At 39.6% G+C, this 66,876-nt stretch overlaps 1 protein-coding gene across 2 annotated transcripts; it reads left to right on the plus strand.

Annotated features, from left to right (window-relative positions):
- The first annotated feature begins 4,871 nt into the window (after window positions 1-4,871).
- Window positions 4,872-53,660, plus strand: CCDC126 (coiled-coil domain containing 126). Of its 2 annotated transcripts, XM_055420589.2 has the most exons (4): window positions 4,872-5,103; window positions 19,533-19,661; window positions 24,722-25,101; window positions 51,753-53,660. In XM_055420589.2, the coding sequence occupies exons 3-4, from the start codon at window positions 24,864-24,866 to the stop codon at window positions 51,935-51,937; spliced, it is 423 nt and encodes a 140-aa protein (XP_055276564.1). In that variant the 5' UTR covers window positions 4,872-5,103; window positions 19,533-19,661; window positions 24,722-24,863; the 3' UTR covers window positions 51,938-53,660. The 2 variants fall into 2 exon arrangements, with proteins under 2 accessions (XP_055276564.1, XP_055276563.1); XM_055420588.2 differs by lacking the exon at window positions 19,533-19,661.
- The last annotated feature ends 13,216 nt before the right edge of the window (window positions 53,661-66,876 follow it).

The following is a 66,876-nucleotide window of genomic DNA, read 5'->3' on the forward strand; positions in this document are numbered from 1 at the left end:
CAAGCAAACTTTCTTACTTGGGTGCCTGAAAACAGTGGCTCTCTACATCCACTCCCCAGAATCTTAGCAGTTTTTAAAGATGACTTAATGGGGCTCAGTCACATGCAGTACAGCCCAGATAATCTCAGTAACACTTTATTTACTCTCTCAAGCCTGCAGCGTTATCTTGAAATGGTTCCCACTAGGGAAGCCTCCCTCTCACTTTTTATGGAATCTGAGAGAGATGGCTGACAGAATGTGGGTGGAAGTAGATGAATTTGACAGGGACTAGTGTTTCAAGGCTGCATCTATCTGTTCTGCTAAAGGATTGATCTGAGTAGTGTACAGTGGGGAATGTATTGAATGTGTGTATTTTACAGAACATGTTAAAATGGAACTTATGACAGACGAAGCTCTTGGGATTGTAAGAATTAAAATACAATAAAGTTGGATAATGCTTAGACTAAAATATTAATACAGCTCTGCACCATGTCACTTCTTTTCTTCAAATTTGCAATGTCATACATCTTGATTGACAAGATTTCATAATCTATTTGAGTAAGTGTAAGTAGAGAGATACCTAAACATTTTTCTAACAAATGGATAAACTAAGACATAGCCAAGGAAAGTGGCTTAATCCTTGGGATTTATCAAACACAGTTATTAAAAATCGAATCCATTTAATCTAATTTAGAATATTTGGAGGCTTCAGTTTCTAAATCTAGCTCCTTATATGGAAAAATGTATACTAATGAGCTTTGAATGCAATAGCATTCATCAACTGATTTACTTTAATGGGGTCATTATTTTGAATTTTATAACAATGGACAAAATATAGGTAATTCTGTGGTTAGGCAAGTTAGCCCCCACCCCCCCCAAAAGATACATATTTGTACATTTTGGTGTGAAAGGTTAAAATCCATCTTCCTGAGTGTGTATGAGCACCTGCTGGGAGATATAATCATCATTATGATCTTGGTATTTTGAATGTTCATCTTTGCATTTTTGCAGTTTACATATGGGAGTTTAAAGAAATAAGATGTGCTTTCTATAAAGGAAGGCCTAAATTTGAATTAGGCAAGATATGATGAGTTTTTAGCTTCAGTTCAGTTCAGTCACTCAGTCGTGTCCGACTCTTTTCGACCCCATGGACTGCAGCATGCCAGTCCTCATTGTCCATCACCAACTCCCGGAGTTTACTCAAACTCATGTCCATTGAGTCAGTGATGCCATCCAACCATCTATAAGGTTGTAATGTGTTTACAACATAATATAGGAAATGGATCTAATGGCTATTGTACTGGACAGCTCAGGTAATCTGTATCCAGGTATCCTGTGTTTTGTCTACATGACCTGCATTGCTCCTTCTCATTTGTACCTGGTTACTGAACAGACTTTTCCCACTCAGATGGAAGTGTTTTTTCCTCAAAAAAATATGTTTTTTTTCTCTACATATAGCAATGCAAGAGACTCCAGTTAGATTCCTGGGTGGGGAAGATCACCTGGAGAAGGAAATGGCAACACACTTTAGTACTCTTGCCTGGGAAGTCTCATGGACAGAGGAGCCTGGTGGGCTACTGTCCATGGGGTTGCAAGAGTCAGACACGACTTAGTGGCTAAACCATCATAGCCGGTATCACATTCTGCTGTGGTTTTTGTTTATTTATCTTCTCTTTCTTCCCCCTACCATAAGAGAATTCCCGGTCTTAACCCCTTCCCCACAGAGTAACTTCTGTCTTAGAGGTAGCCATTAACCTCCTTTTTTTTTTTTTCCAGACCCCCCTGTGGTGGAAGCACGCAGTCTTTAACCACTGGACCACCAGAGAAGTCTCCAACCTCTGTTTTCATGGTAACTATTTCCTTGTTCTTTACTGTTTCAGCATCTAAGTATGCATTCTTTCATTAAAAAAATTTTTTAGACAGTCTTTACTTTAAAATTTTATAATTTTGTTTATTTATTTTTGGCTCTGCTTTATTTTTGTTGCTTTGCTTGGGCTTTCTCCAGCTGCAGTGAGCAGGTGCTACACTTTGTTGTGGCGAGTGGCCTTCTCACTGCATTGGCTTCTCTTGTTGCAGAGCACGGGGTTCTAGGGCGCACGGGCTTCAGTAGTTGTGGTTTACAGGTTCTAGAGTGAGGGCTCAGTAACTGTGGCATACTGGCTTAGTTGCTCCGAAGCATGTGGAATCTACCTGGCTGGGATCGAATCCGAGCCCCCTGCATTAGCAGGCAGATTATTATTCACTGTGCTACCAGAGGAGTCCCCATGCAGTTTTCAAGTTTTTGAACTTTATAAAAATGGAATAACATAGTATATATTATTTTGTGAGCGGTTTCTTAACATTTTTAAGATCATCTATATTATTGCATATAGTTTGTTCATTTCTCTATCATATTCTATTATCATATGACAATTTGTCCATTTTTTTGTTGATAGAGGACATGGGGCTGCTGACAGTTTTTAGCTGTAACAACACTACTGCTGTTAACATTCTGGCACATGTATCTTGGTGCAGATGACTCTTTCTCAGGGTATATACCAGGAAGTGACATGCTTGGTCATGTGTGGGTCTATGTTCAACTTTAGTCGATAAGGTCAAACAACTTTTCCAAACTGCTCTTTTAATTTACTCTCCCTGTAGTAAATGAAAATTCCTGTTGCTCCACTCCTAGTCAAATTGTAATTGTCAGTCTCTTTCATTTTAGCCATTCTGGTGGGTGATGTAGTATTATTTTGCTGTGGTTCCAATTTCCTTTTCCCTTATGAGATTGACACTTCTCACATGTTTACTGGCTATTTGGATTTCTTCTTTAGTAATGTGCCTGTTCAAATCTTTTTCTTATGATTGTAGTTCTTTATATGTCCTGGGTATAAGATGTCTCTTGTTTCTACATGTGTAAATGTCTTTTCAGCTTCACTGAGAGATAACTGTGGAGATGTAGAATGCAATGTTGTAATTTCTTATTTGACTCTGAGATTTGCTTAAGCTTACAGGAATATAATTGACATATGGCTCTGTATAAATTTAAGCTGTACAGCATAATCCTGTAATTTATGTCTCTGAGGCTTGCTTTTTAGCTCTTTTAATGGTGTCATTTGATGAAACCAAGTCTTAAATATTAATGTTAATTTATTAGTTTTTAAATTATATTTAGTGCTTTTGGATTAATTTAAAAAGTCTGTACCCTACACTTGTGGTCCTGGATATATATTCCTGCTTTATTTTCTAAAAACTTTACTGTTTTGCCTTTCAAATTTATGTCTAATATCCACCTGAACCTCATTTTTGTGTGTAAAGAGGCCAATTTCATCTTTTCCCTTCCAAATGGAAATCTATTTGTCCCAAAACCAATCATGGAAAACTATTCTTTAGGCATTGCTCTGCATCACCTCATGACAACATAAATCAAATTCCCATGTACAGATGAGACTTTCTGCACTCTTTATTTTTTTAATAGCAGGGGCTGGTCAACAGCAACTGTCTCCTAGGGGAGGTGCTAGCAGGCTCAGACTCATGTAGGGACAGTAGGGCATCTGTAGGCTCTTTATTCTGTCTTATTGGTCTATTGGTGCATTCTTGATCCAACACCACACTGCCTTAATGACTATGGCTTTATAATAAAGCTCGATATCTGGTTGCAAGTCTTCTTCCTCCTGGTCTTTCTTTTACTTCTTCCTGTTTCTCATATTTCATAGATGTCTTTGCTCTTCCATAAAATTTTAGATTAGTTTGTTAAGTTTCTCTCTCACACACACCCCTACCTACTTAAGTTTATCTGAAATTGCACTGGATTGATAGATAAATATGGGGAGATTTGACATCTTCCAATATTGAATCTTGCAGTCTGTAAACACTATTATCTCTTATCTGTTTAGGTCATCTTCAGTGTTTTAAAAATGTTTTCTTCATATAGGTCTTGCACTTCTTTGATTTATTTCTACATATTTGATATCTGTTTGAAGGTACTGTAAGCTTCAAATACTCTAACTTAAATTAATTTTCTAACTTTCCCCCTCAGTTCAGTTCAGTCGTTCAGTCGTGTCCGACCCTTTGCGACCTAATGATCTGCAGCACTCCAGGCTTTCCTGTCCATCACCAACTCCCGGAGTTTGCTGAAACTCATGTCCATCAAGTCGGTGATGCCATCCAACCAGAGGATGACTCTGTCCCCTTCTCCTCCTGCCTTCAGTCTTTCCTAGCGTCAGGGTCTTTTCAAATGAGTCAGTTCTTCGCATCAGGTGGCCAAAGTATTGCAGTTTCAGCTTCAACATCAGTCCTTCCAATCAATATTCAGGACTGATTTCCTTTAGGATTGACTGGTTTGATCTCCTTAGCCTTTTCCCCTATACTGTAGAAAAAAGTATTATTTTTGAAAGATACTATTTTTCTATTAATCTTGTTAAACTCATTCATTGTAACAATATATCAGCAGATTCTTTTGGATTTGCCACATACATATCTATGAAAAATAACGATTTTGTTTCTTTCTGTTCTTAGTCTTTTTTTTCCCCTTACTCCATTAGCTAAGGACGTTCAGGGGCAATAACGGGCATTCTTGCCAGTAGTACGCTTTTAATCACTGCTAAACCCTCTGCCTCAAGCCAACGGCGGGTAATTGTTGGTTCCCAGCTGGAGGATGTGAGTGAGACGCCCACGCTCTCCTTTCAGCGCTTGCAGCGAATTAAGCCAGAGAGTAAGCCTCCCTGAAGCTCGCCTTCCAATTCTCAGGAAGGAGCTGGCAGCCCCCTCTGGTTGCCACGCAACGGCGTCTCCTGACCGGGAGTAGGTGCGAGCCGGTTAGAAGCACGTGCCGCCTCTTCCGCATTCCTGGACTACATCCCCCACAATGCGTCGCGCTGCGGGCCGCAGGTCTCCAAGCGGGGGAAGGGCCAGGCAAGGAGGCGGAGCGGAAGCGGAGTGTGAGGGACAAGAGGAGTAAAATCCCCACAAGCCGGGAACCAAGCTTGTTGCTGATTCCCAGCTCAGGCCTTTCTTCATCCCGACCAGGAGGCTGCTTCGCGGGCGCGGGACGCCGCTGACGCCCGCTAATCGGCTTTCTTTGCGCCGCCCCAGCTCGGAAGCCAGTTGGCGTCGGCGACAGAGACGAGAAGCCCACAAGGCAAGGTAATGAGGAGGGGGCGAGAGGGCAGCACGGCTGGCGGCGTCTCTGTCCCTCCGGCTCGCGTCTCTGCCGGAGCCCCTCGGGCCGGGGCCGCCTCTCCCCGCCGCGCCCCGCGCCCCGCCCCATCGGGGCGGCCGCCGAGACCCCGCTCCAGCGCTGACCCGCAGCCCCGGGCCACGGCCGAGGAGGGTCTTTGTCCCTGCCGCTCCAGGTCTGGCAACCGCGGCCCCTGGGCCCCGGGCAGAGAACCGAGCGTGGCTCGGGCTGCGTGACCCGAGCGGGGCGGGCTGGGTCCCGGGGCCGCTGGCGCGGGGGAGCGACGGACCTGAGCTGCGGGGTTGGAGCGCCCGCGCGGCAGCCGCACTCACTTCTTTTTCCGTTTCTGACAGCTCAGTTCTGTTTTACTTTGAGAGAGAAAGTCAGATGCCCTTTTTAAATTCCCTCTCCAAAACTCAGCTGCTGGGTGACTGGTAAGGATGAGTTTAAACGGCTATGTCGACTGTGGCTTATAATCTCGCAAACCCTATTAAAACAGCCTGGCTTCCAATCCCGATCTACTCACTGCCTGGCTTTACTGACCTTGGTTAATTAAGGCTCTAAGCCTGCATTTTCTCACCAATCAAATGGCCGTAACAGTACACATCTCTAAGTTACTAGAATAAGAAATAATATGCTTACAACACCACAAATTCTTCACTTGGAAAAATTCTTTGAGTGTGATACTTACATTAGCTATACTGAAGTGGCCCCTAGATTGGTGAGTTTTGTGTTTTTCCTTGCTTAATCATTGGCACTCTGGGTTGTATATTCTTCACTTTATATATCTTGTTCACCTTAAACCTAAGTAAAGGATTCTTTAAAATGTGCTGTGTTTTCAATTTCCGCCGTTTTAAGAAGGCTGAGAACATTCTTGGAAAATTGATGACTCTGCTTTTTGTGGGTCCGCTTTAGATATGAGGATTTACCCCACCCCCATCCCCAGATGTGTTCTGTAGGGGATTCTTGGAGGAGCTTAAGTGTTTTGGCAGAATAAGCATCTAGGTGTTCTGCAGTCCTTAACCTGGGGCTTCATCATCTTTACCTTATGCCAGCTTTTTTTTTTCCTCCCCTTTCTCTGTACTTTTCTACTGTTTAGTAATTTTCACTTTTGGGCTTTTTGTTTTCAAGTTGTAGTGTTCGTTCTCAGGATAAAGCCAGTGATGGCAATACATTTTATAAGAAATGATTTGAAGCATTTCACATTAGTCCTTCTTTAGTTATGATTGTTCTTGCACTGTTTTCTCATGAATTTTACTGACATAGGTGTTAAGTTTTTCCTCATGGAAATCTTTATGGTCCTTTGTTGAAGTTGTTTTCATTTAAAATGTGTGTTCTGTACTATTTTTAGTTCAAATACTGTGCAATCTGAAATAAGGTCTCTTCGTTAAGCTGTTTTTGAATGTATGGTTATGGTGGGGGAAAAGCCAGTGGAGCAAGGTGAATTTTGTGTAATGTCTTGAGTGACACATGCATGAAAAAAAATTACTTAAGGAGAAATCTACTGAATGTGTTTCATTAGGATATCAGAGAACCAGAGAGTACATACCTGAGGAACGTATTTAAACTGTGGGAGATGGCATAGTGCACTTAAAGATTTCTGATTCATTTAGAAATGTGTGGCAGAAATACTTGTTTTTAGGAAAAAATGTTTCTCTGTTGGTGATGTCATTTAGTGCTGTGTATAGGACAGAATAATGACTGTGGAAATAGGAGACCTTGATTCTTGTCCTGGGTCTGTCCCTCTGTATGACCTTAGTTTCCTTTGTGGTTCTCAACTTCCTCATCTTTCAAATAAAGAATTGGTCTGATTCCAGGGACTCTTCTAACTCAGACTTTTCAGTGATAAGTTCTTTTTTAATGTGGGAGAAAAATGATGTTAAACCCTTTTAATAATTTATTTGTGTGTTAGGGTATTTTTTCCCCCACCTTGGGGAACGGGTACATATGAAAGAACAGAAAGCTGCTATAAACAAGAATCTCTTTTCATCCCTCTTTCAGGAGCTGCACATGTTTTCTCTGCATTTTTGACATGGTTAGTTTTCTTCCTCCTTTCTCTGTATCTCTTTTCTTTAGTCACAGTCTCTTTATCTGTTATCCCTGCTTTTATATAACTTGGGATCCCATGGACAGAGTACCTGGCAAGCTACGGTCCATGGAGGCCCAAAAGAGTGGGGACAGGATTTAGCAACTAAATAATAGTATAACTTGGGTTTTAGTCCCCCTAATTCAACCTCTTTGTTTCTTTTTGTGATATTATTATTTATTTATTTATTATTTTTACTCCCCACAGCTTGTTTTTGTGTGTGTGTGAAGTCTCAGGCAAAGGTGCCCAGGCCTGGTCTGGTCAGCTGTGGAAGGGGAGGTGGGGTCATGTGGCGCAAACCATGATTGGCTGAGGCAGTGGGCAGGTCAGGCTTTGTGCCTGAAATACCCAGTAGGGCGTGATGTATTTTGGATTACACTTTTACTGTGCGTAGTGCTTGAGTAGTTTCCCTTTTGCTCTAACATTCTCCTTGTCACCGTCGCTTATTTTATCCGTTGTCTTTTGTCCTCTCCAGTGCTGTCGTCTTTTGCCTCTCCCCAATATTCCATCTAAAATTGATCTTAGATCTTGAGATGTGATATTTCTGTGTCTTAGCTGGAATTATAGTGTAGCTTCTTCCAAGGCAGTTCACATTTTAAGTCTTAGACCTAATTAGTAGTGGGTGGCTGTGTCCTACGTTAAATTTTTTCCCTAGTTGTTAGCCTCAGGCAATATTATGTAGAGAAACTAGAAAATATTTTAGGAATGAACCTTTCTCCTGAAATTACATTCAAAGGCAAGTCTGTGGCGTACTTATTTCTTTTTTTGGAGAGAACTATCTGAACCTCTGAGCTCTAGTGAGAACATACTGTGTCTTTTTGTAATAAAGATCTGCTTTTCCAGCTGTAAATCCCATAGGAGCCCAACAGGCAGTGATTCTTGTAGCACCTTTGGCTGAATGAGAGCTTCTGTGCTTGCTAGTTGCTGCTGTTGCTGTCAATAGTTACTTCAGTTATATATTCATAACGGCACAAAAGTAGAGCCCTGAATGAATGCAAAAATGGGACTTGAAGGAGAGAGTTCCAAGGTAGGATTGGCCATCCATTGAAGTTTTGAGTCTTGTTATTGCAACGTTTGCATAAAAATACAAGGAAGTATTTTAAGATCGGCAGTGTGAAATGCAGTGTTTTTAACATTTTTGACTGCAGCCTAAAGAAAGGGGCCTTTTAACCTACAGACTCCATGGCTATATAACTGTGTGCGTGTGTATGAAAAAAATATATAAGTATATAAAGCTGAAAAAAAGTTTTACAAAATAAAATCTATATTCTGTGCAGTCTACTCTGATAATTTCTATTTCATTTTATGTATTTTTGGCTATGTTAGATCTTGGTTGTTGCGTGCGGGCTTTCTCTATTTGTTGGAGGGGCTACTCTCTAGCTGTGGTGCGCTGGCTTCTCTTATGGACAGCAGGCTCTAGGGGGTGCTGGGCTTCAGTAGTTGTGGCGCATGGTATTAATTGCCAAGGCATGTGGGATCTTTCTGGACTAGGGATCGAACTCATGTCCCCTGCATTGATTGGCAGATTCTTAGCCACTGGACCACCAGGTAAGTGTTCTGTGTTTCATCTTGTTGTCTAAAAAGGGCTAGTTGAAAAGTAGATTCTTGTTCCTGGTCTGAGAGTTTAGATGCTTAATTTCCCCATTTGTTTGACATTGGGTAGTCATTAATCCTTCTGATGCTTCCCTTTCCTTATTTTTATTTATCTATTAAAAGGTATTCTTTTCTTTATTTGAGTGCACCATCTCTTAGTTGTGGCACATGGGATCTTTAGTTGCAGCATGTAGTCTCTTAATTGCAGCTTGTGGGATCTAGTTCCCTGACCAGGAAACCATTGAATCCAGGTTTCCTGCATTGGGAGCACAGAGTGTTAGCCACTGGACCACCAGGGAAGTCCCTCCTTGTCTTTAAAATGAGGATCTTGTAGTTTAAATATTCACTGATCCTCTGTCTTTACTTTTCCCAGAGAAGGCAATGGCACACCACTCCAGTACTGTTGCCTGGAAAATCCCATGGATGGAGAAGCCTGGTGGGCTACAGTCCGTGGGGTCACTAATAGTCGGACACGACTGAAGTGACTTAGGAGCAGCAGCAGCAGCAGTAATAATGTTGGAGTAATATATTTGTCTTTAGGTCTTTGGCTAGGGAGAAGCCACTGAAAAATAGCTTTGATATGTAGTTACTTGCATGTTTGTTGTTTGGCAAGAGCTTTGAAAAATCTTTGTTTATGTGTAAGTCTTGTGAATTGGAGTGAATACATTAAGGTCTGTAATACAGTAAATATATAAATTAAAAAAAAATTTCCGCATGTTCTTTGTTTTTCTACTTTAGTGTTTTGTAACGAGCGATATTTTGGAGTTTGAAAAATTGTATTTAAAATGCTTAACAGCAATTACAAATTAACATGCCATCACATTGCCAGATAGACATTATTTCTCCTCCTTCTTACCACTGCCCTTTTCATATTAGAAAAGGTCAAAAAGAATGTTTTCCTGTGTGAAGACCACCATGTCAGATCATTACTGCTTGTATGTTACCAAACAGCAAAACTGCCATTCTCATAAGAAAAGGGAATACAGAGCTTTCTTTTACTTGTGGGTTTCCTTTTGTTCATTTTGGACAATTTCTCCAAACCAGGCCATTCCATGTGGGGATTGGGATCCCTTTCATTCTCATATGTTTGTACTGAGGAGAACAGAAATAAGGAATTTACTGCGTCCTCCCAAGATTCTGGTTAGAATTCTCAAGGTTTTGGTTAGAAGGAAATTGGAGCCAGACTTCATACTTCCATTTCTTTCTCAGGTCAGACCTCCTTAGAGGGCCCCTTGACCTCATAGCTCATTTGGCTCCTCCAAATTCTCATTTTTTCTCAATCTCTCTGTTTATTTTCTTCGTAGCAATTTATTACAAGCTGAAATTACCTTGTTTCTGTGTTTGCTTGTTACCATCTGACTGCTGCTAAAACATAATCTTTAGAAGAGCAGGAATCCTGGCTTGTTTCCATTCACATCTCCTGTTCCTGGCACGTAGTAGGTGCTTTAATAAATATTGTGAATGAATAAGTGAGCAAATGAATGAATAAACCAAGGTCTTTCAGGCTTAAATGAAACTGTATGTAGTAAAGGTTGTGTTTGAATACAGTTCTTTCTGCGTCATCCCTCCCCCTACCCCCTTTATTTTTTCTGGGAATATGTTCTTATCATTGTATTTGCTGATCATGGTGAGGATACCTACATCCAGAAGACCTTGTATATTTTTTCTAGTTCTTTTGCTTATGTTAGAAAAATAAAGATCTAGGATTTCTTAAGTTCTTCCTATAGCAACTTTGTAATACTTTGATTTCTGTGAATCAGCATATTTGAAACTTTAATATGCCAACCTGATAGTTTAAAGAATAGTCCAAACTATATATCTTCAGAATTTTTAGTATCATTGACCTAAACTGCCATTACTGTTTTCTTGTTACATACATACAAAAAAGAACAAGGTTCACTTAATATTATAGTTCATTCAGTATACTTACAAATAGTCTTTTCTCCTGGAGTTAGGGGAGGTAGGGTGGTATAGAGAACAACCTAAATAGTGAGTCAGGACCTGTGTTCAGGGCCAATACAGTTTCTGCTGCTAACTGATTGCCTCCATTGTACACAAGACACTTAACATCTCTGAGCTTTAGTTACTACATCTGAAATGTGAGAAGATTAAATCATATTTCTGCTCAGGTAATTGAAAATAGAGTCGTTCCTTGGTATCTGCAGGGCATTGGTTCCAGGTCCATCTCTACCTTTACTGCCCTGTGATCATGGATGCCAAAATCTTTGGGATACTTAAGTCCCTTGTATATTAATCAGATGGCGTGTTATTTGCAAATAACCTACACACATTGTCCTGTATACTTTAAACCATCTCTCAATTGTTTATAATACCCAATACAATGCACATGCTGTGTAAATTGTTGCCAGTGCATGGCAAATTCAAGCTTTGCTTTTTGGAACTTTCTGGAATTTCTTTTCATTAAATATTTTCTTTTTTTTTTTCCTTTTCATTAAATATTTTCTGTCTGTAGTTGGTTGAATCTATGGATGTGGAACTCAACTGACTGTAATTTTATCTTGCAGTTCTCTTCTCTTCTGCACCTTTGCCCCTCAGAAACATTGCAGGGAGGTCACAATGATGCTCAGGGGAGTTGGTGGGGTTAAGCTGAGGGTGTGCTTAAAGTAAATAGCATTTCTGCTGATTGTTCTCCAGGCTCTGTGGAAGTTATGACTGCAGTGTAAGGCATGTTACTCCTGCCTTTAAGAGACGTGGGACTTAAAGAGACAAGGCTCAGTTGATATAATGTGCTGTGAGATATGAGAGAAGGAGGTGAAAGTGGACTAGAATAAGGTTATGAGGTTTTAAGACCCTTCTCATATAGGTAGCATTTAAACAAATACTCTAGTCTCATTTTAGGCCATATGGAAGAGGAATTGTTCTCATCAATGACATGCTATTAAGTCATCTTAATCGTTTGCTCGCTCAGTTGTGTCCAACTCTTTTGCGACCCCATGGACTGTAGCCCGCCAGACTCCTCTGTTCATGGGATTTTCCAGGCAAGAACACTGGAGTGGGTTGCCATTTCCTCCTCTAGCAGATTATCTTGACCCAGAGATCGAACCCGCATCTCTTATGTGCCCTGCATTGGCAGGCAGTTTCTTTACCACTAGCGCCACCTGGGAAGTCGTCTCTTAAAACATCCCCTGTATTAACTCAAGTTACTCAAATTGCTAACTGATATTGTTGTGTAAGTACCTGATACTACTAATAAATGTTAATATTTATTGATGTTAGTAGTATAAGGTGTCATTTATCCTCACCAATGTTAGGTAGGTACAGTTGTCTCCATGGTGTAAGTGAGACTTTAGGGTTTAGGAAGATAAAATGGACACATGGACATCACCAGATGGTCAACACCGAAATCAGATTGATTATATTCTTTGCAGCCAAAGATTGAGAAGCTCTATACAGTCAGCAAAAACAAGACCGGGAGCTGACTGTGGCTCAGATCATGAACTCCTTATTGTCAAATTCAGACTTAAATTGAAGAAAGTAGGGAAAACCACTAGACCATTCAGGTATGACCTAAATAAAATCCCTTATGGTTATACAGTGGAAGTGAGAAATAGATTTAAGGGACTAGATCTGATAGACAGAGTGCCTGATGAACTATGGACAGAAGTTCGTGACATTGTACAGGAGACAGGGATCAAGACCATCCCCATGGAAAAGAAATGCAAAAAAGCAAAATGGCTGTCTGAGGAGGCCTTACAAAAAGCTGTGAAAAGAAGAAAAGCAAAAAGCAAAGGAGAAAAGGAAAGATATAAGCATTTGAATGCAGAGTTCCAAAGAATAGCAAGGAGAGATAAGAAAGCCTTCCTCAGCGATCAATGCAAAGAAATAGAGGAAGACAACAGAATAGGAAAGACAAGAGATCTCTTCAAGAATATTAGAGATACCAAGGGAACACAAGATATTGAGAAGAGGTGGCAAGAATACACAGGAGAACTGTACAAAAAAGAGCTTCATGACCCAGATAATCACAATGGTGTGATCACTCACCTAGAGCCAGACATCCTAGAATGTGAAGTCAAGTGGGCCTTAGAAAGCATCACTACGAACAAACCTAGTGGAGGTAATGGAATTCCAGTTGAGCTATTTCAAATCCTGAAAGATGATGCTGTGAAAGTGCTGCACTCAATATGCCAGCAAATTTGGAAAACTCAGCAGTGGCCACAGGACTGAAAAAGCTCAGTCTTCATTCCAATCCCAAAGAAAGGCAATGCCAAAGAATGCTCAAACTACCGCACAGTTGCACTCATCTCACATGCTAATACAGTCATGCTCAAAATTCTCCAAGCCAGGCTTCAGCAATACATGAACTGTGAACTTCCAGATGTTCAAGCTGGTTTTAGGAAAGGCAGAGGAACCAGAGATCAAATTGCCAACTTCCACTGAATCATTGAAAAAGCAAGAGAGTTCCAGAAAAACATCTATTTTCCCTTTATTGACTATGCCAAAGCCTTTGACTGCATGGATCACAACAAACTGTGGAAAATTCTTCAAGAGATGGGAACACCAGACCACCTGACCTGCCTCTTGAGAAACCTGTATGCAGGTCAGGAAGCAACAGTTAGAACTGGACATGGAACAACAGACTGGTTCCATAGGAAAAGGAGGATGTCAAGGCTGAATATTGTCACCCTGCTTATTTAACTTACATGCAGAGTCCATCATGAGAAACGCTGGGCTGGAAGAAGCACAAGCTGGAATCAAGATTGCCAGGAGAAATATCAATAACCTCAAATATGCAGATGAGACCACCCTTATGGCAGAAAGTGAAGAGGAACTCAAAAGCCCCTTGATGAAAGTGAAAGAGGAGAGTGAAAAAGCTGGCTTAAAGCTCAACATTCAGAAAACGAAGATCATGGCATCTGGTCCTGTCACTTCATGGGAAATAGATGGGGAAACAGTGGAAACAGTGTCAGACTTTATTTTTTTGGTCTCCAAAATCACTACGGATGCTGATTGCAGCCATGAAATTAAAAGACGCTTACTCCTTGGAAGGAAAGTTATGACCAACCTAGATAGCATATTAAAAAGCAGAGACATTACTTTGCCAACAAAGGTCGATCTAGTCAAGGTTATGGTTTTTCCAGTGGTTGTGTATGGATGTGAGAGTTGGACTGTGAAGAAAGCTGATCACCGAAGAATTGATGCTTTTGAACTGTGGTGTTGGAGAAGACTGTTGAGAGTCCCTTGGACTGCAAGGAGATCCAACCAGTCCATCCTAAAGGAAATCAGTCCTGGGTGTTCATTGGAAGGACTGATGCTAAAGCTGAAACTGCAGTATTTTGGCCACCTCATGCGAAGAGTTGACTCATTGGAAAAGACTCTGATGCTTGGAGGGATTGGGGGCAGGAGGAGAAGGGGATGACAGAGAATGAGATGGCTGGCTGGTATCACCGACTCAGTGGACATGAGTTTGAGTGAACTCTGGGAGTTGGTGTTGGACAGGGAGGCCTGGTGTGCTGCGATGCATGGGGTCGCAAAGAGTTGGACACGACTGAGTGACTGAACTGAACATTTTAAAGATAGAATATAGTCAGCCCTTTGTATCTGTGTATCCTGCATCTGTGGATTCAACTGTGGACACTGAAAAATACTGAAAAAAAATTCCAGAAAGTTCCAAAAAGTAAATCTTGAATTTGCTACTGTTTATATCACATTTACTTCCTGGTGGCTCAGACCGTAAAGAATCTGCCTACAATGCAAAGAGCCCGGTTTTGATCCCTGGGTTGGGAAGATCCTCTGGAGGAGGGCATGACAACCCACTCCAGTATTCTTGCCTGGAGAATTCCATGGACAGGAGCCTGGCAGGCTGCAGTCCATGGGGTCACAAAGAATCGGACGTGCCTAACATGTAGCATTTACATTTGTATTAGATATTATTAGTAATCTAGAAATGATTTAAAGTATACAGGGGGATGTGCTTAGGTAATATGCAAGTAATACACCACTTTATATGAAGGACTTGAGCATCTGTGGATTTGGTTTCCACTGGGGGCACTGGAACCAACCGCTGAAGATACTGAGGAAGGATCATACTGTATGTAATTTCACATGGAGATGGATAGAGAGTACCTTGAGGCTGGAGGTGGGGTAGGAGTGGGAGTGCTCCTTTTTGAAGAGGTGACATTTGAGTAAAGGAGGAATACTAAAGGAGGAAAAGGAATAAGCCATGGGGAGAGCATTTCAAGCAAGGGAATAGCAGTTGTATTGACCCTGTGTTCAGAAAGAATTTGGTGTGTTTTGTCTAGCTTGACTATAGTACAGTGAGCAAGGGGAATGTGGTATGAGATTAGAACAGACAGAGATAATGGTGGTCAGCTATGCAGAACCTTCTCGACTGTGGCCATGTTGCCAAACGTAAGTTTGTGTGCCTCATGCACAGTGAGGCCAAGGAGGCCAAAATGGCAGTTTGGAGCAAGGAAAGTTGATTGCAACAACCACAAGAGGAGAATGGGCAGCTCCTGCTCAGAAACCCTGAACTCCAGGAATTGTTGTATCTTGACGGCTTCTCCTTTGTTTCTGCATTCTCTTCCTTCAAGATTAGTATCTGTTTGAACCTGCAGGAGCCTTCTCTTTACAAACAAGAAGTAGGGGGCACAGAAAGGCATTTACACCTAGGAGGGCTCCACTGGGTCCTACTTGGTTTCAGTAAATAGTTTTAATTTTATTCCAAGTACAGTGGGAAACCATTGAAGAGGTTTTTTTTGGTAACTGTAAGTTTGTTTCCTACATCTGTGACTCTTTCTTGTGTAGTAAATAAGTTCATTTGTACCATTTTTTAAGATTACACATATAAGTGATATCACATGATATTTGTCTTTCTTTGTCTGACTTCACTCAGTATGACAATCTCTGGGTCGATCCATGTCGCTGCAAATGACATTATTTCATTCTTTTTTTGTGGCTGAGTAATATATGGCAACCCACTTCCAGTACTCTTGCCTGGAAACTCCAATGGACGGAGGAGCCTGGTGGGCTGCCGTCTCTGTAGTCGCACACAGTCGGAGACGACTGAAGCGACTTAGCAGCAGCAGCAGCAGCATGCCCCAGAGTGGGATTGCAGGATCATATGTTAGCTCTGTGTTAGCCCAGGAGTCAGTCTGTCTCCTTGCTTACCATCACTACCTTACATCTCCAGAAGTTTTTCTTCATCCCAGAGTATTTATAAAACTCTGTACTCTAAACCATAACTCTCCATTCTCTCCTCCCACTAGCCTCTGGTAACTACCATTCTACATTCTATCTCTGACTAACTCTTTTAGGTACTTATACAAGTGGCATCATATAATATTTGTCTCTTTGTGTTAGCTTCTTTAACTTAGCATAATGCCTTTAAGATTTATCCATATTGTAGCATGTATCAGAATTTTATTCTTCTTTATCACTGAATAATATTTCATTGTATGTATATACCACATTAAACAAAACATTCAGCTGTTCACCTGTTGTTTCCACCTCACAGTGCTGCAGTGAACATGGCTGTACAAGTTCCTCTTTGAGTCCCTGCTTTTGAAACCAAGCAGGACACAGCGGGGACCACCTGGGTACAGAAGTCCTTCCAAGCCCCCATTTCTTTCTTGCAGGATGAAGGCTTCAGCCTGCTAGACCTCCCTAAATTTCAAAGGGCAGATTCAAATAGTTGCTAATCAGGCAAGTAAGGGTATGCAGAAACAAAGGAGAAACATCAGGAAACTATATTGCAGCAATTAAAGTAGTATTCTGGTTCCTCCTCAAGGAATATATATATATATATATAGTATCTTTGAGTTTTTCTGAAGGAACTAAGATTCCCACACAGATAAGGATGGTTAACTTCAGCTGAGCACAAGATTCCTGGAATACCGCCCTGTTAATCTCATCACCAACCAATCAGAAGAGAGTCACATACCATACAGCCCTCATTCCAGATTTTGCCGATGAAAATTTCTCTCTGAAAATCATCAAGGACTTCAAGGTTTTTGAACATGAGCCACCTGTTCTCCTTGGTTGGCCCTGTAATAAACCTTTCTCTGCTTCAAACTCCCACATTTTGGATTGGCTTTACTATGCATCAGTCACATGAACTTGTGTTCCATTACACTTTCAGTTCTTTTGTAATTACACCCAGAAGTGGAATAGCTGGGTCAAATTGTTAATTTTTTTAGGAACTGCCAATAATTCTTTCCACGGCACCTGCACCATTTTGTATTGGGTTTCAGTTTCTCTGCAACTGTACCAACTGTTTTGTTTTTGTTTTTTAATAATTGCTGTAGAAGGAAAAAACATTTTCATCTACCTTCTTTGGTTCAGTCCCCAGGACCCTGCAAACTAAACTGACAAAAGATCAATTAACAGGAGAGAAAGGTTGTTTTATATACAAATGGTTCACATCATAAAAAAATAAAAGAAGCCGTTAGTGCTGAGAGCCTATATACCATTTATACAAAGAGCCATAAATTATGGAAGTGTGATAAGACAAAGGAAAAGGAGTTTGAGCTTCTGGAGTCAGTAAATTGTGGGAAGGTAAATAAATGGAGAAAACTAATGAAAGATAAGATTTGTTTTAGTAAGGTGTGTTTGTTCAGATTTGTCTCAGCATCAGTGCCCTGTCTCCTGTGATAAAGAGTGTTCTCACCTTTTTCATAAGTAATTCATGTTTTGCTTTCAGGTAGAAAGGGGGAGATCAGGGAGGCCTTACTGCATTTGCTGTTTCTCAGTTATCTTCGGCTCAAAATAATCCTTATACCAAAGTGGATATTTTGGGGTGACATGTTCTGATGCCCTTCATAGTCACCCTGATGGTGTCAAGTGGTATTTCATTGTGGTTTGAATTTGCTTTTCCCTAAAGATTAGTAGTTTGAGTACCTTTTCATGTGCTTATTGACAATTTGCATATATCCTTTGGAGGAAGAAATTAAAATTGTGACTATTCAGATCATGGCTTGTTTTGCTCTGAGGACAATGGCTTGAAGTGGGGTTGGAGAGGAATCTAGGAAATCACTTGAGAAGTAGCTGCAGTAATTTAGTTGGAGATGATGGTACTTGGAGCATACTCTGTTGCCCTTCTTCAGGTCTAGTACTTTACAGATACTTCATTTTAAGTGTGTCTCCTCTCTTTAATTTTTCTACTTTTGGGCCATATGGTGTGTAATTCCTTTTGTAATTTCTGCAGTTAGGTGAGAACTTTCCCCTTGGTATTCTAAAAATATTCAGAAGTCTGTCTCTCTTAGGTCAAAATAATGATGACGAAGCTAATATGTTACTGAACCAAAACTTTGACCCGCCCACATGCAGTAAAGCCAAGCTAATGTGCTGACCCTGGGTTGTTGGGAAGGAAAGTACTGTGTGTATTGTAAGGTGCCATACAAGTTGTGATGCTGATAGCTCAGCTTCTTTGTACACTGGTACGAAATCAAATCTCAGAGACAGAGTTTTTGGTGAAGTAGAAAAGGATAGCTTTAGTATTTTGCCAGGCAAAAGCGGGGAGACAGTGGGCTCCTGCTCTCGAAACAACATCTCCTCACTCGGGGAAGATAATAACGTTTGATAGTAAATGTTTAAGGAGGGCATGGTCAATCCGCGGATATTCTTCTGAAGGGTTGGTGGTGAGGTAGGTAGGAGTCATCATCATCAAACTTTAGGTCCAACTTATCTGGGGTCTGCTTGTTTGTGGGAGGCATACCTTAGCTTAAAGACATTGTTGTGTGTATCCTTAGATGGGGAAACAGGACCTTGTCCCAAAGCTGCTCCTGACTGTTTCTCCCTGGTCTTACGTGCTCTCCCTTCCCTGCTTGTATCTGCCCCATTGGAACTCAGGGAAGGTCATGGAGGCTGAATGAAGGTTGTTTCTTATAATCAAAGAAATGGAGGACACAGAGGCCTGTGGGGCCCTGAATGGTATCAGTTGTCTGGGACAGATGATGCTCAAAAAGTCCATTTTCTGGAGGAATTTTTTATAGACAAAATTTGGGGTGAGGGCTGTATGGTGTGTGACTTTCTTCTGACTGGTTGGTGGTGAAGTAACAGGGTCATCTTGTGCTCATCCTGAAGTTACCATCTCCTACCTGTGTGGGGATTTTTCCTGCAGAAGAACTCAGAGGTGTGTTATGTATATTCTTTGGGGAGGAACCAGGACCATGCCTCATCACTGCACTACTGGTTTTTTTTTTTTTGGCCGCACCATGTGGCATGTGGGATCTTAGTTCCCTGACCGGGGATTGAACCCATGCCGCCTGCAGAAGCAAGGCGTCTTAAACACGTGGACCACTGGGGAAGTGTCCCTATCACTACACTGTTGTTTCTTGACTCTTTCTCTTTTGTTTCTGCATTCCCTTACTTTGCTGATTAGCAATTGTTTGAATCTATCTTTTGGAACTAAGGAAAGGTCTCAGAGGCTGAATGAAGTCTGTTTCCTAAAAAGAAACAGGGGACACAGAAAGGACTTGTATCCAGGAGGTTCCCCACTGGGTCCTGCTTGGTTTCAATAATTATTTTATTTTTGCCTTTAAAAACTCCAGTTGTTACTTGGGACATATTTGAAGTTTTACTTTTTAAGGTAATTAGTAGGAAATTAATATAGTGGGCCTAGAAGTTAAGATTGAAAAGTTTTTATATTTTAGACTGTTTTGGTGGAGGATGAATACTACGTGGGTTGTAGCCATAAGTCCCCAGTGACAGTGTAGGCCTTTTATGTTTCTAATTATTGTCTCTATCCTGATCTAGGTGGCCTTTCAGAAGCTGAACCGGTGCTTGAAGGACAAAGAAAAATTGGGGAGTTCAGTGTTCAAGTTCTCTGCCATTCGCAACTTTGAACATTGCACAGAAATGAGTCAGGAGATAGAAGGGCTCCAGGTTAGACATTTATAGCTGTCCTCCTCTTTGCATTTCATGGGGCACGAAAAAGTGGGTTTCAGGCCTGATACTTAGAACTGTTAGCATTTCCTGAGATAAGAGTTAGATGGGCTGCAGTTGAGGAACTTACAGTCAGCTTCCTGTTTGCTCTCCGAAATGGAAGTAATAGCAGAAAGAAGGTAAATAGCCAGTGTTTGTCTCTTGTAAACACCTTAAGGTAATCGTCATGGCAAGGACAAAGAGGGGCAAAAAATCCTTTACTGTTTGAGTAAAGGATTAAGGAATCTCTACTCCCCCCGCTTTTGGGACAAGGGAGATGCTACACATTCACAGAAAGGCTCCTTGTGGGTGGGTCAAAAGTCAGGGGATAACGCCAGGCCATAAAGAGTACTGCTCCTCCCAGAAGCCTTCACTTTGAGATCCATATTGGCTGGGGGGTGTGTGGGCACCAAGGGGAGGATCCCAGGGTAGGTCAGGTGTGGAGAAAAAAACCAAATGATTGGCCTGAAGGAAGACAAAGATCAGGAAGAACAGAGGTGTATAAATGACTTAACCGCCTCCTTATGGGGCTCTTCCTTACTAGGGGGTGCCTGTACCCTTTTATCTCCGGGTGTGCATCTCTGCCTTGCTTCTATCTTAACTAAACAAACTGCTTCTCTGCGTGCTCTCCCACTTGTTGTGCTGTGTCTCTAGTACCTGCATTTATAGTTTCTGCCTCTGTGATAAATGTATTTTTTACTGGGAGCAAAGTTCCAGGGAGAAATAGCTTCTGGCCTCTAGCCATTGCTGGTCTGGTGGCTAGGATTCTGGTTTTCCTCCAGGCTCCCCAGCATTGGGATTAAAAAAAAAAAGAAAAATTTCCAGGTGGTTTTAATGTGAAGCATTCCCTCAGAAGAGACCAAAAGCAGAAGTGTATCCTTTTTGGTATTTTAGTCACCTCTGCTGGGCTTGCTTGGAGTAGCTTGTGGAAATGAACCCTCAGATAACAGTTTCCGGGTCTTCTTGGGTCACTGTGGAGAATGCTTATGGGCTGTTGAGTTGTTCAGCTCTTTGTCAGGCAGAAGCTGGCTCTGGGCCATCATTTCAGCTTAGAGAAGGCTCTAGGGTGTCTTCCACACTCATTTATTCCTTGGTGTCCTTTTGTAGTTCCTTCATGTCTTGAGGGATTAACTGCTCCCAACTTCTGACCTCTTTGCTATTCCCAGAGACAAACCCTTTTCGTAGTAAACCTTATCTCTATAGAAAACCATGTAAGAAACACAAGCAGGTTACACAGTGTATAAATGTCGTACTGCAGAGTCCCTGTGGAATTTCCCTGACTTCCCTCTGAGACGGTCTGCTTTAATTTTGTTTTAGGCAGTGGTGGGTAGACACAGTCCATGTAGAATCAAGGCTATGGAGACCTTTCATGAAAGCCTCTTTTCTGAATCTGTGGTACAGTTGGGTCATACACAGTATAGAGCCCAAAGAGGGGCTCTTTATTTAACGTTTGCAGCTTCTTTGGGTCCCTCAAACTGAGAACTCGGCTTCCTTGTTCCCTGGGATTTATTACTCTGGGGACATACCCTCCTCAGCCGTACCTCTGCCTTGTCTCCTCCCAGGGCTTTCTCTCTGTGTCTGATGTTGGTACTGCCTTTAAGCAGAGTTTGTGTTCATGATGGTGAGCAGTCTGTCATTCCATTTTTTTTGAAATTAATTTTTTTGGCTACACTGCACATCTTGTGGGATCTCAGTTCCCTGACCAGGGATTGAACCTGGGCCATGGCAATGAAAAACCAAGAATCCTAACCACCAGGCCACCAGAGAACTCCCCAGCCTCTCATCCTTAAGCTTGTACCTCCTTGGAGGGATTTTACCTCTTATGGGTTAGGCTCCCTGGGTTTAACTGTTCTCCTTCACTAGTCATTCCGGCTTCCTTACCCATGAACCTCCTGTTCTCTGCCTAATGCCATTTACAGTTTGAGGATTTGTCACTTTTGTGAAGTTTTGTCACTTTTGTGGAGTTCCATAAAACCTAGGAGTTCTAATATGACTGGGTTTAAGGACCCTTTTAAGGGAAAGAAGAGACTCTGAATAGAGATATAGATTCTGAATTTGTGGACTTGGTGATCCTCGTCAAAGTTCAGGCAAGTGAAGTGAGTGCTCCTGGGTATTAAAAAATCTTAGGCAGGCTAATCTCGCAAAGCCTTCCTTTAGTCATCTTTGGAGTGGGAACAACATTTCTTTTGAGGTTGTGTAAATATTAAATGAAATTGTGAAGTGTTTATTTCAGTCTGGACTGGTGATAAGGATTCAGTACTTTCACCACAGTTGTTGCTGCTGCTGCTTGTTTAATGCCATTGCTGTAAAAGAGGGCGGTGGTTAAGAGCCTGAGCTTTGAATCCTCTCTCTCCCACTATCTAGTTGTTTGATCTTGGGTAACTTTTTTTTTTTAATGTAGGATATATATCTCTCTTTTAAAAATTTTTTTATGTTTAATTGAAGGATAATTGCTTTATAATATTGTGTTGATTTCCTGCCATACATCAACATGGATCAGCCATAAGTGTACATATGTCCCCACCCTCTTGAACTGGGCAACTTATTTAACGTCTCTTTGCTTCAGTTTTTTCAACTGTTTAAGTTAGAATGTTATTAGTATGGGATATTATGAAGATTAAATAAGCTAATTTATGTAAGGAGATTAGAGTAGAATCTGGTATGAAGTAAGTGAAGTCAGTAAGTGTAGTAATGATTGTTGCTGTTATTTGACTGAAGTACCTTCTTCTGGTTTTGAGTCTCTTCCTTTGTGGCCTTGGACAGGTATAGTAGCCTAGAGCTTTCTAGGCTCTCATTTTAGCCTTCATCTGCCAAAATACCTTCAGGTCTGTGTTCTCAATTCTCTGGTGATGTCACTTTTCTGGCTTTGTGGGCATGCCACCTTTAGAACCCTGCTTTGACTGCTTCATTACAGATTCCCAGTTGATTTTTCCACTGGGTACTGGGTTGGATAATCTAGCACTCAGGTCAAACTTGAAAAGACGTAAGCACCTGTAAAGACGTGTGAAGGAAGGTTTATACATGTGAAAGAACGTTTTTAAATTTTGCTTGAGAACCCAGAATTTCTATTTTTTCTGAACTTAAATGTAAAACTCTTCATAGAAAAAAATATTAGGTGATGTTTACCTTACTTTGTTAAAGTTTAGTAATCCAATATTGATATTAATGATATTGTTTCAGTGAACTCTGAAGGAGTTTGTTGTGTGCATGATAACTGAAGAAAAAAGCAGAAGTAGAAGAAAATTAGAAAATGAGTTAATTCCTTAATTTTTAATTGCTTTACATAGTAATTAACATACCTAGTTGGTGGTATAGTCATGGTTGTAGTGAGGTTTGGAAAGATGAATATACTTCAGTTAGAGTAGATGGGTGCCCTTCAAACCTTGGTGCTCCAGAATTTATTGGACGTGTATCAGGGACCGGGTGGCAGGGTGGAGTAAAGTAAGAATGGGAATTTTCTGAACCAAAATTGGCAGGACAGTAGAGCTCCCCCTTAAGCATACCTCAACACACATGCATTTGCTAGAAAAACTTTGATTATATGTGTTTTGTATTTTGATATTTTGCATAAGATCATTGAGTAAATACTTTCTTAATTTATTTTCAAAAAGGTTTGAAAGCACTTATGCTAGAAATCATGGCAAGCCACTCCAGTACTCTTGCCTGGAAAAATCCCATGGACAGAGGAGCCTGGTAGACTGCAGTCCATGGGGTCGCCAGGAGTCAGACATGACTGAGCGACTTCACTTTCACTTTTCACTTTCGCACATTGGAGAAGGAAATGGCAACCCACTCCAGTGTTCTTGCCTGGAGAATCCCAGGGACAGGGGAGCCTGGTGGGCTGCCATCTATGGGGTCACACAGAGTCGGACACAACTGAAGTGACTTAGCAAAAAAAAAAATGCTAGAAATCAAATTCCTAGGGCAAAACAGGATTTTCCTGCTGCTTAGCATATATGCTGGCTCATAAATATGTGTTGAGAGTGATTGAATGCTTTACCTTCACTGATACTATATTCATTTCTAGTCTTACTATCCTCAAACTAGATTTTATGACTTCAGTTAAGTAGGTTGGAATTAGTGTGTTTCATTTTCCCACACTACTTTAGGAAGTTAAAGAGTTCTTAGTGATTATTTTCATTAAGCTGTGCAATGCGTGTTTTGAACTCTAGGTATATTTCTCCCTGAAGAATTTTATCCCATTAGACATAATTGAAGAGCTTTCTTCACTGGACCCTTTGGTGATTTGGGCACATTATTACTGTTAAGATGTTTATGATTCCTTGATTGTTATTACTTTATCTCTTTTAAAAACTGAAGTATAACTTTTCAGTTTTTTCCTCAAATTATAAAAATACATACCTGTTTAGAATTGTAAATTTGGAAATGTAAAAAAAAAGTTAGTGCTTGTCATGTCTGGCGTAAACTTAAAAGTATAAACTTAGAAATTATGACTTATTTTTCATCTTAGGTTGGTTATTTTTTAAGATTATCCGTTGTCATTAGTAGTGTTTTCTAGTGACATATTGGCATACTTACTGTGGGTTTTGTTTTGTTTTTCAGTCAGCCATTTTGATCTTCCAGTCTGTTTCACCTTTCCTATTTTTGACTTTCATTTTGGAATCAACTTTTTTTTTTTTTAAGAAGGAAGAATTGCTTTCACACACTTAGGTTGGTGACTTGTATTTGAAGAGATTGATATCTCTGTAAATCTTTTATATTCATCATTTTGGTTACAGACGATGAGAATTTATTCAAAGAGTTTCATGACCATGGCAGTATTTCTTTCAGATAGTTCTAAAGTACTGACATTTATTTCTGGTTTAAATTTTTGAAGAGCTGTGTAAACAGAGCTGATAAAAGACCTGGAAGCTTATTTAGTGATAGAGAAAATTATCAAAAAGAAGACAATGCAATTCCAAATGAAAACTATTTGTAGAATTTCTTCTTTAATCTGTCATTGTCTGTTCTATTACTGATATAGTTAAGACTAATTGCCTTTTTTCTTCTCAATTTTACAGAGTTAATTATGAGTTGGAGGCAACCTTGCTGAAGATGAAGAATGTACATTAGAGGAGGAGATTTTTTTCTTTCACATCTTGATTGCTTGGTGACTTGCCTCTAGGTACCATTTTTCAGTTGAGTCTGTTTGGTTCCTCAGAAATGGTTTTTACAATCTCAAGAAAATCTATGTCCCAGAAATTGAGTTTACTCTTGCTTGTATTTGGACTCCTTTGGGGATTGATGTTACTGCACTATATTTTTCAACGACCGAGACATCAAAGCAGTGTCAAGTTACGTGAGCAGATACTAGATTTAAGCAAAAAATATGTTAAAGCCCTAGCAGAGGAAAATAAGAACACAATGGATGTCGAGAATGGCGCTTCTATGGCAGGATATGGTAAGATAACAATAGAATATTCCTGGTTTTCTCCTCTTCATCCTGTCCCCATTTAATGATAATCATGGAGATCCAACGCACTATTTCATGCGCAGATGTTCACAAAGTAATTTTGTCTTGGCTTTTTATTATGAAAAATTTCAAATGTACTGAAAAATAAAAACCTGATAAATACCAAATAATCCGTCACTTAGGTTTTAACCATTCTAACATCTTGCAATATTTGCTTTGTCCAATTTTTGGAAAATATTTAAATTATAAAAATTGTGGCATTTTACTGCTAGATATTTCTGTATGTATCTCTAATATAATGACTTTTTCCTGCACAATCAGTACTGTTGTCATCCCTAGTTCATATTTGCATTTTTCCTGATTGTCACTTTACTGCTGCTGCTTTGTCACTTCAGTTGTGTCCAACTCTGTGTAAACCCCATGGACTGTAGCCCACCAGGCTCCTGTGTCCATGGGATTCTCCGGGCAAGAACATTGGGGTGGGTTGCCATTTCCTACTCCAGGAGTTTCACATTACTATAGATCATCAGTTGCATAACATCTGTGAATTCCTAAGAAGCAGCATTTGCCAGTGTCTCCAGTGTTGCTTGTTGCCATTCTCCTTTTCACATCCCACTTGCTGCTGTGTTTTAAGTTCCTTACGTGTTGTGTTCTCTCTTGCCTTTAAGACTTAAAGAGAAGAGCTAGATCACGGTGTGTGTGTATGAATGTGTGGACTATTTCAATATTTTTTGAATTAAAATTATACATGTATATATTTAAACAAGCAAACATGTTATGATTGTGAAAGGGCAGTTTTTACCACCTCCAGTTTCCTCAAATTTCCCATTCCTTAGAGTCAGCCATTTAAAATTATTTAATATGGTATATTTGGTGATTATATCCATGCCTCTAAATAGCATGTTCTATGAGCTGCTTCTTGACTTTTTCACGTACAGGAATTATCTGTTTACATCTCACTACAAGGTGAGAGTTCAGCTTTCTTTCTTACTCCAAATTGCATCCCACCCACCCTAGGCTACTTTCAGACACACACATGTGCTTCCTGGCCCATCATAATTTTGGTTGGAACAGTATTCAATGTTTGTATTTTATGACTGTGTTGGTGGCATTTATTAATATTACTGAGCCGTATACTGCATTATGGTTACTTTTCCTTTTCTGTACAACTGTATTTTCCCCTGGAAATAAAATTTATAAGGATGAATTCTTATTTCTTTGCCTACTTTTCTATCCCCACAGCCATTTAAATCTCCTTCAGTGCTTATAAAAGCTGTTTTTTATAAGCATGGAGCCAAGGAGCTAGAATTCTATTTGGGGAGCACATTTGTGTCCATTTGGCTTTGAAGGAGAAGAACCACATTTGGATGGTTCTCCATTCCATCATGTATTTCATATTTCCTTCATATTTACTTCACTGGCTGATTTCCAGAGAAATTTGTGATTCCTTTGGCCTTCAATGTATGATTTGCTCTGATTTGTCTGTGCCTTCTCAGGAATTTCTTGTTACCATTTAAAGTTTATTTATTTATTTTGTTGAAATGTCTAGCTTCTTATAATCAACTTTAGAGCATTTTGCAAAGGTCAGTGTAAGCACTGCTCTACTGAAACAACTTAAATTCTGCTCCTCTAAAGAATGCTTCCTCTCAGCTTGGGGACTGTAAACATTTTCATTAGCAACCAATTGCCAAAGAGTCCTGTTATAAATTGAGAAATAAATATCTACCACTTCATATCTTCAAAAAAATAAATAAATCTCCTTCAGTATATTCAGACACGTTAGGTATTTCACCTCTTTTTTCTTGAGTAAAATCTTTCCCAGAGCCTTTGGATTTGCTCTGGCCTGGACTGTTTCCTCTCTAGGCTTCAGTACTGAATTGTTCTAGGATCTCACTCTACCATCATCCCGTGGGTGCCTTTTCCCTCTGTTGTGTTGGATCTCCTGTATCCTAGAATCCTGTGACTTCCCCTTTATTGGTTAAGCCCTCATTTTTGGGGAACAGACCCACTGGGAATTTTCTCAGAAAGGTAGAAAAAGAGGTTAAAGTCCTTGCATATCTGAATATCTGAAAAGTTTTTTTTTTTGCTACCGTCTATCTTCCTGCCTAACTACAGTTTTGGTACTAGTTTGGAAATAGTTTCCCTCTGATTTTAAAGTCTTTGTTCTTTTTTGCCCTTCTTAGCTTCCATTATCCTTTTGGGAATCTAATGCTGTTCTGGTTCTTCAGTCTTTATATGTGACTTATTTTTGGATGCTTATAAGATTTTTGTTGTTTTGAAATGTCTTTTAAAAAATTTATTGAAGTATAGTTGATTTACAATGTTGTGATAATTTCTTCTATAAAGTGATTCTGTTATAACTATATATATATATATATATATACACACACACACACATTCTTTTTCATTTTTTTGCCATTACAGTTTATCATGGGATATTAAATATAGTTCCCTGTGCTATGCAATAGAACCTTGTTGTCTTGAGATTTCTTGATGATGTGCCTGGGTATAGATTAATGTGCTGGAACCTCAGTGGCACTTTTAAATCCTGAAACTTATGTCCTTTATTCTGGAATATTTTTCCAAAATTATTTATTTGATATTTTTTCTGCACATTGTTTTCATTCTTTCTTTTTGGAATCGTTATTCAGCATTTGGGCCCTCTGAACTGGTCCTGTCAGTTCAGTTCAGTCGCTCAGTCGTGTCCGACTCTTTGCGACCCCATGAACCACAGCACGCCAGGCCTCTCTGTCCATCACCAACTCCCAGAGTCCACCCAAATCCATGTCCATTGAGTCAGTGATGCCATCCAACCGTCTCATCCTCTGTCGTCCCCTTCTCCTCCTGCCCTCAATCTTTCCCAGCATCAGGGACTTTTCAAATGAGTCAGCTCTTCACATCAGGTTGCCAAAGTATTGGAGTTTCAGCTTTAGCATCAGTCCTTCCAGTGAACACCCAGGGCTGATCTCCTTTAGGATGGACTGGTTGGATCTCCTTGCAGTCCAAGGGACTCTCAAAAGTCTTCTCCAACACCACAGTTCAAAAACATCAATTCTTCGGTGCTCAGCTTTCTTTATAGTCCAACTCTCACATCCATACATGACCACTGGAAAAACCATAGCCTGGACTAGACGGACCTTTGTTGACAAAGTCTGCTTTTTAATATGCTGTCTAGGTTGGTCATAACTTTCCTTCCAAGGAATAAGCATCTTTTAATTTCATGGCTACAGTCACCATCTGCACTGATTTTGGAGCCCAGAAAAATAAAGTCAACCACTGTTTCCACTGTTTCCCCATCTGTTTGCCATGAAGTGATGGACCAGATGCTACGATCTTAGTCTTTTGAATGTTGAGCTTTAAGTCAACTTTTTCACTCTCCTCTTTCACTTTCATCAAGAGGTTCTTAGTTCTTCTTCACTTTCTGCCATAAGGGTGGTGTCATCTGCATATCTGAGGTTATTGATATTTCTCCCAGCAATCTCGATTCCATCTTGTGCTTCCTCCAGCCCAGCATTTCTCATGATGTACTATGCATATAAGTTAAATAAGCAGGGTGACAGTATACAGCCTTGACGTACTCCTTTTCCTATTTAGAACCAGTCTGTTGTTCCATGTCCAGTTCTAACTGTTGCTTCCTGACCTGCATACAGGTTTCTCAAGAGGCAGGTCAGGTGGTCTGGTGTTCCCATCTCTTTCAGAATTTTCCACTAATTCCCCTTTATTTGCTTTTCTAGTTTCCACCTTTTTGTCTTTTTGCTTTATTTGTTGAAGTTTTTCCTCAGCTGTATTTTCAGTTCTATATGGAGTTTTTCATTTTGTCTCTTTCATTTTTAACTGCTAAGAGCTCCATTTTTGTTATCTCTCTAAGGTTAATTAGTGATAACTTTTCTGAAGTGTTCTTAAATAGTGAGACACTAAAACCTTGATGGGAAATGCTGAGTTGCTGAGTGGTGTTCACTCGGATGATCTGACTGGGTCATTTGTTTGGGAGTATCCTTACATTGACTTCTGATTACTAACTACCTGTAATTCGGCCAAATTTCACAGGTTAAGGGCATAATCCTTCACAATGCTGACCTTACTTCAGACTCCAGACATATGTTTGGGTGTCCCCAGGTCATCTCCACTTTTTTTCCAGCTCTCTACAAGTTCCAGGGTTCCCACTATCCTCTCAGGTTTATAATGCATGAGATCAGCTCATGGAACTCACTGAAAGCACTATACTTACTGTTACAGTTTTATTACAGCAGAATGAAAATCAGAATCAGCCAAAGGGAGAGACAAATATGGCAGGTCTGTGAGGATTCCAGGTGCGAAGTTTCTTTTGTTTTCTCCCTATGAGATCAGAACACATTGCCCTCCTGGCATGTCAGCGTGTGTCAGTATTAAGAGTATTGCCAGTGGGAAACTTTGGTGTCCAGAATTTTTATTGATGTTTCATTGTGGAGGTATGATTGATTGATTGAGTCATTAGCCATGTGGTTGAGCTCAGTTTCCCAGTCTCCCTCACCACTCCCCTACTGGAAAGCCCTAACCCTCTAATCACAATATGGGTCTTTCTGTATGGCTTGCCCCCATTCTGAGTCACCTCGGTACACACTATCTAGGGGCACACCAAGAATCCCAGTTTAACACATTTTTGACCCAGGGTGGTTTTTGCAGAAACTAATGCCTCTGGTGCTAATCCGTCTCTGGTCAATAATATGTGAATATCAAGTGCAATTCCTTGGGCCCACCATGAATAACAAAGACAATCAGCCAGGAACTTCCTGGCATTCAGAGTCTGCCTCCCAGGATCCTGGGACAAAGGCCAGCTAAATTTTTCTTTCCCTTTCTAAAAAATAATAAACGAATAGGTTTTGGGCTGTGCTGGGTCTTTTGTTGCTGTGCGTGGGCTTCAGTAGTTGTGGTGCTCCGGCTTAACTGCCTTGCTGCTGCATGTGGAATCCTCCCGGACCAGGAATAGAACCTGTATCCCCTGTACTGGGAGGTGGGTTCCTATCTACTGGACCACCTGGGAAGTGCCCCAGTTTTTTTTAATTATAGTATCAGTGTCTGTTCATGGCAAATAGATGTGGAAACAATGGAAACAGTGAGAGATTTTATTTTTGGGGGCTCCAAAATCACTGCAGATGGTGACTGCAACCATGAAGTTAAAAGATGCTCCTTGGAAGAAAAGCTGTGACCAACCTAGACTACATATTGAAAAGAGACATTACTTTGCCAACAAAGGTCCACCTAGTCAAAGCTATTGTTTTTCTTGGAGAAGGAAATGGCAACCCACTCCAGTACTCTTGCCTGGAAAATCCCATGGACGGAGGAGCCTGGTAGGCTACAGTCCATGGGGTCGTGAAGAGTTGGACACGATTCAGTGACTTCACTTTCACTTTCACTCATTGGAGAAGGAAATGGCAACCCACTCCAGTATTCTTGCCTGGAGAATCTCCAGGGACAGAGGAGCCTGGTGGGCTGCCATCTATGGGGTTGCACAGAGTCGGACACAACTTAGCAGCAGCAACAGCATGGTTTTTCTAGTAGTCATGTATGGATGTGAGAGTTGGACTATAAAGAAAGCTGAGTGCCGAAGAATTGATGCTTTTGAACTGTGGTGTTGGAGAAGACTCTTGGGAGTCCTTTGGACAGCAAGGAGATCAAACTAGTCCATCCTAAAGGAGATCAGTCCTGAATATTCATTGGAAGGACTGATGCTGAAGCTGAAACTCCAATACTTTGGCCACCTGATGCAAAGAACTGACTCATTTGAAAAGACCCTGATCCTGGGAAAGATTGAAGGCAGGAGGAGAAGGGGATGACAGAGGATGAGATGGTTGGATGGCACCACTGATTCTATGGACATGAGTTTGAGCAAGGTCCAGGAGTTGGTGATGGACAGGGAAGCCTGGCATGCTACAGTCCATGGGGTTGCAAAGAGTTGGACACGACTGAGTGACTGAACTGAACTAAATATCAGTATGTTTAGATCTTTTCTCTTGAGCTGGTGAGACTCCTTAGAGAAGGGCTTCCCATCTCTTCCAACACTTGCTGGACATCTATGCCTCCAAGTGTTCTGGGAGTGAACACTTGTTCTCTGAGCCAGGGGAAAAGGGTGCGGCGGGAGGAGTGGCCTCAGTACTCACTAGGTGAACTCTCACTTCCTCCTCCAGTTTTCAGTGTGGTGCCCAGGCCTTCAGCTGTTTTACTGGCTTCCAAAAATACCTCTCAGATTTTCTGCAGTGGTGGAGGGGCCATTGCCCAGCTGGAAGAGAAAATTTAGCAATCAGATTTCTTTATAAATCAGTTTTTATCCAGTCCTTTGGTTTTTGGTTCCTTTTTTACTCCTATTTTCATTAGTACCTGATACAGCAATTTCTGGGCCATTTGGGCCGTGTTTCTATGGAGGAAAACGAATTGCTCTTTGTTTTCTCTTATTTTTTTCAATTGTTTTTTGGTTTCTGTTTTAAGATCCAGCTTTTTCAGGTGTGCTAAGTCAGTTATCTAGGACACAAAGTAGCCATTCCTCCCCTGTGGGTGCATGCTTTGTTGTGTCTGACATTTTGTGACTCCACGGACTGTGGCCCACCAGGCTCCTCTGCCCATGCAGTTCTCCAGGCAGTAATAATGGAGTGGTTTGCCATGCCCTTCTCCAGGGGATCTTCGTGACCCAGGGATCAAATCTGCGTCTCTTGTGTCTCTTGCATTGGCAGGCGGATTGTTTACCACGGACGCCACCTGGGAAGCCCCAGGTCTCATCCGTCTGCTTTCCAGCTTCTGGAATTTTGTTACTGTTGTCTCCTTTCTTGTTTTCTTTGGCCTCATTCATGTATGCATAAAAAAAAGAGAGTGAAAAAGAGTCACCTTTACTGTTTTGATGGAGTATCTAGAGTCAGCAAAGATGTAAGTGCCTTTTGTTGAGTTTGCTGCTAAGTCGTTTCAGTCGTGTCCGACTCTGTGCGACCCCATAGACAGCAGCCCACTAGGCTTCCCCGTCCCTGGGATTCTCCAGGCAAGAACACTGGAGTGGGTTGCCATTTCCTTCTCCAATGCTTTCATGAAAGTGAAAAGTGAAAGTGAAGACACTCAGTCGTGTCCAACTCCTAGTGACCCCATGGACTGCAGCCCACCAGGCTCCTCCGTCCATGGGATTTTCCAGGCAAGAGTACTGGAGTGGGGTGCCATTGCCTTCTCCATTTGTTGAGTTTAACTATTTTTATCTGGGAATGCCCTGGACACTGTTTATGATGTTTATGATGTTTATGTTTATGTTTATGATGACTCCTCTTTTTGATGATTTTTATGAAGTGAGGAGGGTTAGTCTGCATTGGCTCTTGAGAATCAAATATCGTTGACTAGAGATGGAGTTGGTATAAACTGAGATGGCGGTACTAGTGGCAGATGCAGATTAAATGTTACATTGTTTTGCATTCTGTTTAGTCCAAGGACACTGATAGAAATGTGAAGAAGCAATTCTTTTGGAACAAGAGAAATACTTGAAAAAAAATTTCTCTGCTTGAGCAGAATAACTGATATTTTTAAAGGTAGCTGTTCTGTGCTATGCTGTGTAGCTGTAAATAACAACTCAGTTTTAAGAGCAAAATGAGACTCATATACACATGGTCTCTTTTAAACTATATTTTAAAATGTATGGTGGAGCTAGTTCAATGTCAGTGAATATATACCTGCATCATTTAATGGCCATATGGTATTTAACCAGTGATCTGAAATGTTTTTTTTTTACTTATTTCTGGTTATAAAAAAATAGAAGCATTCAAATATTACAGAAATATACACTGTAGATAAGTAAAAGAGCAGAGAGAGAGAATGTCAATTAATTTGGTATATATTGGGAGCAGCAGACTTTTTCTTATAGGGCTAAATGGTAAGTATTTTCAGCTTTGTGGGTCATTTGGTCTTCTTTTCAGTAAACGAGCATGGCTGTGTTCCAGTAAAACATTTTTACAAAGACAGATAACCAACCAGCTCTAGTTTGCAGACGTATCATCCAGCACATTTTGAACAAAAATGGGATTGTAATATATATATGCTAGTTTGCAACTTTCTTGTTTTCACTTGATTATAGATACCTTTCCATGCTATTACAGATAGTCTGTTTCATCCTTTTTAGTGACTTAATATTATTTCATTTTAAAATGTTCCTTTTTTCTTGCTTATTCTGTAGTAATGGATAATTTGTTGCTAACCTTGTATGTTGGATTTAGTGCTGTGATATGTGTGTGTATATGAAATATATGTGTGAATAATACATGTGTGGGTATTTTATGTTTGTGTGACTGTTTCAGCAGGATGGATTTCCTCAAAATGAAATTTTTGGCTAAGGGTATGCATGTTAAATTAAATAGACACGTGTCAAGTTGCCTTCCAGGGTTGTGCTGCCAGTGTGCACTCCGATTTCCATTCTCCCACCACTATGGAAGTGCCTGGGTTAAGAAGATCCCCTGGAGGAGGAAATGGCAACCCACTCCAGTGTTTTTACCTGGAAAATTCATGGACAGAAGAGCCTGGCAGGCTACAGTCCACGAGGTCACAAAGAGTCAGACAAAACTGAGCAACCAAGCACACACACACGTCTGTAATACAGTTGAGATTTCTGGTGCAAACAATAAGAGATGCTGGTTCTTTTTTGCAGACTAGGTAGCCAGTTATTTCAGTTTCATTATTTGAATTCTATCCTTGCACCACTAATCTGGAATGGCAATATAAATTACAGTAAGATGAGAATTTCTTGAGTTCTGGTGAACTTGAACTTTCAGCCATTGATAGAAACCATTTAGCCTCTTGTTGCTACCATATAAAAAGGCTAGTCAGTCAAAATAATATTTATTGAATGGTTTTTCCTTGAGCTATATAATGTGATTTTCCCAGTTGGCAAACAAAACACACGCTAATATATTTTTTTAAATGTTGGTCTACAATGAATTGTTACTATTGCAAAAGCCATGGACAGATCAGTTCAGCTTTAAGATTACTGTCTGTAAATTTTGAGGAGTAACTTATACTTTCTTTTTAAGATATCTTAAAAAGATATCTAAGAATATTGTTTAACATTCTTAGTTTTCTCTAAGGAAAAAAAAAAAACTTATGTTTCTTCCCATGTAACATTTTTTGGATTCTGTGATTTGTGCAGAGCAGTGAATTTGGGGTTATTGTTCTGATGCCCAGTGACTGTTAGAGAACATTTGCAGTTGACCTGTGGTTTCCTACAGCTGAATGTACAGCAGCACATCTTTTATCACCTCAGGCTTTTCCACCCAAAGTCTGACCTTACTTTCTTTTAAGAGTTTTGGTTTTACCATCTGTTGTGTTGCTGAAAAATGGACTCCACCAAATATTTTCAGAGAACTGGAGAACAGTTTAGCGTTAATATTTAAATGCTATTCTGAGGATTAAGAACTGTCAGCCAGGCACAGACAGAGACAAAACAACAAAACCCCAACAGAAGCCTGTTCTCTGTAGCCAAAGAGGGGCAGCCTAGCAAGATAAAAACTTTTAGACAGTAAACTATTCTCCTCTAGCCAGACACCACAGAAGAAAGTTACCGCTATACCACCCACATATCAAAGGCCAAGTGAGGAGCACAGACTCCCACCCTTGTGAGGCTATAAAGAGCATCCAGACTCCCCCTACACCATATGGAGACCACGGAGGGAGCCAGAACTACCCTTACACAGTAATGAAGTGCTCAGCTCCCTCCCTCAGGGGTGATGTCAGAGGAGTAGACAGTGAGGACTTGCACCATTGCCCAATGGTAGGGAGCAGTCCCCATCACAATGTCAGTGAAGAGTATGTGGGGAGGGGGAGCCTGGAACTCCATCCAGCAGTGACAAAGAGCTCACCACCTTCAGGTGGCAGTGGATGCTAAGCGGGAACCTAGACTTTTGCCTCCACCTGGCAGTAACAAGGTGACACCTCTCTGCCCTGCCACAGTGGTATCAGAGAATACTGCTTAACATAGGAGGTTTAAATAAGATCCAGACTTTCATAATAGAATATGCAAATGTCCTGGTTACAAATATAAATCAGTTGTTATACCAGGAACCAGGGAATCTTAAACTGAATGAAGAAAGATAACCAGTGACTGATGTTAGAGTTATCTGAGAAAGATTTTAAAGCAGCCAGGATTCAATGTTTCAGTGAGGAATTAATGAGCACGAAGAACAGAACGAAGGAACAGAAAGGCTCAACGGGGAAACAGAAAGTCTTAGGGGATAAGTAGAGCATATAAAGGAAAACTAAATGGAAATTTTTGGACTGAAAAATACAATGACTGAAATGAAAAGTATGAGTTAGCAGATTGACTCAAAAGTAAAAAGGAGAGGACAGAGGATAGAATCAGTGAACTGAAATATAAAATGATGCAATTACCCAACCTGAACAACAGAGAGAAAATAGACTTAAAAAAAAATTCCAGCACATTAGGGACCTGTAGGATTATAACAAAAGATGTAACTTTTGTGGAAGAAGAGAATGAGGGCAGAGCTGGAAAAGTAGTTCAAAAAAATTATGACCAAAAACTTTCCAAATTTTTCAAGAGACACAGACCTCAGATTCAAGAAGCTGCTGCTGCTGCTAAGTCACTTCAGTCGTGTCCGACTCTGTGTGACCCCATAGACGGCCTCCCACCAGGCTGCCCCGTCCCTGGGATTCTCCAGGCAAGAACATTGGAGTGGGTTGCCATTTCCTTCTCCAATGCATGAAAGTGAAAAGTGAAAGTGAAGTCGCTCAGTTGTGTCCGACTCTTAGCGACCCCGTGGACTGCAGCCTACCAGGCTCCTCCATTCTTGGAGTTTTCCAGGCAAGAGTACTGGAGTGGGGTGCCATTGCCTTCTCTGTCAAGAAGCTGAGTGAACCCCAAGTATGATTAGTCAAAAAAGTCCATGCCCTGATACATCATAAGTAAGCTTCTAAAAACTTAAAAGAGCAATATAGGAAAAAAAAACACTTGGACTTACCTGGTGACCTTAGGATTCTGGGCTGTCACTGTGGTAACCTGGCTTCAATCCCTGGTCAAGGACGATCCCACAAACTGTGTGATCTGGCAAAAAAAAAAAAAAAATCATTTCAAAAGCACCTAGAGAAAAACAACACTTAACAATGAGAAGACAATTCAAATGATAGTGGATTTCTCATCAGAAACCATCAAGACTAGAAATAAGTGGCATATATATGTATATATATATTTAATTGAAGGATAATTGCTTTACAGTGTTGTGTTGGTTTCTGGCATATTTTGTTTTAAATGTTTAAAGGAAAAAACTCTTAATCCAGAATTCTATACCCAATGAAAATATCCTTTAGGAATTAAGGGAAATCAAAGGTATTTCTTGCCCACAGTAGTATATATAATGGTCATCTGAGTTAAATTCACCCATTCCAGTGCATTTTAGTTTGCTGATTCCTAGAATGTCGATGTTCACTCTTGCCATCTCCTGTTTGACCGCTTCCAATTTGCCTTGATTCATGGACCTAACATTCCAGGTTCCTATGCAATATTGCTGTTTATAGCATCGGACCTTGCTTCTATCACCAGTCATATCCATAACTGGGTATTGTTTTTGCTTTGGCTCCATCCCTTCATTCTTTCTGGAGTTATTTCTCCACTGATCTCCAGAAGCATATTGGGCACCTACCAACCTGGGGAGTTCCTCTTTCAGTATCCTGTCATTTTGCCTTTTCATACTGTTCATGGGGTTCTCAAAGATGGACTCGATAAAGGACAGAAATGGTATGGACCTTCAGAAGCAGAAGATATTAAGAAGAGGTGGCAAGAATACACAGAAAAACTGTACAGAAAAGAGCTTCACAACCCAGATAATCACGATGGTGTGTGATCACTCACCTAGAGCCAGACATCCTGGAATGTGAAGTCAAGTGGGCCTTAGAAAGCATGACTACGAACAAAGCTAGTGGAGGATATGGAATTCCAGTTGAGCTATTTCAAATCCTAAAAGATGATGCTGTGAAAGTGCCACACTCAATATTGCCAGCAAATTTGGAAACCTCAGCAGTGGCCACAGGACTGGAAAAGGTCAGTTTTCATTCCAATCCCAAAGAAAGGCAATGCCAAAGAATGCTCAAACTACCGCACAGTTGCACTCATCTCACATGCTAGTAAAGTCATGCTCAAAATTCTCCAAGTCAGGCTTCAGCAATACGTGAACAGTGAACTTCCAGATGTTCAAGCAGGTTTTAGAAAAGGCAGAGGAACCAGAGATCAAATTGCCAACATCTGCTGGATTATCGAAAAAGCAAGAGAGTTCCAGGAAAACATCTATTTCTGCTTTAGTGACTATGCCAAAGCCGTTGACTGTGTGGATCACAATAAATTGTGGAAAATTCTTCAAGAGATTGGAATACCAGACCACCTGACCTGCCTCTTGAGAAACCTGTATGCAGGTCAGGAAGCAACGGTTAGAACTGGACATGAAACAACAGACTGGTTCCAAATAGGGAAAGGAGTACGTCAAGGCTGTATATTGTCACCCTGCTTATTTAACTTATATGCAGAGTACATCATGAGAAACGCTGGGCTGGAAGAAGCACAAGCTGGAATCAAGATTGCTGGGAGAAATATCAATAACCTCAGATATGCAGATGATACTACCCTTATGGCAGAAAGTGAAGAGGAACTAAAGAGCCTCTTGATGAAAGTGAAAGAGGAGAGTGAAAACGTTGGCTTAAAGTCAGAAAACCAAGATCATGGCATCTGGTCCCATCACTTCATGTGAAATAGATGGGGAAACAGTGGAAACAGTGTCAGACTATTTTTTTGGGCTCCAAAGTCACTGCAGATGGTGATTGCAGCCATAAAATTAAAAGACGCTTACTCCTTGAAAGGAAAGTTATGACCAACCTAGATAGCATATTAAAAAGCAGAAACATTACTTTGCCAACAAAGCTCCATCTAGTCAAGGCTATGGTTTTTCCCATGGTCATGTATGGATGTGGGAGTTGGACTCTGAAGAAAGCTGAGCGCCGAAGAATTGATGCTTTTGAACTGTGGTGTTGGAGAAGAGTCGTGAGAGTCCCTTGGACTGCAAGGAGATCCAACCAGTCCATCCTAAGGGAGATTAGTCCTGGGTGTTCATTGGAAGGACTGATGCTGAAGCTGAAACTCCAATACTTTGGCCACCTCATGCGAAGAGTTGACTCATTGGAAAAGACCCTGATGCTGGGAGGGATTGGGGGCAGGAGGAGAAGGGGACGACAGAGGATGTGATGGCTGGATGGCATCACTGACTCGATGGACATAAGTTTGAGTAAACTCCGGGAGTTATTGATGGACAGGGAGGCCTGGCATGCTGTGATTCATGGGGTCGCAAAGAGTTGGACACGACTGAATGACTGAACTGAACTGAACTGTAAGGTATTTCTTAGATGAAGGAAAAGAGTTTGTTACCAGCAGACCTACACTAAGAAATAGCTAAAGAAGTTCTTTCAATGGAAAAGAAATGATAAAAATAGAGGAAACTTGGAACAATCAGGAAGGAAAGAAAAACACAGTGCCTAAAAATAAGGGTGGGTCACTAGGTTCTTTTTCTTGTTTTTTCTAAACTGAAGCAAAAATTGTTGAAAGAAAAATTATAATGCTGCTTGATGTGATTCTAAATTTATATAGAGGAAATATTTAAGGCAATATCTTATAAATGAAGTAGTTATTAAAAGGATGGCGTATTCAGATTGTTTAATCTGAATAAAACAAATCAAGGAGAGGGAGAGATGAACTTTAAGACATTCGCTGCTTATGCAGTTGTGGAGCCTGGAAAGTCCAAAATCTTCAGGGCAGGCTGAAAATTCTGGCAAGAACTGATGTTTAGGTCCTAAGTCTGAAGGCAGTCAGTATGGGGACAAAATTCTTCCTGTTCCAGAAACCTTAGTCTTTTCTTAAGATCTTCAGCTTACTAGATGAAGTATACCCACATTACAGTGAGTAATTACATTAATGAAAGTCTACTGATTTAAATGCTGTGCTAAGTTGCTTCAGTCATGTCTGACTCTTTGCGACCCTATGGACTGTAACTTGCCAGGCTCCTTTGTCCATGGGATTCTCAGGAAAGAATACTAGAGTGGGTTGCCTTGCCCTCCTCCAGGGGATCTTCCTGACCCAGGGATAAAACCTGAGTATCCTGTGGCTTCCGAATTGCAGGTGAATTCTTTACCACTGGGCCTTGCTAATCCCATTTAAAAAGGACTTTCACAGCAATATCCAGACTGGTAGATTTGTCTACATACCCTGGCCTAGCCATATTGACACAAAATGAGCCGTCACAGATGATGGTGGTTGTTCAGTCGCTCAGTTGTGTCCTTCTCTTTGCGACCCCATGGACTGCAGCACGCCAGGCTTCCCTGTTCTTCACCATCTCCTGAAGCTTGCTCAAACTCATGTCCATTGTGTTGGTGATGCCATCCAACTATCTCATCCTCTGTTGCTTCCTTCTCTTTCTGCCTTCAGTCTTTCCCAGCATCAGGATCTTTTCCAGTGAGTCAGCTTTTCCTATCAGGTGGCCAAACTATTGGAGTTCCAGCTTCAGCATCAGTCCTTTCAGTGAATATTCAGGTTTGATCTTCTTGCAGTCCAGAGATCTTTCAAGAGTCTTCTCCAATATCATAGTTTGAAAGCATCAGTTCTTCAGCGCTCAGCCTTCTTTGTGGTCCAACTCGCATCCATACATGACTACTGGAAAAATGGTATCTTGGACTCTATGGACCTTTGTTAGCAAAGTAATGTCTCTGCTTTTTAATATGCTGTCTAAGTTTGTCATAGCTTTCCTTCCAAGGAGCAAGCGTCTTTCAATTTCATGGCTGCAGTCACCATCTGCAGTGATTTTGTTGCCCAAGAAAATAAAATTTTTCACTGTTTCCATTGTTTCCATATCTATTTGGCATGAAGTGATGGGACCAGATGTCATGATCTTAGTTTTTTGAATGTTGAGCTTTAAGCCAACTTTTTCTCTCTCCTCTTTCACCTTAATCAAGAGGCTTTTAGTTCCTCTTTACTTTCTTCTATAAAGGTGGTGTCATCCACATATCTGAGGTTATTGGTATTTCTCTCTGCAATCTTGATTCCAGCTTGTGCTTCATCCAGCCAGGCATTCGCATGATGTACTCCGCCTATAAGTTAAAATAAGCAGGATGACAGTATACAGCCTTGATGTACTCCTTTCCCAATTTTGGATCAGTCTGTTGGTCTATGTCTGGTTCTAACTGTTGCTTCTTGACCTGCATACAGGTTTCTTAGGAGGCAGGTAAGGTGGTCTGGTATTCCCATCTCTTGAAGAATTTTCCAGTTTGTTGTGATCCACACAGTCAAAAGCTTTAATGTAGTCAGTGAAGCAGAAGTAGGTGTTTTTCTGGAATTCTGCTTTTTCTATGATCCAACGGATGTTTGCAATTTGATCTCTGGTTCCTCTGCCTTTTCTGAATCCAGCTTAAACATCTTTAAGTTCTTGGTTCACATACTGTTAAAGCCTGGCTTGGAGAATTTTGAGCATTACTTTGCTAGCGTGTGAGATGAATGCAATTGTGCAGTAGTTTGAGCCTTCTTTGGCATTGCCTTTCTTTGGGTTTGGAATGAAAACTGACCTTTTCCAGTCCTGTGGCCACTGCTGAGTTTTCCACATTTGGTGGCATATTGCGTGCAGCACTTTCACAGCATCATCTTTTAGGATTTGAAATAGCTCAACTGGAATTCTATTACCTCCACTAGCTTTGTTCATAGTGATGCTTCCTAAGGCCCACTTAACTTTGCACTCCAAGATATCTGGTTCTAGGTGAGTGATCACACCATCATGGTTATATGGGTCATTAAGATCTTTTTTTGTATAGTTCTTCTGTGTATTCTTGCCACCTGTTTGTAATATTTTCTGCTTCTGTTAGGTCCATACTGTTTCTCTCCTTTATTGTGCCCATCTTTGCTTGGAATGGCTCTTTGGCATCACTGATTTTCTTGAAGAGATCTCTAGGCTTTCCTATTCTGTTGTTTTCCTCTATTTCTTTGCTTTGTTCATTTAGGACTGCTTTCTTATCTCTCCTTGCTATTCTTTGGAACTCTGCATTCAGATGGATATATCTTTCCTTTTCTCCTTTGCCTTTTGCTGCTCTTCTTTTCTCAGCTATTTGTAAGGCCCCCTCAGAAAATCATTTTGTCTTTTTGCATTTCTTTTTCTTGGGGATAGTTTTTTTTTTTTAATCTTTTAAAAAAATTTGATTGGAGTATAGTTGATTTATAATATTGTATTTCAGGTGCATAGCAAAGTGAATCAGTTATACATATATTCACTCTTTCTTAGATTGTTTTCCCATATAGGTCATTAGAGATTACTGAGTAGACTTCCTTGTGCTAAGCAATAGGTCCTTATTATCTATTTTATATTTAGTAGTGTGTATATGTATATTGGGTTGTTGGAAAAGGCTGTTTGCTATGACCAGTGCATTCTCTTGGCAAAACTCTGTTAGCTTTTGCTTTGCTTTATTTTGTACTCCAATGCCACACTTGACTGTTACTCCAGATATCTCTTGACTTCTTCCTTTTGCATTCCAGTCCCCTATAATGAAAAGGACATCTATTTTGGGTGTTAGTTCTAGAAAGTCCTGTAGGTCTTCATATACCTCTTCAACTTCAGCTTCTTTTACATTAGTGCTTGGCAGCATAGACTTGGATTACTGTGATGCTGAATGGTTTGCCTTGGAAACTAACCAAGGTCATTCTGTCATTTTCGAGAGTGGACCCAGGTACTGCATTTTGAACTCTTCTGTTGACTGTGAGTACTTCTCCATCTTTTGCTGCAAAGGGTATAATCAGTCTGTTTTCGGTATTGACCATCTAGTGATGTCCATGTGTAGAGTCGTCTCTTGTGTTGTTAGAAGACAGGGTTTGTTATGACCAGTGGATTCTTTTGGCCTAACTCTGTTAGCCTTTGCCCTGCTTCATTTTATACTCCAAGGCCAAATTTGCCTGTTACTCCTGGTATCTCTTGACTTCCTACTTTTGCAGTCTTGAAAGATGATGCTGTGAAAGTGCTGCACTCAATATGCCAGCAGATTTGGAAAACTCAGCAGTGGCCACAGGACTGGAAGAGGTCAGTCTTCATTCCAATTCCAAAGAAAGGCAATGCCAAAGAATGCTCAAACTACCGCACAATTGCACTCATCTCACACGCTAGTAAAGTCATGCTCAAAATTCTCCAAGCCAGGCTTCAGCAGTATGTAAACCGTGAACTCCCAGATGTTCAAGCAGGTTTTAGAAAAGGCAGAGGCACCAGAGATCAAATTGCCAACATCCGCTGGATCATGGAGAAAGCAAGAGAGTTTCAGAAAAACATCTATTTCTGCTTCATTGACTATGCCAAAGCCTTTGACTGTGTGGATCACAATAAACTGTGGAACATTCTGAAAGAGATGGGAATCCCAGACCACCTGACCTGCCTCTTGAGAAACCTGTATGCAGGTCGGGAAGCAACAGTCAGAACTGGACATGGAACAACAGACTGGTTCCAAATAGGAAAAGGGGTACGTCAAGGTTGTATATTGTCACCTTGCTTGTTTAACTTATATGCAGAGTACATCATGAGGAACGCTGGGCTGGAAGAAGCACAAGCTGGAATCAAGATTGCCGGGAGAAATATCAATAACCTCAGATATGCAGATGATACCACCCTTATGGCAGAAAGTGAAGAGGAACTCAAAGGCCTCTTGCTGAAAGTGAAAGAGGAGAGTGAAAAGGTTGGCTTGAAGCTCAACATTCAGAAAACAAAGATAATGGCATCTGGTCCCATCACTTCATGGGAAATAGATGGAAAAACAGTGGAAACAGTGTCAGACTTTGTTTTTTTGGGCTCCAAAATCACTGCAGATGCTGATTGCAGCCATGAAATTAAAAGACGCTTGCTCCTTGGAAGGAAAGTTATGACCAACCTTGATAGTATATTAAAAAGCAGAGACATTACTTTGCCAACCAAGGTCCGTCTAGTCAAGGCAATGGTTTTTCCCGTGGTCATGTATGGATGTGAGAGTTGGACTGTGAAGAAAGCTGATTGCCGAAGAATCGATGCTTTTGAACTGTGGTGTTGGAGAAGACTCTTGAGAGTCCCTTATAGTGCAAGGAGATCCAACCAGTCCATTCTAAAGGAGATCAATCCTGGATGTTCATTGGAGGGACTGATGCTAAAGCTGAAACTGCAATACTTTGGCCACCTCATGCGACGAGTTGACTCACTGGAAAAGACTCTGATGCTGGGAAAGGTTGGGGGCGGGAGGAGAAGGGGGCGACAGAGAATGAGATGGCTGGATGGCATCACTGACTCTGTGGACATGAGTTTGAGTGTACTCCGGGAGTTGGTGATGGACAGGGAGGCCTGGCGTGCTGTGATTCATGGGGTCGCGGAGAGTCGGACACGACTGAGCGACTGAACCGAACTGAACTGAACTGTGTTGAAAAGGACATTTTTTTTTTTTTTTGGTGTTAGTTCTAGAACGTCTTGTAGGTCTTCACAGAACTGTTCAACTTTAGCTTCTTCAACGTTAGTGGCTGGGGCATAGACTTGGCTTACTGTGATATTGAATGGCTTGTATTGGAAATGAACATAGATCATTCTGTCGTTTTTGAGATTGCACCCAAGTACTGCATTTTGGCGGAGAAGGCAGTGGTACCCCACTCCAGTACTTTTGCCTGGAAAATCCCATGGATGGAGGAGCCTGGAAAGTTGTGGTCCATGGGGTCGCTGAGGGTCAGACACGACTGAGCGACTTCACTTTCACTTTTCACTTTCACGCATTGGAGGAGGAAATGGCAACCCACTCCAGTGTTCTTGTCTGGAGAATCCCAGGGCTGAGGGAGCCTGGGGGGCTGCCGTCTATGGGGTCGCACAGAGTCGGACACGACTGAAGTGACTTAGCAGCAGCAGCAACTGCATTTTGGACTCTTGCTGATTATGGGGGCTACTACATTTCTTCTAAGGGATTTTTGCCCACAGTAATAGATATAATGGTCATTTGAATTAAATTCACCCATTCTGGTCCATTTAGTTCACTGATTCCTAAAATGTCTATGTTCACTCTTGCCATCTCCTGTTTGACCACTTTCAGTTTAGCTTGATTCATGGACCTAACACTCCATGTTCCTATGCAATATTGTTCTTTACAGCATCAGACTTTACTTCCACCAGCAGACATATCCACAGCTGGGCGTTCTTTGTGCTTTGGCTCCGGCTCTTCATTCCTTTTGGAGCTATTTCTCCACTCTTCTCCAGTAGCATTTTGAGCACCTACCAACCTGGGGAGTTCATCTTTCAGTGTCGTATCTTTTTGCATTTTTCATACTGTTCATGGGGTTCTCAAAGCAAGAATACTGAAGTGGTTTGCCATTCCCTCCTGCAGTGGACCACATTTTGTCAGAACTCTCCACCATGACCCATCCATCTTGGGTGGCCCTACAGAGCATGGCTCATAGTATCATTGAGGTAGACAAGGCTGTGGTCCATGTGATAAGTTTGGTTAGTTTTCTGTGATTGTGGTTTTCATTCTGCCTTCTGATGGATAAGGATAAGAGGCTTATGGAAGCTTCCTGATAGGAGGGACTGGCTGTGGGGAAACTGGGTCTTGCTCAGTAAATCTTTAATCCAATTTTCTGCTGATGGGTGGGGCTGTGTTCCCTCCCTGTATCTTGGCCTTAGGCCAAACTATGTTAGGGGTAATGGTGACCCCTTGCAAAAGGACTTATGCCAGGATGCTGTGGCTCCCATGACTGTTGTGGTCAGTACCCCTGATTCCACAGTAGGCTGCTGTCAACCCACATCTATAGTGGAGGCTTCAGAACACTCACAGGCAAATCTGGCTCAGTTTCTTGTGGGGTCACTGCTCCTTTCTCCTGCTTCCTTGTGCATACAAGGTTTTGTTGTGCCCTCCAAAAGTCTGTTTCCCCAGTCCTGTGGAAGTTCTGTAATCAAATCCCACTGACCTTCAAAGTCAAATTCCCTGGGGATTCTCAGTCCCTTTGCTGGATCTGCTGGATCACAGATGGTTAAGAGTGGTAAAGCTTCTGTATATCACTATGATTGGTAAAATGACTATCGTACATTATGTATATGATGTGATATCCAGAACAACTAAAAGTTGCAGAGAGACACATTTAAAATCCCTTCAGAAATATAAAAAGAAAATTCTAAAAAATACTCAAGTACCCATAGGAAGGCAGGAAAAGGAAAACAGGGAGGTGAAAAACCAGAACAAACAAAAGATGAAATTTCAGACTTAAGTCCTAATATACCAGAATTGCATTAATTATTAGTGTTATAAATATGCTAGTTCGAGGACATTGGCAGATTGGGTTAAAAAACATGACAAAGTATGTGCTGTCTACAAGAAACTCACTTCAAACTTGATACTGGCTGACTGTAAGTAGGAGGATTGGAAAAGATATTTCATGCAAATATTTGTCAAAGGAAAGCAGGAGTGTCTACATTAATAACAGATCGAGTAGACTTCAGAGGAAAGAAAACTACCAGTGTTAGAGAAGGACATTATATAATCATAAAAGGGTCAATCCACCCAGAAGATATTACAGTCCTAAATGTATCTACAAAAATGATAGAACTGAAAGTAAAAATGGATAAATCCACAATTATAGTTGAGAATTTAAACACTGCTCTCAGAAACTGATAGAACTAGGCAGAAAATCTACAAAGATTAGAAGACCTGAAGAATACAGTCTAAGTAGTGGACTGCTACATATATGGAAGCTCCATCAATAACAGCAGGATATATATATATTTTTTCAAATTCTGTGAGCATTTTATTTATCATTGAAGAAGAAACACAGGAGCATTGTGTTGGCTTCAATGAGACCAAATAGTTAATCTTTAACATAGCTACTACACTCCAAAATTGAAGTCAACACAGGGCATATACACGGGTTTTAACAGTCCACAGAACATTTACCAAAATAGTTATCCTATTAAAACAAACCTCAACAAATTTATAAGAATTGAGATCGTGAAGTGTATTCTGTGACTGCAGTGAACTTAAATTAGAAATAAAAGAGTGGTAATAGGACAATCCCCAAATGAAAGTGCAACATAAAATATTGTGGGACACAGCTACAGCCATGCTGAGGGAGAAGTTTACTTTAGAAAAGTACATGCTTTAGAAAAAAGAAGTCTTAAATGTATAATCTGAGCTCCCACCTCAAGAACCTAGAAAAAGAAGAGCTAAAGAAACCCAGAGCAGAGCAGAAAGAAGGAAATGATTAAAATAAGAACAGAAATAAATGAGAGAAAATCAGTGAAACAGCTTTTCCTTTGAAAGAGTGGGGAATAAACTGGCAAACTTCTAATAAGACTGACAGAAAAATTGCAGTGTCACTATAGACCCTGCAAACATCAAAAGCATAATAAGAGACTACTATGAACAGCTCTACGCATAAACATATATGAAAGGGGTTAGTACCTCTAAAACCGTAAACTAGCACAGTCACCCAGTATGGAATAAGTAATTTTAATAGCTCTGTATAGGCATAGCTCAGAGATACTTGGTTCTAGACCACTGAAATAAAGCAAGTCACTCTAAGTTTTTGGTTTCACAGTGCATGTAAAAGTTACATTTACACTGTAGTTTATTAGGTGTACAATAGTAATAGCATTATCTAAGAAACCAAATAAATGTACACACAGTAATTAAAAATACTTTATTGCTAAAAAATGCTAACCATTATCTGAGCCTTCAGCAAGTCATAATTTTTTTTTTTTAACTGGTCTTGCCTTGATGTCAATGGCTGATGACTGATCAGGGTGGTGTTGCTAAGGGTTGGTGGGCTGTGACAATTTCTTAACATAAAATAACAGTGTAGTTTGCCGCATCAGTTGACTGATTCACAAATGATTTCTCTATAGTATTCCATGCTGTTTGATAGTGTTTTACCCACAGTAGAACTTTCAAAATTGAAATAAGTCCTCAAACTCTGCTGCTGCTTTGTCAACTAAGTTTATGTAATATTCTTAATGTATTTTTTCTTTTTTTGTCATTTCAAGTCTTCATAGCAACTTCACTAGGAGTAGAGTCCATGACAGTAAACCAGTTACTTTACTCATTCCTTAAAGAAGCAACTCCTCATTTGTTAAAGGGTTTTTTTGTTTGTTTGCTAATTTTTTTTTTTTCTGTCATGAGATTGCATCAACTCAGTGACAATCATCAGGCTCCACTTCGAATTCCAGTCCCCATACTGTTTTCACATATCTGCATGTCTGATCACAGATCACAATAACAAATACAATAATGAAAAAGTTTGAAATATTTGACAATTACCAAAATGTGACACAGAGACATGAAGAGAGCAAGTGTTGTTGGAAAAATGGCACTGATACACTTTCTTGGCACAGGGTTGCCACAACCTGTCAATTTGTATATTAAAAAAAAAAAATCACAGTATTTACAAAGTGAGATAATGTTTGTAACTGTTAGGGAAATTGACTATATTTTAAGAACTTCCAAAAAAAAAATCTTCAGGCCCAGGTGGTTGCACTGGAGAATTCTATCAGAAATTTTAATAACAATTAGTATCAGTCTTACACAGTCATTTCCAGAAAATGGAAGAGGAGAGAATACTTCCCAGTTCAGTTATAAGGCTAATATTAACTTTACACCAAAATCAAAGACTGTATTGATAATAAAAACTAAAGACCAGTATCCCTCATGAGTATAGATGTGCAGGTCCTTAGGAAAAACTTAGCAAGTGGAATTCAACAACATATTCAGAGAATTAATTACTGTTACCAAGTGGCATTTATTCCAGGGATGCAAGTCTGTTTTAATTTTCAAAAAGCAATCAGCTTAATCCATCATTCTAGAAGGTTAATGAAAAGAAAGTGAGGGTTACTTACAGTAACCCAGGAATCCTTGTGGTGAAGAAAATACTCTGCATCTTGACTGTACCAGTATCCATACTCTAGTATTGATATTTTATGTGATTTTGCAAGATGTCACTATTGGGGGAAACTGGGTAAAGGGTACTGAAATCTTGTATTTGTTACTTCTTGCACTTAGATCATTATGTAGCTTTTCTTTTCTTGCTTAAAAACTAGACTTTTTAAATGTACCTAGGCACTTAATTCGGAGAAGGCAATGGCAAGCCACTCCAGTACTCTTGCCTAGAAAATCCCATGGATGGAGGAACCTGGTAGGCTGCAGTCCATGGGGTCAATACGAGTCAGACGTGACTGAGTGACTTCACTTTGACTTTTCACTTTCACACATTGGAGAAGAAAATGGCAACCCACTCCAGTGTTCTTGCCTGGAGAATCCCAGGGATGGGGGAGCCTGGTGGGCTTCCGTCTATGGGGTCACACAGAGTCGGACACGACTGAAGTGACTTAGCAGTAGCAGCAGGCACTTAATTTGTATGTGAAGTTTGATGGGAACATCTCTTGATCTACTCATGAGATCTAAACAGTGTGCCTTGCACTCTTAAGTAGGGAAGGAATAAAATATTTGTTGAATGATATAATTTATTCAGCACTCAGTGGGAGAGGGTAGCTGTATTAAAAATGTAAAAGACGGAACAATTAATGTACACTTAATTACAGAGTTTATGAGGCTTTTGAAATGATTTTTACGTAGCTATTTGCTCTGATATTTAAATTAGCTTTTAGTTCTTAGGAAGCATTCTTGTTTTATTGCTGGCTTCATAATAAAACTTTACAGTGAGTAATTTGCTTTGATCAAGAAGTGACTTCTAATTTTTCTCCCTTGTACAATTAAGCAGATGTTAGTGGCAGTAAAATATTCATTTGAATTTGAAAAATAATAATAAGGAAAAGTTTTTGACTTACATTTTAAACACGTAATGTGTTTTATTTTCATTAGTCATTTTTGCATTTTACTATAATTGTGTTTCTTTTTTGTGTACACATGGTTAATTTTATTTGTATCTGCCTTTCTTCACATTTATACAAATAGTAAAACCTATTGAGATATAAATAAGATATAAATCAAGATAGAGACATATAGGTATGGAAGTTTATTATACTTTGTGTAATATCTTTAAGGTTCATCCATTTTGTATCATGTATAAGAGATCATTGTTCCTTTTTATGGTTGAATAATATTCTCTTGTATGTGAATACCAAATTTTGTTGATCTTTTCACCTACTGATGGGCACTTAGGTTATTTCCACCTTTTGGCTATTGTGAATAATTCTGAAATAAACATTGGTGTACAGGTACCTCTTTGAGTCTCTTCTTTCACTTTTTAAAGATATATACCTAGGAGTGGAATTTCTGGGTCATATGGTTTGATCCCTGGGTTGGGAACATCCCCTGGAGAAGGGAAAGGCTACCCACTCCAGTATTCTGGCCTAAAGAATTCCATGGACTATATAGTCCATGGGGTTGCAAAGAGTCAGACACGACTGAGCGGCTTTCACTTTCACTTTTTTCATGGTTCAGTTCAGTTCAGTCACTTAGTTGTGTCCGACTCTCTGCGACCCCACAGCACGCCAGGCCTCCCTGTCCATCACCAACTCCCGGAGTTCACTCAAACTTATGTCCATCGAGTCAGTGATGCCATCCAGCCATCTCATTCTCGGTCGTCCCCTTCTCCTCCCGCCCCCAACCTTTCCCAGCATCAGAGTCTTTTCCAGTGAGTCAACTTGTCGCATGAGGTGGCCAAAGTATTGCAGTTTCAGCTTGTTTAGCTTTTTTAGAACTGCCTGACTGTTTTGCATGATGGCTGTGTGATTTTATCGTCCCACCAGCAGTGTATAAGGATTCTAACTTCCTCATGTTCTTGCTGGTGTTTATTATTTTCCTTTCTTTGATTATAGCCATCCTAGCACTCTAGTACTCATGCCTAGAAAATCCCATGACGGAGGAGCCTGGTGGGCTGCAGTCCATGGGGTCGCTACGAGTCAGACATGACTGAGCGACTTCACTTTCACTTTTCACTTTCATGCATTGGAGAAGGAATCGGCAACCCACTCCAGTGTTCTTGCCTGGAGAATCCCAGGGACGGGGGAGCCTGGTGGGCTGCCGTCTATGGGGTCACACAGAGTCGGACACGACTGAAGTGACTTAGCAGCAGCAGCAGCAGCAGCAGGTGTAAAGTGATGTATCATGTGGTGTTTGGTATTGTTTCACATGCTTATTGATCAGTTGCATATCTTCTTTGGAGAAATGTTTTTTCAAGTCCTTTGCTGATTTTAAAAATTGAGTGGTTTATCTTTTTATTGTTGGGTTTAGGAGGTCTTTATATTTTCTTGATATTAAGCCCTTGTCAGATACATGATTTGCAAATATTTTCTTCCATTTTATAGATTGTCATCTCCCTTTCTGGACAGTATCTTTTGATATCCAAAAGTTTTAAATTTTGATGAAGTCCAATTTACCTATTTTATTTTTCTTCTACCTATTTTTTTTTTCTGATGACTTAATAACAGAACCATTAGCAATTTTATGAGCTGTTGTTGAAATGATGTTTTTCTCTGATTACAGATGGGGGTTGAGGTGCCATTTTTGGTCCAGGATCAACAAAAAATAACAATATTAGTTGTCACTGACTGAATACCTAATATTTTCTAGGTGCCATTGGGAATCTTGAGTAAAGAGATTTAAAATGAAACAGAGGGTCATAATTTCATTCTTTTTTTTTTCTTTTTCTTTTAATTGGAGGCTGATTACTTTACAATATTGTGGTGGTTTTTGCCATACATTCACATGAATCAGCCATGGGTGTACATGTGTTCCCCATCCTGACCCTCCCTTCTACCTCCCTCCCCATCCCACCTCTCAGGGTCATCCCACTGCACCAGCCCTGAGCACCTTGTCTCATGCATCAAACCTGGACTGTCGATCTGTTTCACGTATGTTAATATACATGTTTCAATGCTATTCTCTCAAATCATCCCACCCTTGCCTTCTCCCACAGAGTCCAAAAGACTTTTCTTTAAATCTGTGTCTCTTTTGCTGTCTCGCATATAGGGTCATTGTTACCATCTTTCTAAATTCCATATATATGCGTTAATATACTGTATTGGTGTTTTTCTTTCTGGTTTACTTCACATTATTTCATTCTTGCCAGGTAAATTCTGCTGACATCATTTAACCTCCCAGAGAGATTAGAAGATAGTTCCCCCTATCATTTGCTAGTCAAAACTACTATCTGTACTGCACTAACCAGGTTCCTGGCTCTGCTCTGGTTCCTGGGTTCCCCCCATATTTCAGCCTGTGGAGGTTCTAGGTTTTTTGTTTCTACATTTCATTGAGTTTCTTACTTAGCTAGCTTTTTACCTTACCTGACTAGCCCACAGTCCTCTTTACAGACTGCTTAAGAATCTCAAAGTAAATGGGTTTCTTACAAAGGGACTAACATTTTAAACCAGCCCTTAAATCTGTTTGATTGCATTAGAAAAGTGAGTTTCCCCACATTTATAACTGAAATTATTCCTATAAGAAGCTCTGTATGTGATACTATTGATTAAAATACTGAGACTTTTCCTGTTTGTGGTTTGAGTGCTTTTTCTCTGGTATATTTCAGATGATTCAACAATTGTTCCTATTTCCTGTCAACTTATGAAAGCATAAATATTAAGTGCTCTCACTGTTTATTATGATTTATTCTCGTTTTTTTTTCCCTCTAGCCGATCTAAGAAGAACAATTGCTGTCCTTTTGGATGACATTTTACAACGTTTGGTAAAGCTGGAGAACAAAGTCGACTATATTGTTGTGAATGGCTCAACAGCTAGCACTACCAGTGGTACTAGTGGGAATCCAGTGCCACTGACCACAAATAAAAGGATAAAAGCATCAGGCAGCATTAGATAGCAGTTGAAGATCACCTTGTGCTGCTACATTCACCATGGATTATATCCTATGGCAGAAAATCACTGGCTAGCATAGAGTACTACTTTACAATAAAAGCTCTACGCATTTTCAAGGAATATGCTGGATTCATGGACCTTTAATTCTGTATATAATTTAAAAAGTTATTAGTTTGCTTTCAGGCACATCTCTTCAATGCTGTACTATAGCCTTAAAGGGAATTTGGTAACATGGTTGATGTAGTAAGCAGGTAGGTGATCTTTGTATAAATCTTTGTGTTTGAGACCAAGTTGAAACAAAAACACTGAAAGACGGATTCATTTCTATAAAATATTTATTTAAATATATAACATATTTTTTAGACAAATGAGGAATATTGTTATTGAATCGTTTTGTTATTTGTTATGGATAGATGTGACTGTTGGACTAATACTATGAGAAAATGTGCTTACTTCCAGTACTTACTATATTTTGTTATTCAGATTATGAGCAGAGAGAAAGGAAGTATAATGTTGAAAATAGTATTTTGAAATGATGACCCAAAGAATGTCTTCATTTGCACTATCCCTTCAGAATAACTGAAGGTTAATTATTGTATACTAAAAAAAATTACATTTGTAAGAGTATAATCTTGACATGGGTAGTGGCCACTGTTCATAAACTATTCTAAACATTGGGGCAGTTCAGTTCAGTTCAGTTGCTCGGTCGTGTCCGACTCTCCACGACCCCATGAATCACAGCACGCCAGGCCTCCCTGTCCATCACCAACTCCGGGAGTTCACCCAAACTCATGTCCATTGGGGCAATTAAATAACATTAAAATAGTAATCTCCAATCTCATATGTAACATTTTCTTATATACTTGTATTCTGAAGAATAAAAGATATTTTTATGATGAGATTAAATATTAATTCATGATTTTTCATATAGATGAATGTTAATTTAAAAACATAACACTTTGAGTGATTATGCTGTCAAGAAAGCACATTATTTCCATATTTGGGTAATTTTTGCTTTTATTATATTGACGAGGGGGAAACAGATATTTGTGAGACTGGAACTCTTAAGGACTTTAGCCAGATGTATATAATAAAAGTATTTGTGTTGCATTAAATTGTTTAGAAAATGTTAACATTATAGTATATCGAATATATACTCTTTATGAAATGTTGAATTTGTATGATATACAGTAGATATTCATTTTATATAGTGACCACTTAAAAATAATTAAGAGCATTTAAAATGTAATTTAAATTATGAAGATGGACTATCTTTTCAGGAAAACAGCTATTCTATATATAGCACAAGAGAGCTCAATCTTGGGTAATTCTAGTATAGAGCAAAGTACACTTTTATTTAAATTTTCCTTGTTGCAAATTTAATTTCTATATGGTGCCCTATGTTTCATAGTATTTATTCTCTAAGTGAAGCTAGCTTCTAGATTTAGACTGTATTGTATTTAGTTTTGGAAACTGTATTGTTCATTATTACAGTGTACTACCAGACATGGTAGCAGTAATTATACTGGTTTATTAAAGTAAGTGTGAGAAAATACTTCTTGAAGGTATCTTTCCAAACTCTTCCCTGTACCCTGCCTTTGTGTGAAGAAATTATTTACATACCGTTTCCAGGTGAAGTTTGGAATAGTTGTTCAGTCTCTCGTCAGATGTGTACATTTTTTGTTTTTGTTTTCAGGGATGAAATAAAATATATTATTTGTACTTTAAAGTGTTATAAGTTTTCTTCTTTAATGGTGATTGTTCTTTTAATAAATGGTAAGTGACTAAAAGGAATTTTAGATAATTTTGGGTTTTGTTCCATCAATTCCCAATAGCTGTTTCAAAAGAAAAAATGAAAGATTGCCTCGTTCAGATTAGAAGAGTCTGAACTTGGGGATTGATGGGAACGAATTCTGAGGTTTGTGATTGGAAGTGGTTCCTAGATTTGTTCCCTCAAGTTGAACTTTACTGTTGAGTCTTTTTTTTAAATTTTAATTTTACATTGGAGCATAATTGATTAACAGTGTTGTTAGTTTCAGGTATCCAGCAAAGGGATTCAGTTATTACGTGTGTATGTTCTTTTTCAAATTCTTTCTTCATCAGGTTATTACAGAGTACTGAGCAGAGTTCCCTGTGTTGTACAGTAGGTCCTTGTTGATTATCTATTTTAAACACAGCAGTGTGCACATGTCAGTCCCAAATGCCTAGTATACTTCTCCCCTCTCCCCTCCTTCCTGTTAACCATAAGCTTGTACTGTAGTCTGTGAGTATCTTTCTGTTTCATAAAGAAGTTCATTTGTATCATTTTTTTAGATTCTGTATATAAGTACTATCATAGGATCTTTGCCTTTGTCTGACTTACTTCACTTTGTATGATAATCTTCAGGTCCATCCATGTTGCTGCAAATAGCACTCTTTCTTTCTTTTTAATGGCTGAGTACTATTCCAGTGTGTGTGTGTGTGTATACATATATATGTGTATATATATATATATTTTCTTTTTTTAATTTTATTAGTGTCAGTATCTTTCAGACATCTTTCCAGAATAAGTTTAGGGCTTCCAGTGAGTCTTTATTAGGTCAAATGTTACTTTATGTTGCTTCTTTTTGAGTGTTGATTAGCATTATCATTCATTTAAATAAATCATTTTTCATTTAGCTTTCTCAGGTGTTTAATTCAGTCATCTACCCACTCTTTCTTTACTATCTCGTATCAATTAGACATTAATAGTTGATACTGATTTTTTTTCAGACAAAGAAGTAAACTTTGGTTCTGAGGATTCTTTTTAAGTGGGAAGGTGATGTGAGGTATAATAGTAAAGTTTGAGGAGAGGAAACATTTTGAACCATTGGTGTTTGGAAATTTACCCATAACAGATTATGTTCAATTTTGACATAAATGTGCTTTTTGTTTGCTTTTTCATTTTCATGAGTTTGAAAGGAGGGAAACAAATTCCCCTTTGAGTCTTTTCTTGAGATTGGAATTGGGAGTTTCAGGCCAGAAGCCTTGAGTGGGTAATTGAAGCAGGAGAGCCCAGAGAGGGGACCTCTGCCAGGTAAGAAGGGCCACTGGCCTCTGCCTCCTGAAAGAGGCTCTACACCTTGTGTATTAAAACTATTCAAAGCCACAGTGTGTTCTGGGAGGAAGGAGTTAGAGCAGGAAGGATTTGGAGAATTTATTTTTAATAATATCCCTCATGTGATGATATCATTACAGTAACACTTACTGAGCATCTACTAAGGGCTGTGCCCTACACTTATGCCCTGCACTGTGCCATCATGTACAATGTCTTGTTTTAACCTTCAAAACAGCTTTGTGGGGTAGGTTCTGTTAATCCGTGTTTTGTAGATGAGGGACTAAGGTATGGAGAAGCTGGATATGAGGGATCTAGTCACGGATACTTTATGCTGTTCAGCAGAGATTCAAACCTCGAAGGGTTGGTTTATAGGGTCTGCGCTCTTGGTCACTGTGCCTTATCAGCTGTTCTGGGAATCTTGGCTTAAGTAAGCTCAAGCATTCTCTTTTCCTCCACTTATCTTGTCCCCTGGACCTACGGACTTTTCTGTTGTGATCCAGGAAAGATCTCCTCACTTTGTCCTCAAATGCCTGGGTCAACAAAGTGCATAGTCTGAAGAGGCATCACACAGTAGGTGCTGGGTTCCCAGGCATTGGTGGTAGCCCCGACCCAGGCTGCTGGCCCAGGATGGCTGGATTTGTGGATGATGGGAGATGAACACACGCCATAGTATTTGGGAGCTTATGAACAAGCCTGTCACAATAGCAGCTGTTACATCACATCTTGGAATAAAGAGAAGGGAAGAATCAACTTGGTGCGTATTCTCTAGGGTAAATAGAATCTTCTCAGTCTTCCCATTAGGACCATTTTTTGTGTGTCCAGCATGGAATTTAGCACAGTTCTCCATCAGTATCTAGTGTGTGTGTGCATGCTCAGTCGTGTCCGACTCTGCGACCTCAAGCACTGTAGCCCGCCAGGCTCCATGCAAGAATTTGCCTGTATTTCCCAGGCAAGAATACTGGAGCGGGTTGCCGTTTCCTTCTCCAGGGGATCTTCTTGACCCAGGGATTGAACCTGCATTCTCCTGCATGGCAGGTGGATTCTTTACCACTGAGCCATGTAGGAAGCTATTGAGAGTATTTTAAATTGCAAAAGCTCTGAGTCCACCTGTTTTCTGTCTCTGGATGATTTCTGCTCACTGTCCTTGCACTGATTACCAGCCTGGAATTGGTCTCTCCATGGAGAAGTGAGGAAAATTTTTCATAGAATTCCTCTTTTTAGGATTTTCATTAATACTCATCCTGTAGAAATAAAAGGGGTCTCTGGTCTTGCCCTGAACTTGAGTGTATTTAAAAGTAGAATGAATGTAAAGAATGTTTGTTGTAAACTGTAACAGTGTATTTTAGCTAAAAACGTCCTTCTTTTAGCTTCCAGGCAAAGACACAGTTGGAGGAGAAAGGCAGTCAGAAGTTGGGAGTTGGAGGAGTGACATATTTATGTAGTTTATTCTCTCTTTACAGGCTGCTGCTTTTTCTGCCTTGCAGAATATCTAAATGGTGCTTGGAAATAAACTCTTCCAGGAAGGTGCTATGAATATTGATAGTTTCAAGTAAAAATCACTTTCTCTTTATGTGACTTAATTCTTCTTATATTTTCCCCTAAATATCATGTGCTAAAAACAATGTTAAGTTTAAATACGGTGCTAAATAGCCATGGTTAAAGCAGGAGAAAGGTTGCTCTTTCTTTGATTAAAACAAGTGACTTCCGACACAGAGCCTCAGCTGAGGGGCCTGGAGAATGCAAAAGTGGCCACTCTGCCTTCTGTTTCTAGAAAGTTTTCCTGAGGCTAAAAAGGAAGCCAAGGCCACAGCTCTAAAAGGAGGACGTTTTTCTTCCTGTCGATTAGGGCTCAGTTAACTTTATCAGGGGAATAATGAACTTGGGGAAGACATAAGCTCTACGTATTACACCTTTCTCCAGGGAGTCTTCACTTCACATATACTGGTACCAGCCAAGGTGGAGAGAAATGATTTCTTTGCAACCCAGAAGACCAGATGGAAAGTATTCTTTGCCTCTGTAAAACCAGGATATTAGTATTTCTTGCTGATGATAAGGCATAAGTGCTGGCTTCGTGAAATAATGTCCCATGATAATAGGCACAGCTGGGACCCTTTGCTATCTTACAATGTCCCATTGGGATTCCAAGCAGATGAAGCCCAGCCCTAAAGTAGTCACAACTACGAAACAATTCTGCTGTCAGGCTTTGACTATCCTGTTTTATATCATGTAGTCCTGGTTTGTTCTTTTCTATTTGCTGGCTTGGAAACCCTTCCCCTTACTCTCTCTGGTTTGAGTACGATTTTTTTTTTTCAATGTCTTTGTCAGGTTTTACCTACTTAGTATTCCAGGCTTTCCATTCCCAGCCTCAAGAGATTGCCCCTTTCTTTGGAATCCTGTTATCACTTGTGGTCCCTGCTTCATGCATTTAGTCCTTCATTCACACTGTTCCCTCTGTCTGGATTCTCTTCTCTCAGCTCTCACGAGTGGCTTCTCTTTCTTTAAGTCTTAACTGAAAGCCACTTCTACTGAGAGACCTTATCTCACTACCATTCTAAAGTAGGAGGCTTTTCTGTATATTCAGAGACCGTCAGGTTCCTAGCTCCCAGCACAGTAGGTGGTACATAGTAAATGTTTACTAAATGAACTAACAAATGAATTTGTATGTTATTTTTAAAAATTTTATTATTTTATTTTTGTCTGTGCAGGGTCTTAATTGCTGTTCAGGCTTTTCTGTAGTTGTGGTGAGCAGGGCTACTCTTTGTTGAAGTACATGGGCTTCTCGTTGTAGTGACTTCTCTTGGGGAGCAGGGGCTCTTGGGCACATAGACTTCAGTAGTTGCGGCTCCTGGGCTCTAGAGCACAGGCCAGTAGTTGTGGCCCATGGGTTTAGTTGCTCTATTACATGAGATCTTCCCCGACCAGGGATCAAACTCTTTGTCTTCTGCTTTGGCAGGCAAATTCTTTACCACTGAGCCACCAGGGAAGTCCTGTTATTTCAATTTAATGTGTAATGATTTGCAGCTTAAAAACAAAAGCTTTCAGAATAAGATCAAACTATAAATTGATTTGGAAGGAACTAAAATCTTCAGAATATTGAGTCTTTCTTTCCACGAATTTGGTAACTCTTAAAAATTTATTAAGATTTTCTTTAATGTTTCTCAATAAACTTTTATAAGTTCCCATGCAGAGGTTTTGTATGTGTTTTTTTATATTTATTACTAAATATAGTGTGTTGTATACTGTTAAGAGTTGTATCTTTCATTTTTATTACTTATATATATAGAAAAATAAAAAGAACAAAAGCTTTGCTAACTCCTGGAATTGAGACATATCTCAAAACAGAAGTGATGTGACCCATGTCCATTTGTGTAAGGAACTAAGAAATTTTCTGGAAAATAACTCATTGTAGTCAATGAAACCTGTGAGATGCCAGTATATGTTTCAAGGATAGTAATATGAGTAAATAGGAATGATTTTTCATGTTTTCCTCATTCTCTATGGTCTTCTTTTAGTTGTTTTCTAGGGATTTGGAGACACATGATTTTATCTTTAAATGGTATTTAATGTATATATGAATACATTATGATAGATGGATATAACTTAAATAGGACATGATCACACTTTTAATCCCAGATAAAAGGCATTATGTATTTTAATATAAAAAATAAATGCTATTTTGAAGTTGATTTTTCAAAGTATTCTATTTTTTAAAAAATATTTTAGATTTTTGAAGTTGAAAAAATGTGTTTCTTAACTTCTGTTACGTTCATGGTATGACTTTTGGCAGAGCTGTTTTCATTTTTCTTTATTTAAGAAGAAAAATAATGTACAGAATTCTAATAATTTGCTACTAGAAGCAAATCTGGTCCACCGGAGAGGGGAATGGCATACCACTTCAGTATTCTTGCCTTGAGAACCCCATGAACAGTATGAAAAGGCAAAAAGATATGACACTGAAAGATGAACTCCCCAGGTCAGTAGGTGCCCAATATGCTACTGGAGATCAGTGGAGAAATAACTCCAGAAAGAATGAAGAGATGGAGCCAAAGCAAAAGTAACACCCAGTTGTGGATGTGCCTGGTGATAGAAGTAAAGTCCGATGCTGTAAAGAGCAATATTGCATACGAACCTGAAATGTTCAACAGTTGGAACTGGACATTGAACAACAGACTGGTTCCAAATTGGGAAAGGAGTCAGTCAAAGCTGTATATTGTTACCCTGCTTGTTTAGCTTATATGCAGAAACATCATGAGGAACGCTGGGCTGGAGGAAGCATAAGCTGGAATCAAGATTGCCGGGAGAAATCCTCAGATATGCAGATGACACCACCCTTATGGCAGAAAGCAAAGAAGAACTAAAGAGCCTCTTGATGAAAGTGAAAGAGGAGAGTGAAAAAGTTGGCCTAAAACTCAACATTCAGAAAAGTAAGATCATGCCATCTGGTCCCATCACTTCATGGGAAATAGATGGGGAAACAGTAGAAACAGTGACAGACTTTATATTTTGGGCTCCAAAATCACTGCAGATGGTGACTGCAGCCATGAAATGAAAAGACACTTACTCCTTGGAAGGAAAGTTATGAGCAACCTAGGCAGCATATTAAAAAGCAAGGACATTACTTTGCCGACAAAGGTCCATCTAGTCAAGGCTATGGTTTTTCCAGTGGTCATGTATGGATGTGAGTTGGATTATAAAGAAAACTTAGCGCCAAAGAATTGATGCTTTTGAACTGTTGTGTTGGAGAAGACTATGAACTGTTGTGTTGAGAATCCCTTGGACTGCAAGGAGATCCAGCCAGTCAATCTTAAAGGAAATCAGTCCTGAATATTCATTGGAAGGTCTGATGTTGAAGCTGAAACTCCAGTCCTTTGGCCACCTGATGCAAAGAACTGACTCATTTGAAAAGACCCTGATGGTGGGAAAGATTGAGGGCAGGAGGAGAAGGGGATGGCAGAGGATGAGATGGTTGGATGGCATCACCGACTCAATGGACATGAGTTTGAGTAAACTCGGGGAGTTGGTTATGGACAGGGAGGCCTGGCATGCTGCAGTCCTTGGGGTCGCAAAGAGTAGGACATGACTGAGCGACTGAACTGAACTGAACTGAACCAGCAGCAAGGAGAGTAACAAAATTCTATACCAGACAAGCCAGGTAGGACTTTTATCCCCCTTCATATTGACTGAAGAAACTGAAATACACCTACTTTACTAATAAATTTATGTTCTGGGAACGCCTTGATTAAATTTTTTTATAGACTTAACCTTTACTATGCAATTAATCATTTCTCATTTTTTATAGGAAACATGGCACTGTCAAGATATGACTATCAACTAATATTTTTAAGTCACACTAAGTACTCTGCGGTAGTTTGAACATTCTTTGACATTACCCTTCTTGACTGTTTTGTCACTCTGCTTATTTAACTTATTTGGAAAATACATCATGCGAAATGCCAGGCTGAATAATCACAAGCTGGAATCAAGATTGCCAAGAGAAATACCAGCAACCTCAGATATGCAGATGATACCACTCTAATGGCACAAAGTGAAGAGAAAGAGCTCTTGATGAAGGTGAAAGAGGAGAGTGAAAAAACTAGCTTGAAACTTGAAACTTAACTTTCAGAAAGTGAAGATAATGGCATCTGATCCCATCACTTCATGGCAAATAGAAGGGGGAAAAAGTGGAAGCAGTGACAGATTCTGTTTTCTTCTGCTCCAAAATCACTGAAGATGGTGACTGCAGCCATGAAATTAAAATATGCTTGCTCCTTGGAAGAAAAGCTATGACAAACCTAGACAGTGTATTAGAAAACAGAGAAGTGACTTTGCTGACAATGGCGCATATAGTCAAAGCTATGGTTTTTCCAGTATATATAGATGTGAGAGGTGGACCATAAAGAAGGCTGAGCATCGAAGATTTTATGCTTTCAAATTGCAGTGCTGGAGAAGACTCTGAGAGTCCCTTGGACTGCAAAGAGATCCTAAAGGAAGTCAACCGTGAACATTCATTGGAAGGACTGATGCTGAAACTCCATTCTTGGAGCTTGGCCCATACTTGGGCCACCTGATGCAAAGAACTGACTCATCAGAAAAGACCCTGATGCTGGGAAAGAATGAGGGCAGGAGGCGAAGGGGGCAGTAGAGGATGAGATGGTTGGATGGCATCACTGACTCAGTGGACATGAATTTGAGCAAACTCAGGAAGATAGTGAAGGCCAGGGAAGCCTGGCGTGCTGTATTCCAGAAGGTTGCAAGGAGTCAGACACGACTTAGTATCTAAAAACAACAAAAGACTGTTCTTTCAAAAGTATTGTGAAGACAAACTATATATACTGCTTAAAAGGAAGAAGATTTGTGTTTTTCAAAGTCCTGTAACAAGTTTCTGTTCAGATTATGCTTACTTGCTACTTAATGTGTCTACCTGAGGAAAGCTTTCTCACTGAACCTATTTCAGAGGAGGCAACAGAGCTTTAAATTTATTTTCAGTCTTTTATCACAAAACTTTCAGACATACAGCAAGGTTGAAAGAATATGTCCACCATCCAGATTCTACTGTTAGTTTGTTTTTTTTTGTTATAGTCTGCCATATCCATTCATTAAGTCATTTTCTTTTTTTATGTTCTCTGAAGCAAATTACAGTTTTTACCCACTTTTTGCTAAGTGCTTTAGCATTCATGTCATTAACTGGAGTTCAGTATTTAAAATTTCTTCTCTGGATGTAAAATTTATGTAAAATAAAATGCACAAATTTTAACATACTTTAGCTGAGTTTTGACAAATGCATTAGCCTGTTAACTGTTAATATATGACAGTAAAATCACACCTGAAAGACCCCTTATACTGTTCCTAGTTAAATCCCACCCCCAACCCCAGTGCAGTTTTTTCCGCCATAGATTACTTTTGCCCGTTGTAGAATTTCATATAAGTGGAACCAGTCTGGCTGCTTTCAGTCATCATGAAGTGAAAAGTGTTTTTGATTTTCATTTATGTTGTTGCATGTGTCAGTAATTTGTTTAATGTAGAGTAGTATTTCATTGTATGAATGTAACAGGGATTGCATTTTCTCCTTCTGTTGATAAACATTTGGGCTATTTCTAGTTTGGGACTATTATGATAAAACTGCTGTGAACATTCTTTTTTGTGAACATAAATTTTCATTTCTTTTGGATAAATACCTCGGAGTAACATTACTGGATCCTATAGCAAGTATATTAAGAAATGCACTGTTTTTTCAAAGTGCTTGTGCCTTTTTGCATTCTCACTGGTAGTGGTGTGATTGGATCTCTCCACACTTCCCCATGCTCAGGGTAGGTGATAGAACAGTCATAATACTTCACTCCTTTGCGGACATTTACTCCACTGTGCTCAGAGAACTTAGTTGTAGATTAGGAGCAAACTGGTAAAATCATGTGAGTGGGGTTCCTGAACTGCTCATGCATACACCGGAAAAAAGTAAATTAAAAAGTAAATTCTACCAGCAAAGGGATGATAAAGCATTGTCTTGAAAACAGAGAATAAAGGGACCCTTTGACCCATCTCTGTCTGTTGATGTCCCTACACTTATCTCATTGCTGCTTATAAACAGAATAAGGCCTAGCCAAGGGGAGAGAGTAACTCTTTGGCAGTATTCTAAACCAAGTTGCTGCCTATTTCCCTGGGAAGAATTTTATATGTGTGTGTGTATATATATGTGTGTGTGTATATATATGTGTGTGTGTGTGTGTGTGTGTGTATATATATATATATATATATTTGTTTTAGATTTCCTGTACAACTCGGGTACCAGTGTTTAATTTCTATTTTATATTCTTATCAGTTTGCATGTTTCTCTTTATTCTTTTAATATGGTGAAATGCAGTGATTGATTTTCAAATATTAAGCCAACATTGCATTCAAGTTTGTAATGTATAATATCTTTTATAAGTTATTGGATTCAGTTGCTACTATTTTGTTTTAGGGATTTTTAAATCAATAGATTTATGAGATTAATGAAAAAATTAATCTGTAATTTTCTGTCCTTGTAAGTCCTTCAGTTTTGTTGTTGAGTTTATTCTGGTGTCATAAGACAAGTTGAAAAGTATTCTCTATAAGAGCATTATAAGATTGATTTTATTTGTTAATTTAGAAGTCACCAGTGAAGTGATATGGCTTGGAGATTTCTCTGGGGGAAGGTCTTTAATTATGGGTTCATTTTCTTTAATAGGTATAGGGTCATTTAGATTTACTTTTTATTTTTGTGTGAGTTTTTGTAAGTTGGCTTTTCTCTCTTTTTCTTCTTGTCCATTTAGATTTTCAAGCTTATGGGCTTGAAGTTGTTGATAATAATAATATCTAGTGTGGTTTGTAATGCTGTTGCTCTTCACTTAGTTTTTGCTTTGCTCTTCAGTTATTTCTTAGATAAAAGGTAGCATTTTATACCCATTGTCTGTGACATAGTTTATAGATTTAAAAATATATTCTGGAGATCACTTCATAGTAGTATTCAAGAGGTCTTCCGTTTTTTTTTTTTTTCAACATTGCACAGAATTTCATAGTGACTTTTCATGCCACCAGTCCTCTTTTAATAAATGTTTGGTTTCCAGTTTTTATGCTGTAACAAATAGTGCTGAAGGAAATACCTTTGTATGTGTATTTTAAAACAAATTTGCTGGTTATGATCTCTCTTATATGTGAAATCTAAAAGAGACCAAGTTTGTAGATAGAACAGACTGTTGGTTGCTAGAGGCGGGGGTTGGAGGGTGGGCAAAATGGATAAAGGGAGTTAAAAGCTACAAATTTCCATTTATGAGATAAATCAGTTGGGATGTAGTGTATAGTATGGCAACTATATTTAATACTGTATTGCATGTTTGAAAATTGCTGAGAGTAATGAAACATCAAAGCTCACGTCAGAAGAAAAACATTCTATAACTCTGGTGATGCATGTTAAGTATACTTACAGTGTGATCATTTCACAGTGTACACAAATATCAAATCATTATGTTGTACACCTAACATGGAATGCTGTATGTCAATTTACCTCAATAAAAAAATCAATTAAAAATTTTTTGCTAGTGTTATCTTTGGGATGTGTGCTCATAAAGCTGATATGACAATGTGAACAATGGTTGAGTCTTAGAATACCATTTCCTACTTTTGTGTATGTTTTAAAATTTCATAATAAAAAGTTAAATTATATAAGAATTATTTTATGTTTGTAGTGAATTATACTTTATTTTTGTTATGACTTTATAATAAGGATTTTTCTTAAAAATATATTTTGTCTTATATAATTATCTCATAATCCTTATATACTATCTTAAAATATTAGTATGATTTCTTCTGGTTAATGTTTGGGAGTCAGTCTAGAGATAGCAGCTGCAGAGGAAGCATCCAAGCAGAGCTGCAAAGATGCTGTTATGCATACATCCCTGGGCTGTGTGGCTTGCATACCCTCCCTTGGCAGGCCAGGCTGATGTTCAAAATTTAAGATCATCCTTTATTGCTAAAAGGAACCTCCATGCCTCTAACACTTTTCTTCAGAAGACTGGCACTTCAGAGGTACTGGCTCCAAGATTACACTCTCCAAGAATGGAGGACACCTTGGCTGAGATGGTACAGAATCTGCCTGCAATGTGGGAGACCCAGGTTTGATCCCTGGGTTGGGAAGATCCCCTGGAGAAGGGAATGGCAACCCACTACAGTATTCTTGCCTGGTGAATTCCATGGACAGAGGAGCCTGTTGGGCCATGGTCCATGGGTCGTAAAAAGTCAGACATGACTGAGCAACTTTCACTTTCTTCTGATGGAAAGAGGAAGCTGTACTATTATATATCTACACTGCTGTTGGTCAAAAGAGATCCATCGTTGCCCAGTTGGTGAAGACACTTAACAGATGTGGATGCCATGGAGAACACGAACACACTAATGTGGTTTCAGCTTCTGCTTCTAACACAGCCCCACATCAGTACCTGGTTGCTTATTCTTACCATCCTATGGGGGTATTTTAGAGACAATGGCAAACATACTTTGATTGTCCATGAATGAGTTATCTATAAACAGGCTATTGCTATTATCAGGTGCCTCCACTGACGTGCAGACCACTCTGCTACTCTTGAGACCCAGCCTGGTGATATGTTAGATCTACATTCCCACCTCTTGGAGAGAGCAAACATAATGAAGGATTCTTTTGTTGGTGGCTTCTTGACTTTACCAGAAGCACAAGCTGTTGATGTGTCTGATTACATTCCAATGAATGTTATTTCTGTCAATGATGGACAGATCTTAGAAATAGAATTGTTCTACAAAGGTATCTGCCCTACCATTAACATAGATTTTTGTGTGTCCTATGTCAGATCTGCCCACACCAGGTTTGTGAAGTAGGTGCAGGTAACCTGTTGAAATTGGTGCCTTACACTGAGGTTGCTGCATTTGCCTAGTTCAATTCTGACCTTTATGCTTCTGCTCAATAACTCTTGAGTTGTGGTATTTGAATTGCTAAAGCAGGAACAGTATTCTGTGGCTGTTGAAGAACTCACGGCTTTTATGCTGGGGTAAGTGATTATCTTGACAGCTGAAGCTTATTTTATTTATGTCTTATAGAAAGTGAGTCAGTAGTCCTGTTTGTTGTCTAGAAGTGAGATCTAAAGGCTTGATTGTATTCTGTTTCAGATTTTTGCCTAGCCATAAGTGATATTACAGACTTCATACTGATTATCACCTGGAGAACCACATAGTCAGATTGTCTCACTTTTTTAGTAATGCTTAATTCAGGTGGTGACTTAATTAATTCAGGTGCTTAATTCAGTCTGATTCCTTCCCTGTGAAGTTTCCCAGCAAACTTTTAACTAATGATTTTAATATCTGTTGATGATCATTGTCCGATTCATTTTGAAATAGGGGTTGTAAGATGGTGGTTTCTAGTTTGATTATTACTTCTGCATTTATTAGCTAGAATTGTTATGTATAGAGGAAGTTTTACTATGTCCTTTCAAATTATTTGATTACCCTGGAATATTTTTCAAACCAGAAAGACAGCAAAGATCTTCAGTTATTTCCTTGAAATTATCCAATTTTAGAGTAGTGTGTTGGTTACTTAGCAACCTCCATCATGTCCAAAAACATCTCTCTCTCTTTTTCCTTTTCTGAGTATCACTATGAACTCGTGACTTTACACATTCAATGTATGTTTGTCAGTTGCAATTGTTTTATATTCACATTATTCTGCTTTGGTCAAAGGGGAACATTTTAATGTTTTCTGTTTTCACTTAATTTGTCAATATTAGCTTTTGATAGCTTCCTTCCTTTCTATCGCAATGTGATATCCCAAATGCAGTTGGTACATTTCCTGGAATTGACTTTGTTAAAAAAACACCTGAGTTCTTTTGGTGTGGAATGGTGTTTGGGGACCACAAAATGGCTTGTTGCTACTTCATTATCACCACTTTCAGTGGACAGAGCTAGAAAATATGTAACTTAAAAAAATAAAAAGGTTACAAGTTCATACCAATACTTAGACCCACAGTGTAAAATTATAAGATTTTTTTAACTGACCTTCTTAGTTGAACATTAGTCTTTGGCAGTTTTAACATAGTTTCTTAGTTCTATTATGTTAAAAATATATACGTTAATTTCAAAATAATAATATAGTTGTTACTATTAATAAAACTACAAATGACATTAGGTATTTTAAGATTTGTTTGCCATTTCAGTAATTTTGTACTAAGAATATATTGTACTAAGGACTGTATAGGCAAAATAGTAGGCTCTAAGACTAATTGGAATAATTCTTTTTTCTGTGTTTGTTACCAAACTGATATAAAATTAGTTTCATTTGTTTCAGTTTGTTTTCAAATTCTAGGCATTGGTTTTTATTTTCTTCTTAAATT

This window comes from Moschus berezovskii, chromosome 3 (assembly GCF_049115385.1).
Source record: "Moschus berezovskii isolate FMDL1 chromosome 3, NW_MosBer_1.0, whole genome shotgun sequence".
NCBI classification, from domain to species: Eukaryota; Metazoa; Chordata; class Mammalia; order Artiodactyla; family Moschidae; genus Moschus; species Moschus berezovskii.

Excerpts from the sequence above, each read along its gene's own strand:
- CCDC126 (XM_055420589.2), top strand. The coding sequence starts at position 24,864 with ATGGTTTTTACAATCTCAAGAAAATCTATGTCCCAGAAATTGAGTTTA. Across the intron at positions 25,102-51,752 it reads CGCTTCTATGGCAGGATATG|CCGATCTAAGAAGAACAATT; the intron begins GTAAGATAACAA and ends TTTTCCCTCTAG.